The 69,816-nt window shown below is 33.2% G+C and overlaps 8 protein-coding genes across 21 annotated transcripts; 3 read left to right on the forward strand and 5 right to left on the reverse strand.

Annotated features, from left to right (window-relative positions):
• Nucleotides 1-319: 319 nt before the first annotated feature.
• LOC7459020 (transcription factor HY5) lies at nucleotides 320-3,263 on the reverse strand. Of its 3 annotated transcripts, XM_024589933.2 has the most exons (5): nucleotides 2,815-3,260; nucleotides 2,504-2,567; nucleotides 2,196-2,382; nucleotides 1,919-2,075; nucleotides 320-1,062 (listed from the first exon to the last, which is right to left on the reverse strand). In XM_024589933.2, exons 3-5 carry the CDS (start codon nucleotides 2,378-2,380, stop codon nucleotides 997-999), a joined length of 408 nt encoding a protein of 135 aa, XP_024445701.1. In that variant the 5' UTR covers nucleotides 2,381-2,382; nucleotides 2,504-2,567; nucleotides 2,815-3,260; the 3' UTR covers nucleotides 320-996. The 3 variants fall into 3 exon arrangements, with proteins under 3 accessions (XP_024445701.1, XP_002324289.1, XP_052305090.1); XM_002324253.4 differs by lacking the exon at nucleotides 2,504-2,567 and having other exon boundaries at nucleotides 2,815-3,263; XM_052449130.1 differs by lacking the exons at nucleotides 2,504-2,567; nucleotides 2,815-3,260 and adding an exon at nucleotides 2,622-2,725.
• A 6,465-nt stretch (nucleotides 3,264-9,728) lies between these two features.
• LOC7462979 (protein OVEREXPRESSOR OF CATIONIC PEROXIDASE 3-like) lies at nucleotides 9,729-11,472 on the reverse strand. Its single transcript, XM_052449070.1, has 3 exons — nucleotides 11,468-11,472; nucleotides 10,221-10,284; nucleotides 9,729-10,120 (listed from the first exon to the last, which is right to left on the reverse strand). The coding sequence occupies exons 1-3, from the start codon at nucleotides 11,470-11,472 to the stop codon at nucleotides 9,923-9,925; spliced, it is 267 nt and encodes an 88-aa protein (XP_052305030.1). The 3' UTR covers nucleotides 9,729-9,922.
• An 873-nt stretch (nucleotides 11,473-12,345) lies between these two features.
• LOC7459018 (UPF0481 protein At3g47200) lies at nucleotides 12,346-14,387 on the forward strand. Of its 4 annotated transcripts, none has more exons than XM_024589624.2 (2): nucleotides 12,346-12,532; nucleotides 12,839-14,387. In XM_024589624.2, the coding sequence occupies exon 2, from the start codon at nucleotides 12,936-12,938 to the stop codon at nucleotides 14,220-14,222; it is 1,287 nt and encodes a 428-aa protein (XP_024445392.1). In that variant the 5' UTR covers nucleotides 12,346-12,532; nucleotides 12,839-12,935; the 3' UTR covers nucleotides 14,223-14,387. The 4 variants fall into 4 exon arrangements, with proteins under 4 accessions (XP_024445392.1, XP_024445394.1, XP_024445393.1 ...); XM_024589626.2 differs by having other exon boundaries at nucleotides 12,875-14,387; XM_024589625.2 differs by having other exon boundaries at nucleotides 12,346-12,500.
• Nucleotides 14,388-26,180: 11,793 nt separating this feature from the next.
• Nucleotides 26,181-27,694, reverse strand: LOC7462978 (uncharacterized). 3 transcript variants are annotated; one of them, XM_002324250.4, is made up of 4 exons: nucleotides 27,550-27,694; nucleotides 26,870-27,261; nucleotides 26,637-26,755; nucleotides 26,181-26,533 (listed from the first exon to the last, which is right to left on the reverse strand). In XM_002324250.4, exons 2-3 carry the CDS (start codon nucleotides 27,241-27,243, stop codon nucleotides 26,662-26,664), a joined length of 468 nt encoding a protein of 155 aa, XP_002324286.1. In that variant the 5' UTR covers nucleotides 27,244-27,261; nucleotides 27,550-27,694; the 3' UTR covers nucleotides 26,181-26,533; nucleotides 26,637-26,661. The 3 variants fall into 3 exon arrangements, with proteins under 3 accessions (XP_002324286.1, XP_024445869.1, XP_024445870.1); XM_024590101.2 differs by having other exon boundaries at nucleotides 26,181-26,542; XM_024590102.2 differs by having other exon boundaries at nucleotides 26,181-26,542; nucleotides 26,870-27,257; nucleotides 27,550-27,662.
• An 8,388-nt stretch (nucleotides 27,695-36,082) lies between these two features.
• LOC18107503 (CRC domain-containing protein TSO1) lies at nucleotides 36,083-40,595 on the forward strand. Its single transcript, XM_052449131.1, has 12 exons — nucleotides 36,083-36,175; nucleotides 37,027-37,181; nucleotides 37,273-37,519; nucleotides 37,628-37,831; nucleotides 37,974-38,060; nucleotides 38,718-38,940; nucleotides 39,025-39,280; nucleotides 39,391-39,462; nucleotides 39,565-39,748; nucleotides 39,831-39,929; nucleotides 40,025-40,363; nucleotides 40,453-40,595. The coding sequence occupies exons 1-11, from the start codon at nucleotides 36,083-36,085 to the stop codon at nucleotides 40,112-40,114; spliced, it is 1,710 nt and encodes a 569-aa protein (XP_052305091.1). The 3' UTR covers nucleotides 40,115-40,363; nucleotides 40,453-40,595.
• Nucleotides 40,428-41,869, forward strand: LOC112325017 (uncharacterized). Its single transcript, XM_024590171.2, is given in 4 exon segments — nucleotides 40,428-40,538; nucleotides 40,695-40,789; nucleotides 40,791-41,431; nucleotides 41,524-41,869. Coding segments are annotated over 3 exon segments (828 nt in total). The 3' UTR covers nucleotides 41,413-41,431; nucleotides 41,524-41,869.
• A 6,953-nt stretch (nucleotides 41,870-48,822) lies between these two features.
• On the reverse strand, nucleotides 48,823-54,030 carry LOC7459016 (uncharacterized). Of its 4 annotated transcripts, XM_024589746.2 has the most exons (11): nucleotides 53,877-54,012; nucleotides 53,708-53,780; nucleotides 53,135-53,236; nucleotides 52,936-53,050; nucleotides 51,892-51,928; nucleotides 51,664-51,733; nucleotides 51,351-51,455; nucleotides 50,580-50,730; nucleotides 50,368-50,450; nucleotides 49,468-49,561; nucleotides 48,823-49,335 (listed from the first exon to the last, which is right to left on the reverse strand). In XM_024589746.2, exons 3-11 carry the CDS (start codon nucleotides 53,163-53,165, stop codon nucleotides 49,248-49,250), a joined length of 774 nt encoding a protein of 257 aa, XP_024445514.1. In that variant the 5' UTR covers nucleotides 53,166-53,236; nucleotides 53,708-53,780; nucleotides 53,877-54,012; the 3' UTR covers nucleotides 48,823-49,247. The 4 variants fall into 4 exon arrangements, with proteins under 4 accessions (XP_024445514.1, XP_024445513.1, XP_002324285.1 ...); XM_024589745.1 differs by lacking the exon at nucleotides 53,708-53,780 and having other exon boundaries at nucleotides 53,877-54,030; XM_002324249.3 differs by lacking the exon at nucleotides 53,877-54,012 and having other exon boundaries at nucleotides 53,708-53,790.
• A 6,942-nt stretch (nucleotides 54,031-60,972) lies between these two features.
• On the reverse strand, nucleotides 60,973-68,481 carry LOC7462976 (peptidyl-prolyl cis-trans isomerase CYP95). 4 transcript variants are annotated; one of them, XM_024590134.2, is made up of 14 exons: nucleotides 68,320-68,481; nucleotides 67,672-67,803; nucleotides 67,515-67,569; nucleotides 67,170-67,258; nucleotides 66,855-66,879; nucleotides 65,821-65,859; nucleotides 64,843-64,960; nucleotides 64,598-64,725; nucleotides 64,078-64,390; nucleotides 63,620-63,723; nucleotides 63,065-63,275; nucleotides 62,080-62,979; nucleotides 61,879-61,947; nucleotides 60,973-61,686 (listed from the first exon to the last, which is right to left on the reverse strand). In XM_024590134.2, the coding sequence occupies exons 2-14, from the start codon at nucleotides 67,759-67,761 to the stop codon at nucleotides 61,371-61,373; spliced, it is 2,457 nt and encodes an 818-aa protein (XP_024445902.2). In that variant the 5' UTR covers nucleotides 67,762-67,803; nucleotides 68,320-68,481; the 3' UTR covers nucleotides 60,973-61,370. The 4 variants fall into 4 exon arrangements, with proteins under 4 accessions (XP_024445902.2, XP_052305093.1, XP_024445903.2 ...); XM_052449133.1 differs by having other exon boundaries at nucleotides 60,973-61,689; XM_024590135.2 differs by lacking the exons at nucleotides 67,170-67,258; nucleotides 67,515-67,569; nucleotides 67,672-67,803; nucleotides 68,320-68,481 and adding an exon at nucleotides 66,999-67,037 and having other exon boundaries at nucleotides 60,973-61,689.
• Nucleotides 68,482-69,816: the final 1,335 nt, after the last annotated feature.

The raw sequence follows: 69,816 nt of genomic DNA on the forward strand, positions 1-69,816 counted from the left end.
AAGATTTTTTTATAACAAGATAACTATATAGAATATAAATTAAAATAAATTATCAACTCTAAATCACTATAAACACATCATATAAATATTAAATTAAAAAAAACGATAATCAAAGGTAGAAAAGAGATCAAAATGGAAAATAAAAAAGAAAACAAAAGCTACTTACTCCAAGGTGTTGAAATAATGTTTTCCCCATGCCTTTATACTTAGCCCCCCATTTGGAAGTGGACCCAAACAAAAGTTTGTTAAAATTTATTATTTATTATTTTAGATTATATTTTAAAAAATATATTATTTTAATATATTAAAAAAAAAACACTTTAAGAACAACCATAACCACATTCTTAATAATAATAATTAATTTTTTTTTAATAGAACAATAATAAACCAAATCGATATAACAAAGAACGAGCTTGAGTGTGACACCATTGGAGAGCACCCGAAGCTTCCCCAATATCAACCAGAACATTCATCTTCAGGACCTTTACAATAACTCATGATTGCTCCCGTATTATTACACACCAAAACACCCAGTTCAATACTACCACGTCTCAAGGTGGCCACATCTGAATACATCTTGACGCATCCCGCCAGTGGAGGATGCCGCATGCTGACACAGAGTGCTGAAGACGTAAGAGTAAAATCAAATGGTTTCATTTTGGCTATATGTAACCTCTGTTTTCCCAAATTCACCTGCTGCCCCAAAACATTTTCATATACTTTCAGCGTATGAAAAACATGGTCAGACTGCTGAAAGAATACATCCTTGTTATCTAGGGCATGCACCATCTGCATCACACTGCGCACATCCCATTGTAGATCTAAAATTAATGAATTTGCCATGGTGCAAGCTTTGAGGGGAAAAATAGCACTAAGGGGCAAAATTGCCATGGTCCTATAGCCACACTACTTCCATGCATGATAATCAACAAGGGGATAGTATTATCTGAAAGTATCTCTCTGCTAAGCACTCCTCTTGTACATTACCATCCCTCACTAAGACCCATCTGCATTAGTACCGCTGCTGCCTCCTTTCCTGCTCGCTGTTGTGTTCTTCAATATCTGCAACAGTGTCAAATCATTTTATGACCAATGAACAAAAAACATTAATAGATTTCAGTGCAGTTAATTAGAAAGAATTTAGCTTCAAATCCTGCACATAAGAGACCAGACCATGCAATATGGTTTCTGGATGTCCACGGGACAAGTCATGCACCTATTAAATGGGTTCCGAAAACAGGGCCATTATGAAAAATTCATATAGTGTCTGGTTGCCAAATCCAGCCCTATTGAAATTTTACAGCCTGAAATGATGGAGCCCTCCTCACGATTGGCCCACCACCATAAACTATCACCAACTAGGTCTTCTTAAAGGGGTAGTTGAAAAGGGAAAAAAATCCAGATGGGTAATAATTGACAGAGATGACATTCAGATGCACATGCTATACATTGATGGCAATTGGACAAGACCAAGTGGGATGATATATTCTCTTTGTTAGAGAATCTATATATTTATTTTTGGTCATATGCCTCATGTGGGCTAACCTATACATGATACACCCCAATAATTATAAGTTCATGAACTTTCTTTTCTTTCTTAATCCTTGATGTAACGCCTTTCATTTTCAATTTCTTCTCTTAAATACACAACAAGATGTCAAGATCATGTGTCTTATTATCATATATGCCTCAATCAATTGGCTATACACATAAAAACTTATACTTTATAACTACAATTAGGCAATCATCAACCATGCATGTTCATTATGAGCATAATCTGCTTTCTAATACTAGGTAATAATGCCCTAATGATTTTTTTTTTCAATCTCTAACTCATAATATCCTAGTATTTCCCTAGTGATGAACAGTTATTGGAACAAGACAAGAACGATATAATGATGGGATTATGTAAACATACTTGTCTAAGCATTTGATTCTCATTCTGCAAAGTAGAAAGCCTCTCTTCAAGCTCAGAATTCTTCTTTTCCAAATCTTTAACTCTTGTTTCCAACTCAGTCAAGTAAGCCTTCTTCCTCTCCCTTGCTTGCTGTGCTGACACTCTATTCCTCAGCAACCTGAGAATTCCCAATAACACCCCACCAAAAACACTAATTATCGACAATCGCCATCATAAATGCCTCGGGGCTCCACTTCAAACGGCAAGAAAGGGTAAAAGAGTAAAACCAGAACATTACCTCTTCAGCCTTTTGTTTTCTTTGTCAGCTGGGCTCCTTCCTCTCTTTCTCTGACTTTGGCCCTCTCCTGTTGGCTGCACCCGGTCTGGACCGGCGTTTGAACCGGTCTCTCTACCGGAGGCTGATGTACCGGCCGGCTCGCCGCTCATCTCTGGAACTCTTCTAATTTCCTCATCACTCTCCATACCTAAAATCAACAAAGAAATACACAATAAATTCAAAAATCTAAACACAAACAATGTAATATGAAAACATGAAGTTTGAATTTTAAGAGATTCTAATAAGAAAATTGAAGTAAGATTGGAGACCCAGTTGAGAAAATCAATGACTCTACAGAACCCAGATTGGCAACTTTTGAGATACTTGAAGATCCTGAAGAAATAAATAAATGAATAAAGATTATAACTTTGTACAAGTATGCTCTACCTGTAATAGAAAAGCTTTTATTTCAAAAAACCCAGATGGGAAGTCTGAAACTTCAATTGAAATAAAGAAGAAAAACAATCAAATATTGAAAAATTAAATAAATTGAATAAAGAAACTACTTTATTTCCATTTTAAAGTCAAAATAATATTAACAAGAGAGAGAGAGAGAGAGAGAGAGAGAGAGAGATAAGACCTTCTTTGACTTCAAGTTGAGGAGCAGAACTTGAAGATCGCTCACTGCTAGACGGCAGAGAATTAGCAGGAATTGAACTAGTTGTTTGTTCTTGCATTTTTTTTTCCTTTGAAAATCAGATAGAAAAAAAATAAAAATTATGGCTTTTAGAGAGAGAAAAAAGAGCGGGATATTAATGCAATATGTAGTAAATTGTGCAGAGAAAGTGCACGGAGTGATTTAGAGCCGTTAGATTTAATTTTAATCGGTCGATGGAAACATAGAAATCGTGGAAGCATATGAGCCATGACGAGTTAGGTGAATCAAAGGATTGTACGGTACAATCGTGGAGGAATGTGGAGTGTTGGATTGGGTTTGATCGGATGGTTGGGATGGAAGTTGGAAGAGGAAATTGGGACCTAGTGGTGTTTCTTGGTTTCTGTAAAAAAAACAACAGTTTTATTTGAGTGTTGATAATTTGACCAATGCCGATGCCGTGATGTAGAAGAGGAGACTATCTGTGTTCGATATTTGGATATGACCACTTGTGACAATCACGTGATATCCATCTCAAAATTAGGGTTCAATCAAAATTCCAAATCTCCAATCCATTGCAAACTGACCACTCATTTTGATTTATTTCATAGCCGTGAAAGCTGATTCGAGGTTGTTCTTGGATACGATGGATGAATAAAAAATAATTAATACAATGTTGCTTTTACAGAAAAAAAATAAATAGTTAAGTATTGATTTCTCTTTTGTTTTTTGTGTTTCAGAAATATTTTTAAAATAAATTAATTTTTTTGTGTTTTTAGATTATTTTGATGAGCTGATGTCAAAAATAATTTTTAAAAAAATAAAAAAATTATTTTGATACATTTCTGAGCGAAAAACACTTTAAAAAACAACCGTTACCACACTCCCAATCGTTCTATTTTTAATAAATTAATAAGTTAAATTGTGTTTTTAATAAGATAAACTAAGTTTTTTTTTATTCCTTAAATCTTAACATAGTCAAGTTTGAGCCTTGAATCAATTCAAACCGGTACTCGAGTCTCATATTTATTTTTTGTTGAATAAAATTATGTATTTAAAAAGAAAAAACAAAATTCATTGAATAATGGATGTAACCCTACAAAAACAATAAAAAGACTTGATTAGTTTAAAATATTGTTAATAGAGATTACTGAATAAAATAATGTTTTTTATATAATCAAAATTATTTGAATAATGGATTTAACCCTACAAAAACTATAAAAACACTTGATTAGTTTAAAAATATAGTTAACAGAGGTCGATTTAGAATTTGAGCATTTGATTCTCTAATAAGATAAAATTAATAAAAGATGGCGTCCATTACAATCACACAAAAAAAAAAAAAAAAAAAAAACCTAAAACTCTCAGTAAAATTACCGTGTATTGAAACATAAATTATTATTCATTAAGTTGCTTTTCAATGATAAAAACTTTTAACTAGATATAAGTAGAGGTGAGCAAAAAAACCGGAAAATCGATTAAACTGAAAAAACCGGAAAAAAAATAACCGAAAAAACCGAACCGGAAAAAAAAAACCGATTAAATTTTTGAAAAAACCGGCTGGTTCGGTTCGGTTTTATAACCAAAAAACCAAAAAAACCGAACCGAAACCGACAAAAAACCGGAAAAAAACCGAGCCAAACCGGAAAAACCGAGCCAAACCGGTTTGAACCGGTTTTTGCCCTAAAAAAACCGAACCGAAACCGGTCGGTTTGACCCGGTTTCGGTTCGGTTTCGGTTTTTTTTTTCAAAAAAATAATAATTTTGGTTTGGTTATTTTTTTTGATAAAAACCGAACCAAACTGAAAATGATCACCCCTAGATATAAAAGGTAATATAGGTTTTTTTTTACCAAGGTTCAACAATCATTGTCAAATCATGTGGGGGTAAATTATCAGGTATACAAGCTACTTTTATATATTATTTTTACATGAAAAACTTAATGTGTATGTTGAAAAGCCCATGCAAATATCTAATTAAATAAATTAATAACTATTTATATAATTTTTAGTTTTATATGTTACTGTTAAAAATTTAATTTTTTAAAAGTAAATTCAAATTCAAATTTTGAAAAAAACCGCCAACATTTAAAAGTAATATAAATGTAAAGGAAGCTGACATTCAATGTCTAGCAATTTTGTAGTTTCCATACATGTGAATTAATAATAAGAATTGTCTTCTACCTGTTCTAACATTAATTTAATTATACAATTAATCTAATCACTTGGTTTAGTTGTATTTTTAACAAGAAAAAATATAATTAACCTCAAATTAAAACAGGCAATCAAAAATAAATTTAAGATATGTCCCTCCATGTTTTTATCAATATCAGCTACCATCGTTACTTTCTTTTAATTTTGTCAAAGATAACAATATAAATAAAAATTATCTTCCTTAACCCATATAAAAAACATAAAATAACAAAGAAATAAAAATCATTACAAATAGCAAATTAACAACAAAAGGTCTCAAGAATCAAGAGATGCAAAAGAAAAAATAGAAAATGTCTTTAAGCAAATATACCTTTTGATTTCAGCTAATTAACATAATCGATGTTATTAATTAACCGAAGGACAATTGATTCTTGTTTTTCTAAATTAGAGAGAAGGGTGATGCACAATGCAAGGTTTTTAAATTTGCACGTAAAGTTTTCTTCCTTCTATTTTGCTTAAATGTTGTTTTCTTCCTTCTGCTTTTAAATGAAAAAAATTAACGTTGGCCAACGGATACAAAATAAATACGTTGGCCAACAGATATAAACCAACTGAGAAAAAAACGATAGCCAGCACTGTTATTTACATTTGCCTTTTGCTACAGAGAAATGTAGGAATAACAATTACTGTGTTCAACAGCTATTTTAGCTGTCAATTTAGCTTCCCGGTTGGAGCGCATAGAAACAAACAAAAAAGCTACACGTACAATATTTTTCTTTTGCCCGTCCTTTTAGCTTCTCGGTTGGAGATTTTTTTTATTTTGGATTCAAGGAAACCCCACCACCCGGAAAGCGTACTTTGTGGGCCCAGGTGAGCGAGTAAAACCCCGGCTGTCCCAAGCTTTTACAAGAGGTGCACGCCCTAATTCGAACTCGAGACCTGTTGTACAGATCTCAAGCCTTTTGCCATCACGCTACGCTCTTTGGGACCTTCTCGGTTAGAGATGCTATTAGCATTTCTAATTATTAATAGTTTTGGGATTAAATCATGTTATAATTTCTCATACGTCATAAAAAAGAACAATTCATCCAATTTAAACTCCTCTCAGGTGGAATCTAAACCATATTTCTTTAAACAATTAATGACTTTGAAAGTTTGCCATGACAAGTCTTGCTGCTACGATGAACATCTAGTTTTAGCTATTTCCCAGTCTTGAATGGTCTATTTCTACAGTACTACGAGTATATGCTCTTGATTTTTGCATCCCTAGCCAAGTAATATAGGCTCGCTTTTACACTTGTTTGTTTTCACATCCCAGTGATTCTCCACTCTCTTACCCCTTCATATCCTGATAAAACTTTGTATGCTTACTGCCTTCTTTCGACTGCTTTTGGGAAACAAATTATATGAACTTGTGATTTGCTTGTAATGATCATTAAGGTGAAGGTACATTGTAACTTCCACAGCTTGGATATTTGGGCAAGAAAACTGTATGGAAGTTAAGAAGACTTCGTGGTAGAAATCTTGCGAGTATGATACGATTAATGCCATTATTCATGGCCATCACCTTTACAGCAGAATCCAAATTATTGCAGTAACTTGAAAGCGAATGATTTATATGTTTGGTCTAAATGCATTAACGATATTCTGAAGGGAAGCGCTGTGCACACACTTTCTTCAGGCTTCTAGGTTGATCAGCCCATGCATATGAATCATGATGGTTCTGGGTTTTGCTGGGGGTAGTTTATTTTGGTTTAAGGGTTTAGACAGTCTCCTCTTTCAACAGAGATGCCAACTTCCAACAACGATATTTAACCATATTATATTATATTAGATTAAACATAAAGTAACTGCAATCGTTGCCAGCAGGTATTAATCCTCTCTTTCTCTTCTAAGCGAGAGAAAGAGGCATGGCTCAATTTTGAGAATGCCACTACTATGGCTGCTAAACTAAAAGAAATGTAACGAGCAACAAATCAATAAATGAAAGATGCAAATACCTACATGCATAACTTCCATAGCCATCGATCTTCCTAAGGAATTAATCACTTGCTGCTAAAAAGTAGATTTGAAAACAGTTTCCTTTTATCTGATTTGGATTTAGGGATGGCCAGAGGCTTTCCAAAAGAATGATTGACGGGGGCAGTTGAGTAGCTGCGAGGGAAAGCACTGGGTTCTGCCTTCGATTGGCCGGGATCTGTCATGCTGAGTACAACTCTCGCACTCTGGCATGGCCTTAGTTCCTTGTAGTCTACCTTGTCCTCTTTCAAGAAGTATTTATCTTCCCATACCACTCCCGATGAGCCCTGCCTCCTAAAAGCTGTCGACCTTTGCAGAGTTGCCATGTCCTTAATTAGTTCTTGATTGCTCTTATTATTGTACGTGGATTGGGAGATTGTGATACGATAATAGTTGCTGTCTCTTAAGCATATATAGCAGATGGCGGCAGAGAGAATTAATTTGAAGTTAAGAATTACAAGTAAATAAGCCATAGGATGGGATCCAAGGAGGGGAAAGCATTTTGCCATGCCGACGACTAACAAAAAGAGTACAAATCTTGTTTGAAAACACCCTTGTCCAAAGCTATTGTTTTACCAAGATGGAGACCGAACAATTTTCACTAGAAACAGCATAAGCTCTACGATATTGTCGAGGGAAATTTTGTAGCTATTCTTGAATTCTGTCGAATCAAATACTGGAGGACATTTTCTAAGCTTACAAGACAAGCCGCAGTGGAAAATCCACTTACCTACACAATTTATCAAAGCTTGACACAACTGCCAAAATTTGGTATTCTTTGTGTATTTTCATTTTGTTGAAGCCAAAGGATTAGATGTTCTTATATTTGGCATAAGAAATCTAGTAGATAGTTTTCTCCCATTTTAGGAAGGTTAGGTGAGAAAGTAGGTATTCATTGGTGCATGACGAAGAGTTGAGATTTGAGATGTATGACGTATTTGGTATTGCGGTTAAAATAATTTGTTTAAAATTTAATATTATTTTTAATTATTTTAATATGTTGATGTTTAAAATAAAATTTTAAAAATAAAAATATTTTAATATATTTATGAGAAAAAAACATTTTAAAATACATCATATATTACACTCTCAAACAAACACATAATAAATTAAGTTCAGTTTAATTTTTTATGCACCCGTGCTCATTTCATTAACCCATAACCTTCACTCGTATCTAAACCACTACTATGTGGTTGGATCGGTGTACCTGAAATAACTTTTTTTAAAAAAAATTATCTTTCTAAATTTCTTTATAACCCCTCACAAAATTATATCCTAATAAACTACCAATAATCTTATTTTTCTAAATTATATTTAAAAATTAATATTACATATGATTATAAAATTAAAATTTTATCATAATCTCTAATGTTTTGAGTGCAGTAACTCTTTCCTTCTTAGAGAAATTGCATTGATTTGAAGTCAATGTCAATTTTAAATATAAAAATATCCATGACTTGATTTTCTTCCCCCCTCCCTGCCTCTTTCTCCTCTCTCTTCCTTCTTCTTCTTCCTCTCCTTTCTTCCCCTCCGTCATTAGAGGCCATCACCCTCACGCTATTAAAATTAAAATCTACTACTTTAATTTTCTCTAGGCATTGTGGTGCTTGAATGGAAGGATGAGAAACAGACGACGATAGCTACAAGATTGAAGAGAACTCTCTCTTTCACTGCTGATTGTGTGGAAGTAGCAGGAATTGATTTGTGTGCTATCGCTACAATACTTTGAAGGTGCCACTATTAGCAATAAAGACAGATCGCTACCAGCCCAATTACACAGCAAACCCATGAAAAACACAGAATTTCTCATCAACACATGATTTAAAGGATTCTCATCTTCTTACAAGAAATGTTCTACGTACAGCCTTCCTAAGCTTATGTTATGTAGAGATTTTCTTTCCATGTTTTATTGCCCCCATTCCTGCTAATACATGTTAAGACTTGTCAATTTGGGATCTGGAAAACTTACCAGCAACTTTGTAACTGCCTGTCAAACTTGCACGTCAAATTTCCATAAACCACGTAGCAGCTTGTGTTGTCTATGATAATAACCACATGAATCTTAGTTTTCAGAAAGGATTACATATGGAAAAGAGCAAGAGCTTGAAAAAAACATGGAAAAGATCAAAAGCTTGATGCATTAAGTATCTTCCCTCACATGCCATTCCCAGATACATTACAAATTTACAGAGTTTTTCAACTTGAAGATACAGTTTCAGTAACAGACCTTTGAAATGCGCGTCGATGTTCAGGAACACTGTCTTCAGCACGTTTATCTTCAAACCATTCCACCACTCTTTTCCGAGGCAGGTTTGTGACGTACAATGTTGCTAATCATTGAATTCTGCGTTGTTTATATACACGAACGGCACAAGGAACCAGAATTTCCCTAAATCGATACAGCTTCTCAATAAAAACCTCATCCTCTTGTTTTTCTCCAGGTAGTTCATTAAATCATGAAATGATCATAAATATGAGTAGGAAACTAATCTAGAAAGAGTTTAGAGCAAGGTTTCATAATAATTGATATCCTCAATTAAGATAAGGGTTTGAGTATTGACAACACGCACATCATGTAACCTTATTGGAGGCTAAAACCGTCTCCAAACTCTCTGGAAAACCATAATTCTGTTTGGTTGTGTAATGAGATTTTTCACATGTACATCACATAGATTATAAAAGCCATTTACTAAAATTGATTAGCAATTTATATAACTTAAACTATTAATTCCACATTTTTCATAGCACAAAAAATGCAATATCCGCTCGGACAACTTTTTTCACAAGAGAGAAGGTAGAGAAAACTAGACTTACAGTGGGTCTCCTAGTTCTTCTATAGACTCTTTCGGGAGTGTCAGCATGGACTTTCTTCAGTCTCTTTCGAGCAAACCAGCTGCCCTGCATAACATGAATTGGCACTTTCACCTCAGCCCAGTGACATTCACGTTTCCAGTTTCTTCAGGAACAATTTCAATTGGTAAAGTTTCCAGCATCACCAGTGTAGGTGCAGGTTCATCAGGCAAGGCGGCACTCATCATAACAAGATTTAGAGGAGTGTCACGAAGCAAGTCAAGAACAGCAGCCCTATCAAGACAAAGCTCCGCAGCTAGACTTTTAACCTGCAAAACAAAAGAAGAAGAGATATAGAAACCAGAAATATTCACAGATGTCCCTTTATTTTGTAGTTTGTTGAAACAACATTGCTGTCATGACACGCACACTGTTTTTGCAGTGCCCAGTTTTCAAAGCTCGTGCGAGTCTCCGAGGTTGCCGATTATTAAGACTATCATTGATTTCTTAAATTCACTTTTTAAAAAATTATTTTTAAAATTATTTTTATCTTTGTTTGCTATTAGAAATGATTAACGAAAAACACTTTTCAATCAAAGAAAAATTTAGCTTAGTTTTCAGGAAAATATTTTCCTAGAAAATTTGGACGGAAAACACTTTTTCAAAATTATGAAAAATTTAGAAATATCATATTATTTGCTGATTATATTAAATTTGATTCTCAAACTTTTGATTGCTATATATATTTTGTTTTGAATATTTATTTTTCAATTTCATCTCTTAAAATTTATTTTTTATATTAACTTTGGTCCTCATTTTTATAATTGTTATTTGATTTTTCCTTATTATTTTTTTATTGAAATTTTTTATGTATCAAATTTGGTTCTCATTCTTTTGATTGTGACTTATTTTATTTGAAATAATTTATGAGATTTTAATTATTATTATTTTAATTTCTTTATCTTTCATTTTTTTTATTTTTTAGATTTGATCTCTGTTATTTTGATTATTATTTATTTTATTTGAGATAATTTATGAAATTATATTTTTTTTCAATTTCATTCTCATTCAACTTTTTAATTTGTAAGATTTGTTCCTTATTGTTTTAATAAACTTGAGAAAAATAAAACATTAATAAGTTATTTTCCAGCTCATTTTCTATGACATAACCAAACACTGAAAAATATTTTCCAATTTATTTTCTATTATACTGCCAAATATCAGAAAATAATTTATTTTTCCAGAATTCACTTTTCAAAAAAAAAAAAATTTCCAACAAATAAACAGTGCCTCAAACTAGTTTTCTCCACGTTCCTTCTCCTTCATTTTTTTCAATAACGCTTTCACCATGACCCTTTTCAATCTTATTATCTATCATACAGTGAAAAATCTCAAATGGGCTAACAAAAAATTCAATTTTAAACAAATGGGTCATCAAAATTTTCATTTTTCCCGGCCATTTCACTTAATTATTACTAATATTTTAAGCTGGCCTTCTTTTTCTTTGAAGAGGAAGTGAATGCAGAGTTGTTGTTTCGACGGGGGGAGAGAGTGAGAGCGGAGGAGGCGAGAGAGTGACGTGGCTGAAGGAAGTTGGATGGCATGAGATGGACCCGGTCACTTGTGTGTCTATGTTAAGCTTTCAAGTGCCTTTTAGGCATTTGAATAAAGCGAACGCCATTTCTGCTATCTCAAGTTCTCAACTCTCCTGCAGCAGCAGAGGTAAATTTGCTGTTTTTGTTTTTTTATTTTAAAAATATTTTAAAAAAAAATAATTTTTTTTAATATTTTTATTTTAAATTAATATTTTTTTTGTTATTTTTGATATGCTCGTATTAAAAATAATTTTTAAAAATAAAAATTTTTATTTTAATGTATTTTTAAATAAAAAACATTTTAAAAAATAACTGCTACCACACTTTCAAACACCTTCTAAATCTAATAAATATCTTTTGAATTTATATTAATTATATAATGCTGGAAAAATCATTATAATTTATTTTTTTTATTTTATAAAAATAAAAATTATTTGTTCTTGCCAACAAGAAATAACTTTTAAAATAAAATAAATAAAAATATATAAAATAAAAAGAATAGTTATGGTTAAATATTTAGATATATATATATATATATATATATATATTTTTTATTATAATGATTAGTTTTTTATTTTAAAATTTAATTAACTTTAACAAAAAAATTTCAATTTATCCATTATTTTTTAAAAAATTTTATTTTATTAAACATAAATAATATATTTTTTATTTAATAAAAAAATTATAGTACTAAAAATCATATTTATAAAGTTAGCATCTTTATTTTAAAAAAAAAAAATTAATTTAAAACACTAACCATAACATATGCTGATCACCTAAGTAATTTCTACACTAAAATATAAAAAAATAATGAATTTATGATTTAAAATGGTGTTTGAAAATATACAATTTACTTGAAAATATATGAATATAATATATTTTTTAATTTTTTTAAAATTATTTTTAATATTATTATATTAAAATAATTAAAAAAAAAATCACCAAAAACGATTCGAGTAGCAAAATCAATAGGGCATAAAGAAAGACTTGCGAGGTCAAGTAGAGCTCTCTCTCATAATGCATTGAGAGTTGGAAAATTGAGCCATTGACTAGCAGAAATCTAGTAGAAAATTGAGCTAGCTACCTCCTCAAGGGCTTGAGTCAAGAGTTCCAGGTACGCAAGTAGGATCTCACCCCACTTTGTAGGTAAGGAAGATTGGTGTGCATAATTGTGCTTTGGCTTTTCCTTTATATTTGAAGATTAGATCTGTATCTTGTTATGTATGCCTTCAAGATGTTTTCTTTTCCTTGTGCTGATACTCGACTTGACCATTCATGGTTCTGGAAAAAGTAAAGTTATGCACAGCAGAAAGTTTCCCTCAGCATAACTGTTATTTACTATTACTCCCACCTTGTCAATTTACTGGATTTTCCTTACAGGCCCTGAAAGAGTAAACATTAATGTCGAGAGATAACGGAATATTTAGCTGTTCTTTCTTAATTTACCTGCAGATTTACAAGTGAAGGTTTTGTTCATTGTGTTGCCAGTGGTCATAGTCCTCTGCTTCGATTACAAGTGTGGAAATTGTTGAAGCAGTGAGGTGAATTGATGGCAGAAATAACCAATGATACTTTGGTCAATATCGACGAACTAGCAGCTTCAATGAGAGGGGAGTTAGACAGCTTGCCTGTTCTGTCCTCAAAGTGTTGCATCTACACAGTTCCTAAGCGACTGCATCATTTGAACGAAAAGGCTTACACTCCTCAACTGGTCTCAATTGGGCCACTGCACCATGGCAAACCAGAACTAAGACCGATGGAAGAGCATAAAAAGAGGTACCTTCAAGATTTTCTTCAAAGGACAAAGTTGAGTCTGGTGGATTATCTTAAAGTCATAGAGAAAAATGAGAAAAAACTACGAGATTGTTATGCGGAAACCATAGAATTTAGCAGTGATGAGTTCATAAAAATGATTCTAGTGGATGCTGCCTTCATCATTGAAGTCTTGTTGAGGTATCATTTCAAACCAATGCGAAAGGAAAAGGAAAATGATCGAGTATATAATAAACCATGGGCGATACAAGATATAAGGAAAGATATGTGGTTACTTGAAAATCAGCTTCCTTTCTTTATTCTGGAGGATCTTTTTGATCCTGCAAGAATAACCTTGCCGTCTGGCAAAAATCAAATGCTTTCAATCACCAAGCTTGCCTATGAGTTCTCAAAAGATTTGTGGGACTTGGAGGAAATGGAGGAAAAATCTCAGAAAAACAAATCCCCTAAAGTACAACATCTAGTTGACTTTTTGTGGATTTGCCATCAACCTCCTCAGTCGAAATCCAAGAAGAAACTTAAAACTCTGGGCATACCTAGTGCAACAGAGCTCCATCAGGCTGGGGTCAAGTTCAAGCTGGGGTCAAGCAAAAACTTATTTGACATAAAATTCAAGAATGGGATTTTGGAGATACCCAGATTGGAAATAGTCGGTGCGACAGAGCTGTTATTCAGAAATCTGCTGGCATTTGAGCAATGCCATTGTTCTAAGAACTACATAAATGACTATGTCATCATTATCAATCACCTTGTCAACACGGCTAAGGATGTGGAATTACTTGTTAAAGATGGAATTGTTGAGAACTGGCTCTGGGATGATGAAGGGATGTCAGCTCTTTTTCATGGCCTTGTCAAAGAGACTTTTGTCATCGTCGACCATTTCTATTTTTCTGGTCTGGTTGAAGAGCTGAATGCATACTGCAGAAAACCTTGGCACAAGTGGCAGGCAACCTTAAAACAACACTATTTCAATAATCCATGGTCCATCATTTCATTTATCGCTGCTGTCATTCTACTTGTACTCACTACTATACAAGCAGTGTGTTCTATTTTGTCAGTGTAGGTACTACCAAACTGATTTTCATAGTGTTTTAAGTTGCTTTGAGTTGAGCAGACTGCGAGGCTTTACCTTGTGATTGCAGTCTCTATTCTGTTGTCAATGTTCATTTTGTCTAATGACTCTGTTTCTGTAACACTGCAATCAACTAGCTCAATGTGTTGTCAGTAATGATCCAAGTAGTTTTTGCATGATCTAGAAGGAATTCTGAATATGAACAGAATAAAAAACACGAAAAAAAAACAATATTTTCGTAGATTAAAAAGCTGAAGATCACCCTCTTATTCTATTGTGTTAGCGCGTGTCAAATATAGTTTTATCCGTTCCTTCTACAGTCACAAGAGCAATTGCTTGAGATTTACACCTGCAGGTGAAAGAAAAAACACCCTCTAATACTATTGTGTTAGTGCTTGTCAAAAAACACTTCAACTTAAAATCTTAAGTTATTATGCGAGATTTCAACAATAATTTTATATTACTCTCTAATAGTCTTTTCAACTAACAGAGGCATATGGCAGAAAAAAGAAACTTGATAAGAACCTGACTTTGAACAGAGCACTGATGCTTAATATGTTGTCAGAAAAAAAGAAACATTTTTTCATACCATTCCAAAGGTAAAACCTCTTATAGGGTTTCACCTGATGAGTGATATAACATCAAATTCAGATGCATAGCCCCATTTCTCTTGGACTCAACGCACTTTGCACCATCGACAAACTTCTGTCACTCTTATACATTCACCGCTAAATATTGACTTCTTTCAACTAGTTCTTCATATTTATCTCCAAAATTAAGTCTTTTATACCCGAGACTTTCATTGAGACATTTCATCGAACATCTAGTGGGCCTTAAAATCCAACAAGAGAAATGGACGATTAACTAATCGTGAACTATCATGTGCTAAAGAAACACTAAAATATGATGAAATTAGCGGTGAAGAAACAGCTTAGAAACTTGAACTAAATTTGATGTTGCTTGTTTTGAATCAAATGGCGGTTGTGAAAGATTTTGCCTGATTTCTTCGGAATTGAAAAATATGGGCCGTTTTATATTACGGATGTTTTCTATTCCAGCCCATCTGGGTTCGTAATTCCATGATGGGCCAAATATTGCCCTGAATGGCGCAGGTATTGGCCCATGATCTTGATATGCCAATTCGTGAATATTTACGGATTCCACTTTTATATATATTAGTGAGATTGTGATACTTAAATAATTTGATTTGAAAATATAGTGGAAAGAGCATTTAAATAAAACTAAGAATTTATTTTATTTTATTTTATTTATTTATTTAAAAGCAAACTCTAAATTCTATCATTTCGTCTAGGAATTCTACTATTTTCCCCATCTTTTAGCACGTGGGTAATTTGGGCATGAACTCCTAGAGAAGTAGTTATATTTAATGATTTATAAAATAATAATTTCGATGACAATTTATCATCATGTGGCATCCTGAGATAACTTGCATGCACAAATGGATTGATGTGAAAATGTGTGTAATTAAGTTTTTTTTTTTTAAAAAAATACTAAAGCTAGTAGGGTATCTTTGTATTAGTTTTCACATCAATCAATTGATATTTAATTCATCTCTATGATATTATTTGATTATTTTCTTAGAATATAAAAATATTTTATTTGATTATTGTCTTAGAATAGAAAATTAAGACAAGACAACAACAAGGCTATAAATGAAAAAAATATTTTATTTTGTATAAAGACAAGATATGTAATCAAAATATAAAAAAAATTATTGCTAAGAAAATAATATAATAAAATTATAATTTACTCAATCATTAAATTATTTATTTAAATATATTTAATTTTAAAATAAATAATTAAACCAATTATTTATCAAATAAAATATTTGCATCAACATAAAGTTAACATCTAGTATCAATAGAAATATAAGATAATAATTTCATCACAAATACATATTTTTAGTAATCATTCAATATCCTCTTCATCATCAAATCCAATTTCTTTGAAAACATGACCAAATTTTATTTCTCTACATTATGCATGGTTTAATTATTATATTAATTTTTAAATAATGATATTCATTTTCTTTCATAATCTAAATAATAATTTGGTTTTATCTCTACGCCACCTCTTTATCCTTCCTTTCTAGATAAACAAAAAATTAGCTAAAAATTATTTATGAAATAAAGTTAAATTTTTTTTTATCCAATTAAATACATTTTTATCCCAACCATCTTTATCTTTTTATTATGAGAAAATAATCAAACGATATCTATCATATATGCCGCACGTGTGCAGCGTCGCGGCGAAAACATCCACCCTCAAAATTGTTATTTGATGTGTAAAAATATGGCAAATATGAGGAGACAAGGAATTCTTGTTTTTTATTAGTGGAAAAATAGAATGAGAGTCGCCACCTAGTATTTTGGTCACTAGAAACCCTAACTGGTCTTAGAGATCGGGTATGGGGACTAGTTACGTAAAAGAAAGGTATTAACAACCCAAATACGCCTTACCTAAGGTAGACTGCATTGTTTTATTGTCTGATAAAATCTAAAGTCTTGTCGTGTTTTCTAGTTGTTGGTCCGTCTATGGTTTAAGAAAAATCCTCCTTGGTAAGGAGATCCTTATCTTATCGTGTAAAACCTAACTGTTCTGACGTCAACAAAAAAAATTTAATATCCAGAATACATCTTACGTATAAGGTCATAACCCCAGATATTAAAAGAAAACAAAATAATTTTTTTGGAATTTTTGAAATATTGGCCTAGTTCTCGTGACTTTAATAAACGGGTTATTAAAGTCAAAATGCATGCTAATATATATATTTGAAATTTTCTTTGTTATATGAAAATACAATATGATTTTTTTTTTTTGAGAGACTTGGCCGTATGCATGAAAACAAAACATTTTATTTTTTTTATTTTTACAAAATCCAGGTATTTTAATACTGGATTTGTATTTTTACAATATAAAAATATAAATTAATATTTCAAAATGCAATAAAATATTTGCGGAAAATCACATATTTTTAAAAAGAATTTTTTTAAGAATTTTTTCCGGGCTGGGACCCAGCTGGTTTTTATCCGCAAGCGTGCGTGAACAATTCACGCACGCCTGCTCGCAGGCTGCTACAGTCACGGTGTAATTAATTTCTAAGTGCACAGTGTTTTGTGCATTATCTTGCAAAGCTGGAGTTACCTGGAAGCAAGACCCAAGCAGCAGCATGTTTTGGACCTATATTTTCCCCTTTTCGTTTGCTTTTCCTCCGGTTCCTCTGGTTCGTTATCTTCTTTTGTTTTTCCTTGCTACTGGTATTCGTGTTTTTCCAGTTTCTCTGAGCTTGATCACGGATCCTGCAGTTTTGAAAAAGGATCAACAGTCCCTCTCCTTTGCAGTTGCAGACGAAGAAACAGTGTGAAGGGTTGTTCCAACACTGCTTCCTCTCCTTGGTTTTGTATTCTCTCCTTCCTTTCTTCACTCTGCCTCCCTGCTTTTTTATTTCTGCCTCTCTGTTTCTCCCCCCTTCTCCTCTGTTTTCTTCCTCACGCTTTCCCTCTCTGTCTCGTCTTTTTCCTCCTTTTGTTCTCTCTCTTTTTCCTCTGTCCTCTCTCCCCTCACTGTCTCGTTGTTTTTTTTCTGTCCTCTCCTCCTTTCCGTTGTGCAGTGCTGGTGCGGTTGTGATGGAGAATGGCAGTGGCTGCTGGACGAAGAAGATGATGAGCTGACGATGGCGTTGGCAATGCGGTGCGGCTCTCTCCCCTCCTTTTTTTCTCCTCTGTCGTTCCCCTCTGGTTTTCCCTCCCCCTTTGCCCCTCTGTTTCTCCTGCTTTTATAGGTCAGAGACCTTGTGCTGGTAACGGCCAGATTGATAACGTTTGCAGAGGGATGACAGCCGTGACATATGCCCCATAATTAAAACGAATTGGCGCTGTTGCTGCTGTAATGTCTCACAGCCAGCTGCATGGAACCGTTACTGATGAAGAAGGCAGTGAACAGCCAGCTGCATGAAACCGTTGCTGATGAAGAAAGCAGTGAACAGTGTTCAGTGAAACGGCACCGTTTTGAAATTTTAAATGATATTTCTGATTTGGTCCTTGGATGTTTTTACAATCTTGTAATCAAACCCCTGGATAAATTACAATTGGATCCCTTGATTCTAGCGCCTTTCCGGTTTGATCCTTGGTTTCGGATTGTTTCAATTAAGTCCCTAATTGGCCATCAAACTTCAATAATTATGCAATTAAACCCCTGATTTGATCAAATTAACTCTTCAAACTTATAATTGGACCCCAGAACTTTAATTTCATCCAATAAAAGCTGAAATTGACTTAAAAATTAATTTGCCTTGCAATCAAACACTCCATAAGTTCAATTAAACCTTAGATAAGATTTAATTGAGTCCATAAATATCTGATTTTGGACTTTTCTTCTTCAAATTAAATTTTCTTTGTCAACAGGGCTCTCACCAGTAAAAAATATACTGTTAAATTTCAACCTTTCGCATTTTTGAACCTCTTCAACCAATTTGATCTTTTTTCGGCATTCCAGCATCCTTTCCTCGCTCCTATTATTTTTTGGATTTCTTCCAAATATATATATATATATATATATTGTATTTTCTCATTTTTTTTGGGAACCAAAAAATGGATAACAACAATATATATCTAGATTATTGAAGAATCATACCAGAGCCAAACTCATGAGCTCTTTATATGTGAAAGTCGGACCTATCACATGATGAGTTAAAAGACATATCTTTTTACCACTCTATTTATAATCCTTAATGTTTTATATGTACGGCCAAGTTATAATCATGTACGGATCCACCATGTGGGTAATTTATGCCATTGCCCACACTGCCAAAAATAAATAAATAAATCAATCAAATATATTATGATGAAATTGGTAACGGATTTCGACGAATAGAAGAATTAGAAAAAAATTAAAATAGATCTATTTCGAGAATGAAAAAATAATTTCGAGAAATTATAACATAAATGAGAAATAAAAGTTAAGAAAGAACTGTGCGAAAAAATATTGATGTAAACTCTGATTAAAAATCAATAACGTTACCATGAAATTATAGTAAGTTTGTAAATAAAACAAATGATAAAAATGAAAAATAAATATATTTCAGAATAAAAAAAATGGTCTCGGGGACTTAGTAAAATAATTGATATGGTTTTAGCAATGATTTAATAAGAAAATTTGGATTTTGACGTTAAATCACTTATTGATCAGTTTTACGATATCTAGCATAACTCTCAATCTGATTGTCATATTGGAGTGAAATTTTATGAGGAACCTCTTGACACATTGCTCTATCTTAGGTTAAAAATTCAGGGTATTATAGGTTTGGAAAGACCATGCGAGAATATCAACAGTTGAATAAAAAATAACATGGAGGCTCATTAATGATATTTTCATAAATAAGCTAGGAAAACTGAAAATTTAGCTTCTTCTTCCCCTTTAAATTGTCATTCAGTGCTGAAAAAAATTAGAAGAGAAAATAATTTTAAGAGCTTCCTCACAAAAACCTCGAAGAGAAACCAAGATTTAAGACAAGATAGATGAGGAAGTGAGTATTGAACATATCTAACTCAAGAATTAAAAAGAAAATCAAGTGAGGAAAATGGAGTAGAAAGAGAAAACTCACGACATTAAAAGAAGAAAAGAGGACTATAAAACTTTGACTGGTTAATATTCAAAGTTCATATAATTATCAGATATGATATTATAAACTCAATTATACAAGTTTAAGTAAAGATTAACAAAGTTTATACGAAATTCTTAAATTTTAAATGTGGGTTCTTAAATGTTAAATTGAGAAAAAAAAATGAAATTGTGAAAATATGATGTTTTTGGTATGGAATAGGATGTAAATGGCTTTAAATAAAACATGATTAAAGAAGAAAAATTGAGTTTTTATGGTGAAAGTAGAGCTGGCTATTTAATAGGGGAATGAGAATTTTTGAAACCAAAGTAAATTTTTGTTAGTTTGTGTTGATGAGGATTGAAGTGGATTTAATAATATTGTTTAGTTATAGTTGAATTTTTAATATAACTTGAAAAAGACAATGAGAAATTGATGAAATAAATAATTTATTGTTATATGTTGATTGATTGAAATAAATAATTTATAGTTAGTTATAAAAATGATTAGATGAATGATAGTTTAATTATTTATATTGAAAAATAGATATTTGAAAATATTGATAATTAAAAGATGCTATAATCAAACATCTTTTTATGAAGTTTCAAAGAGCAATTGTGAATTATATATATATATATATAAAAGATTTTATGAAATATGTAAATTTTTTAACTTTACATTATAAGGTTATGATTTTTGAATCTTAATTATTTTAGTTATTTATTTATATTATTTCCACCCTATTAAAATTATATCTTGAATCCGTTCTTGTTTATAGTTCATCTTTTCATATATATATATATATATATATATATATATATATATATATATATATATACTACGACAATATCTAAATCGTGTGGGGGAATCACTGTTCCCCCCCACACAATTCACTGTGGATTACAACAGTAATCCACAATGTTTTTCCTCTTCTTTTGTTTTTGCTAACTTTTCCCTTTTTTTCCTTTTTCCTTTTTTATTTATTTATTTATTTTTTCAAAATTTTTTTTGTTGATTTTACTTTTTAAATATTGATCTGGTTAAATTTTTTGCTTTGTAATTTTTTTTCTTTAAAATACTGTGGATTGCTGCGATGTTTTTCCACATAGTTTTTCTATTTTATTTCTTTATTTTTCAAAATTATATTTGTCGATTTTTTTTTAATATGGAACTGATTGAGAATTTAGTTTTGCAATTTTTTTTCTTTAAAACATTGTCGATTGCTACAGTGTTTCTCTGCATGGTTTTTTTTTTATTTTCTCCAAAATTATCTTTTTTAATTTTATTTTTTAATATTGAGCTGGTTAAAAATTACAGTTACAATATGTGAGGAAAACACTGTAACTTTTCTCGAAAATTACTGTTGCTTGCTATAATGTTTTTTCCCACATGGTTTTTTCCTGTTTTTGTTATGTTTTTCCCTAAAATTATCTTTGTCAATTTTATTTTTTAAATATTAAGCTGGTTAAGAATTGCAATTACAAGTAACTACAAGTTTTTCCTCACAGAACACTATGGATTGATACAGTTCTTACTCACATAGTTTTTTTTCCAGTTTCTTTTGTGTTTTTTTGTAATATTTTTTTCCAAAATTATCTTCGTCGATTTTATTTTTTTTAATATTAAGTTGGTTAGAATTTAACTTTGTAATAAAGCTTAATTATGTGGGGAAAGCATTGTAGCTTTGCTCATAAAACATTGTGGATTGCTACAGTGTCTCTCCGCATGGTTTTTTTTGTGATAATTTGTTTCAAATTATTTTTTTCAATTTTATTTTTTTAATATTGAGTTGTTTGTGAATTACAATTACAAGTCATTACAAATAAGGCTAAATCATGTGGGGAAGCACTGTAGCTTTCATCACAAAACACTGTGAATTGCTACAGTGTTTTCAACATGATTTTTTTTCCTTTTTTTGGTGTTTGTTTTGTTATTTTTTTTTCTAAAATTGTCTCTGTCAATAATTATTTTTTTAATATTGAGCTGATTAATAATTTAGCTTTATAATTTTTTTTTCTTTAAAACACTGTGAATTGTTGCAGTGTTTTCCCATGTGATTTTTTTATGATTTTTTCCAAAATTATCTTTGTCGATTTTTTTTTAATATTGAGTTGGTTAATAATTATAATTACAATAAAGCTAAATCATATGAGGAAAACGTTGTAGTTTTTCTCACAAAACACTATGGATTGCTACAATATTTCTCTAAATGGTTTTTTATTTTATTTTATTGGGAAAAGCGCTATAGTTTTCCTCACAAAACATTGTCAATTGTTGCAACGTTTTTTCTCATGGATTTTTTTCCTTCCAAAATTATCTTTGTTTGTTTTTTTTTTTAATATTAAGTTGGTAGAGAATTTAGTTTTGTAATTTTTTTTCCTTTTTATTAACTGAAAAGCTAAATTATATGGCGAAAACACTGTATCTTTCCTCAGAAAACACTATAGATTGCTACAAATCATTTTGTTCAGTCGCTAAGTTTTTTATCACCAACACAACTTTTTTTTCCGTCATGAAATATTTGCTCTATCATACATTTAATTTCTATTATTTATCTAGCGCTGATTCACAATTATAACACTATCAAGTATATTTATTTTATAAGCCCGCAGCAGCGCGCGGGCATGTCATATCGTGTGTATATATATAAAATAAAAGAAGTGTACATAATTAGAATTCGATTACCAAGGAACGGGAAGTTTCCTCGAATTAAGCATGCATTGGCCGAGTTGTCAAGGTGTGTAAAAAGACTTGCTAGAGCATGTTTGGTTTATAAAGGGGGTAAAGGGAAAAACTTTAATACGATTCGAGCATGCTTGGTTATATAAAAGCAAGAAAAAGGAAAAACTTTTACGAAAGTTTAAGCCATTTAATTCCCGTGCCTTGAATTGGATCAAAAGTTCTCGTTTTTGCTACCATTGACCATCACAGTGTTTACCAAGAGCATTGTATGTGGCGGCATATGTTTTTTTTATATATTTTTAAAAAATAAATTAAAATAATATATATTTTTTTATTTTTTAAAATTTATTTTAATATTAAAAAAATCTCAAAACACAAAAAAATATTAAAATAAAGAATGTTAGAGAATAATATAAATTATATCCTGAGACCTTACCTAACAACTTAAGCTATTGGGTTGAGATGGTTCTTTGACATGGTATCAGAACCTTGATGATCAAGCGGTCATGAGTTCGAATCTCACCATTCCCATTTATTTGATAAAAATTAAACACAAGATAAAGTGAACACTTGAGGGGGGTGTGTTAGAGAATAATATAAATTATATCCAGAGACTTTACCTAACAGTTTAATTAAGCTATTGGGTTGAGATAATTCTTTTCTAAAAAAAATAATAAAATAATTTTTTTTTAAAATACCATTAAAAAACAAAAACAAACGTGATGTCAATTTCAACAAATGGAGCTCAATAATCCAGTGAATTGTATAGTTTTTCATAGCTTTTAGGGCCCAGCTGACATTTAGCAATCATGATTAAAGATGTTGATGTTCTTCTTTTATGAGCAAATAGCACCCATCAATTGTCTTTTCTTTCTGAGATTGAATTGCAATGTTGGAAATAATAATACATTGATGATTATATATAAATTAATCTTGATTCTTCAATTTCCAAAGATTGAAGACTTTCCCCACTTGGGGCCTAAGTTGCATGATTCCGACAAGCCATCCATGCTCTGTCGTTTTGTTATAATTCATCGGATAAACTAGTTTTTAGCCCCTATTTTCACTTTAATTTTCATAGATTAAAATGTTATAATATCAACAAGTTGATGCCTTGATGGAATGCTATTTCTTCCGTCTCTAAATTTCCTTCGTCTTCTCCAATTCTCTCCATGCATGGCAATATATGCATAGAGATATGATTGAATTTCATAAAAGTCCTTGAAAGTTTGAAAACACTACATGAAAGCTCAAACTTGCTATCCTATTGTTAGTTTGTCATTGGCTATCTAGTGGTATCTAAGGGTCACATTAAATTCTTTTCGAGAGTTTGAGGTCGGATATTGACAAATTTTAAACCATGTGGAGTAATTAATTTAAACTTTTTTTATGTTTTTTGGTTTAATCAAGGCTATTTTTAGCTCGAGGTTAATTTTTTTATGATAGTCTTTTCGACAACTATGTTTTTATATATTTTTTAATGTTAATAAACTGTTTTCATCAATAATATCATGATTATTATAAAAAAAAATTAATTTTGCCACCTTGACCCATTACATTTGGTTTTATGATGATTGTTTTGTTTTTTTTGTTTTTATAAAGTGGTGGTATATATAATAAAATGAAAATACATAATTCACTAATTCATCATGAAATTATTACTTAATTCCATTTATTAGCAATCTTTTAATGAGGGATAGATTATTTACCACCAAACCTCCATCTCCATGAATTATTTTTTCCTTGTAATCATCCAAGGTTATAATTTCTTTACATTTATCATAAAATTTAGCTTTGTGTCTCATCTTTTACAAAGCAAAGGAAAGAAAGTGGATCTAGTACTTCATGTCCTGCCCTTGTCAGCTTAAAAGGCAAAAACAATTTTAAAAATTTGCATTTCCCTAAGCAGTTGAGTTTCTAATAACAATGTTAATTACTAATCTCTGATAAAAACGACATTATTTTTTCATATAATTATGTAATAGATCAAAAGAGCCATCGAACGTCTTCTCTAGAACGAAACAATCCATTCTCTTATATATGATCACCTGACAAGCTTCAAACTCAAACCAAATAATGTTTACTGAAGAACTCCATACACAGCTGATGAAACCTTCAGCAAACTGTGGTCAATCATGGCAATTAAGGCAGTGGAAGCCCTGGCACAAAAAAACCCTTTACAAAGAATTGCTACGTCAGTTTGGACACCAAGGCTGTATGATTAAATGGGTAAGTACACTTCGCTAATATCAACAAAGCATACGAAGTAACATAAAGCCATGCTTAAAGGGTAACAAAGAATCTTGCTAAAAGCTATATAATGGAGTGTAGTAGGAACAGACACTAATAAATGCGTGGTTACTTTTTGACCAATCAAATGTTTTCCGTGTTAAACATATACCTAAGATCAGGTCAATGAGGGAACCCATGAAAGGTTAGCTTAAAAGCTTCGGAATCCTATGTGAATTATTTTATTTTTTTAATATCTTCACCCAATCCCTGCTGAAATTCGAAGTTCTTTAGATTATACAAAGCTAACCCTATCCGTTAAATATTAAAGCCCATAAAGTTGATATATATATATATATATATATATATATAGGCAGGGGGGCCTCTTAAAGAAAATCTAAGCATATCATAAATTAACATCTTACTTTTCCATTGCTACGAGGTAGAAGAGTGAGCAGTAACTTTCCCTTTTTATCAATTATAATGAGACCATTCATCATATTGATTAAAACCAAAAACATATCATTTATAATGTCTTGGACAATTGATGATATCAAATGTGCGAAGGCAAGCTTAGGGTTTACAAATGAGTATAAGAGTATTGCAATAACATGAACAAAAACTTCAAAGAAACGGCTGGAGAAAACATCATGTTGTCTAACAAGGAAGAAAAGAACATAAATATCATGTTGTGATGAGAGTAACCCTAAGCTTGATTAATACATATTGTGTTGATCATCATTGATTAATGTTCTAGGCCTAGAACTCATAGAATATACGGTCCATTTTGATTTTTCTAAAATTATAGAAGTGTTCTCCTCAAGGAGAGGACATCCTTGAGGAACAGCATTTTTCTACATTGGTATAAAAGACCTAGATGTATAGGCTATGCTAGTATTGATTGGTTTACTTTCTTGCTAAATTCCGAGAAGTACCTCCACAGGTGACTCAAAGTTATTCAAACCTAGCTAGGATTTGACTATGGCTTTGGTTTAGCTTCCTGTATATTCTTGAAGCTGCAGTTTGCATGCATCGAATTCTCTTATAATATCGAAGTGGAATATCTTTCATTCTTTAGAAGATATATATGATGATTATATTGTCCCTACGGATGTGTTAAATCAAGGCTAATTAATTAAATTCTCGAACATGTTCTTTGAATCCAAGATCCATTAACTCTCTTGCATTGGTTTAACCAAAAAGATCCCGTTGTGGTCCATGAAACAATTCCTTTTAATTGCTTTTGTACGTAGAGAGATGGAGATTGCTGATAATTAATTTACAGTTTTAAGTCAAATATTCCTTGGACCAGTACTGCAAGAAAAAGCAGTCTTGTAATAAACCTTATACTAGAAACATCGCAATGCAAAAAAGAAAAAAAAGAAAAAAAAAAGGGTTTTAAACATATTATATATATATAACTCTATCAACAAGGAGAGGAATTTCATTAATTTAGATAAATTAAACACACCTTAGACTGAATAATGAAGGGCTTGAAACTGTCTCAAAGCACAAAGATCGATCGATAATAACGATACCAGCACAGGACTACATGTCTATATTTAAGAAACCTGACAAATAAATAACTAGTGATCATATAGCTCTCCTTGAATTTAATCTCACTTCCCAGCAATGCATGATCGTCCTTCTAAAGCTCCTCAGCACAAGTCCACAGATATCCAAATGAACAAAAATAGAGGTCACTAAGAGCGAAAGCTGGTCAATCCAAGATTTCTCAGGAACCTTGTTGATTAATTCTCTCCTTGAAGGACTGCAGTACCTAAAATTTGAGCCATGGACAGCAAATATTAGCCTAATGAAACTGAAAACTGTACGCACATAAGGGCTTGTATTAAGAAAATGCAATTTCTTACACAAAAATGCGATCGATATTGATGATTAATACGAAGACTTGTTGCTGCCTGATTCTCTTGGTGCATTGCATCTGTAACACTCAGTTCTGCTAGCAAAGTTGTGCTCGTTGCAACCTGACCTGCGAAATTTATTTAAAAAACATGAAATAATATCAAATTAAATATTTTTCAGATTTAAAAAAGTTCAAATAAATATGCATGTAGGGGCAACGAAAAAAATAATAATAATCAACCTGGTGCAAATCCAGTCTCCGGATTTCCAATTAGAGCGGCTAGAGGCGCTGCCTCCGCCGAAGCCATAACCTCTCATCCACGAAATGTCAGCATCAAGCCCACCACCAGAGGATTCATCCTTGGACATACCACACTTGAAGCAGCTTGAACGACTAGCAAAGTTGTGAGCTCCACAGTTGCCAACCGAGCAATACCAGTCACCAGGCCTAACATCAGGCCCCGTAAATCCGAACGAGCCCCCTGATCTTCCACCAAAACTTCCATAATGATCTCTCTCTCCGGGCCTTGGGTCCCCACAACGCTGGCACGAGTCCCTCCTCTGGAAGTTCAAGTGTTGGCATGACCTGCAATTCCAATCTCCTGGTCTGCTCATCTTCCCTTCTCTAGCTAGCTAGATGTTCAAATTTGCCAGTCATCAGTGCATTAAGATGCTACAATTTTTATAACCAACATTGTTCTAGTAGAAATTCTATACTACAAATGATCACGAAGATTGGATTAGAATAGCATACTATATATGGTTTAATGCTTCATTAATTTATTATTACTCTAAGAACATCAAAGTATGGAAATGGTTTAAACAGTGGAGCTTGAATATCTGAACACTAGCTAGAAGAGAAAGTGTGACCAACATGATAAGTTGTTAGGTCTAAAAGAAAAGAGAGAACAAGGGCCTTACCTTGAGAAGGCAGAAAGTTGAAAGAGAGGAGAATCAGTAGGCACAGAAATGAAGTGGGAAACCTAGTAGTTGAAAGAGCAATAGATTGTTTAAGGAACTTGTGATTTACGTATTGGGGCTAAGGCTGTTTTTATACTTGTTTTAGACCTCGATAATGGGGTAAGCTTGAGGCAGGCAGGAGGGTTAGGCTTTCTTTTTCATATTCTTCACTTTGCTTCCTTGAACAATGGAATCCCTAGAAAATATGATAAATGGAACACTCAAGTTGAGACCAAATAATTATTACATGGACATACATATTTATCATGATTAATTCAATCACATGATGATCACCTCTTCTAGAACCAAATTAACTAACATCCACGAACGCTAATCCCTTCTCAATAGCCTATTGCTAGCCAGGGCATGATCATAACCAATCATCAAGTCTCACTGTGTGTATAGGCGTATAAAGTATAAACATGTGTGTATATATATATATATCCACTTAAATATGCAGTTGTAAAATTGCATCAGAACTCCATTGATGTAATTTCTTGTCCCATTTATTTGTTACTCTCTCAGAAGTCATGTGCCGATCATTGCTGTAGTATATAGCATGATGGTTGATAGATATATAATATTTGCTTCAATTAAGTTAGCCTGCATGTATATATATACCTATCACCATGCATATCAGAATATAGATCAATTGGAATTGAAGATTTTGTGGAGTTTATGAGGCTCTCTAGAACTGCATCTGCCCCGTGTCCCCACATAAAGTATGCATTGTAACCTGTCACCACAACAAAGCCAAATCAACATCTTTTTATCCCTGTAAACAATGAACCAAAGGAGATTGAAACCTTTTGACTATGGCAATTTAGGGCCCTCGATGATATTTTGTCTTACAATTAGAACGAAGGGATTCATGCGAGTAGGGGGGTCAGGGAATGGCCTAAGTTCGTGAGTCAGGATTGGATAAGGAGGAGCAAAAATTCACCATTTGTTACTAACAAATTGGATATTCTACGTATTAAAAAAAAAAAAAAAACAGGGAGAAAAAAGAAAAAGGAAAACCAGGAGAAGCTAGACCCCACTTCTTGTGATCTTATCGTAGAATAACAATCTAAGAGGTCATGTCTCCTTTCAATAATATACTTTGAGAACCCACCTGCTTGCCAGCAGTCACTATATAGGAAAAATGGTGCTTACTTTTCAATTTTGAATATTCCTTTTATTTTGTACTTCCTGGGACTTGATTGTGAAAATAAGTCAAAAGGATTTTTCAAATGCAAAACCCCAATTCTTTTCTTTACTTATAATCTTTGAATTGTGGCTACATATATATGAAAGCTTTGATTAACTTTTACAAGAGTACTTGTAATACGAAACTACAATAATTTAATCACTGAACAAGATTGAAATTTGATTTCTATATATATATATATATATCCTCTATATAACTGGTATATATGATCAAATTCTACATCTAAATATAAGAATGACTATTTTTTTTTATTTTTTTTATATCATAAACACAATATGATTCATGAGTTTGTGGCTACTCTCAAGAACCAAGTCACAAAGAAGAGTATGTCAACTCGAGATTCCAGTGATCAAACACTTACATACTTACATGTGAGTTAAGAAATACAAGTTGTAGAGTTTGAAACTAGAAATATCATCTCCTTTTAATTAACTCTTTACCACTTAACTATTGTCATCTAAATGGCTAGCTCACTTACAAATATATTAATTAATTACAAATATATTAATTAATTATCTTGACCATTGAAAAAATAATTAGTAGAATTTGAATTTTATTGTATTTCAAAAAAGTTATATATATATATATATAAAATGGCTAAAACGATAATTAAGAAATAATAATTTATCAAGTATACATTTAACATATACAAAAAAGTCTTGGCATTTCACTGTAGCAATAAATAGTAAAATATCAAGGTCTTTTTTACTTTAATATTCAAAATTTTTAAGGATTTTTTTATTTCAAACTTAGATTTTCTTTTTAATTTTATTTTTCAACATTGAGTTTATTGAGTATTGGACTTATAATTTGTCTTGATTTTTTTTTTCTATGGAGTTATCCTGGTCTCATAACCCAAATTGTGAGTTTTACGGGTTAGTTGAGTTATTTTTTGTTATTTTTTAATTTATTGAGTTTCATAATTATTTTTGATTTGTTTTCTATGGAGTTATCACGGTCTTATTATCCGGGTCGCAAGTTTTGCGTGTTAGTCAGGTTAACTCAAGTTTCCTTTTGTCTTTTTTTAATTGACTCAAGTTAGCTAGGTTGACTTAGGTTTTTTTTTGTTTTTTTTCTATAGAGTTATCACGGTCTCATTACCCGGGTTGCGAGTTTTGTAGGTTAGCCAAGTTTACTCATGTTTTTGTCCTTTTTTTAACTATTTTTTTTTAATTTCATCAATCATCATTGAGTTGATTGAGAATTGAATTATATGCTATTCTTTTATTTGCATTATATGAAGTTATCATGGTCTCTTGACCTAGGTTTAACAAGTTAATCCAAGTTGACTTGAGTAATTTTTATCTTTTATTTTATTTTAATCATTCAGTATTAGGTTGATTAGGAATTAAACTTTATAATTTTATTTATTTATTTTCTATAGGGTTATCACGGTTTTATGACTCAGGTACTGAGTTAGACTTGTTGACTTGAGTTTTTTTATTTTTTTTTAATTGATTTTTTTTTTAATTTCATCCTTAAATATTTGGTTGATTGAGAATTAGGCTTCATAATTTATCTCGATTTAAGTTTTATAAGGTTATTCTGATTTCATGACCCGGATCATGATTTTGGTCAATTGACTCAGGGAATTTTTTTATGTTCTTTTTTTAATTGATATTTTTAATCTCGTCCTTCAATATTGAGTTGATTGAGAATTGAGCTTCATAATTTATTTTGATTTGTTTTATATAGTGTTATTCTAGTTTTATGATCCAAGTATGACAAGTTAACTAGAGTTGATGACCCGATTCATTTTTTAAGTTGAATTTTGTTTTCAACTTCATCCTTTAACATTGAGTTTATTAATAAATGGGTTTTATAAATTATTTTATTTACTTTCTATAGGGTTATCTTGGTCTCATGATCTAGATAACGAATTTGACTAGTTAACCTGAGTTAACCTGAGTTGATGTAATATGTTTTTGTTTTTATTTTTTTTTTTAAAAAATTATCTTGATTTCTTTTTATCAAACTATATTTTTATCGATCATTTAAGTTGTCTGTGGACCTACCAAGTCCACTAGGTCACATGAGGCTAATCCCCGTGTAGTTTAAATCCTTTTGTTTTGCTAAAATATACATTAAAAACACCTATAAATTTTTTTTACAACAAAAAAAATTGACCCGACCTGCAACGAATTGCGTGCAATGATATTGTTAACTAAACTTGATTATGTAAATTGAACCTTTGTTGATAACTAGGAAATGAACATAAATATTACTTACCAACAAGACGAACTTTCAAGCTTGATATTTTGAACATAGTTGAAGTTAAAGTAAAAGTTACAGGGTTAGTTGTAACTTCAAGGAAAGTCTTTTTGCAATTCAATTAAATACTCTACTCACATTTCTTGAGAAAAGAAAAGAAGAGCAATAGGGCTACAGCTCTCGATCTCTTCTTCTGTACAGAGTATTTGATTGGAAGGTTCGGAGGGAGGATGTAATTAATTGATTGATTAAGAGAATAAGGTCCAGATTAAAGAAAAAGAAAATAAATGGTAGAGTTTCGATAAAGATAGTCGAAGCTGATGATGGAAGAGAAGTCTTCGAGGTTTCAGATTTTGACCATCTTTTCTTTTCCTTTTTCTTCTTCTTCTTCACTACTGTAATGGCTTTTTCACTGTCATTTTCCTTTGCTGTAGCTTCTCATAATTAATATTCTCAATCCCCTCTTAAGTTTTATTCTCGATTGCCCATTCTCTCCTCCCTTTAAAGAAAGAGAAGAGAAACAATTACGAGCTAGTGATAGAAATTTAAACACCATGAAAGGCAACACACCCATCATTTTCTTGGGGAATGTTAAAGAAGACTGTAGCAAAACTGTGATAAAGCAGCAAAAAGAAAGGGGGATTCGATTCTCTTCGGGAAATGCTTCCATGCATGACCATGACCGAACCCTCCCTCAATACCTCCATAACGTATTCATTCTTACTTTCTTTCTTCTACTTTCTCTTTTTTACTCTCCCCATTAATTACAAGATGCCAACTTCCATGCTGAAACAAGAATTTAAATTCATTTTTCTTGTTTCATCCATACATATCAAAACAGTTTCATTTTCTCTCTTATTGTAACATGTCTACGTACGTATTTGTGCGTGTCCAAAAATTTATTTAATGTGAATATATACAGTTTCATTTTTCTTGTTTCATCCATGCATTTCAGAACAGTTTCATTTTCTCTCTTAATGTAACATGTCTACGTACGTATTTGTGCGTGTCCAAAATTTTTTTAGTCATGCATGGTAAATCTACACTTCTTGTTTTCAAGCACACCCAAATCTCAATCTGTTAGAGAATAATATAAATCATATTCTAAAACCTCATCTAAAAACTTAAGCTATTAGGTTGAGATGGTTCTTTGACATGATATCAGAGTCTTGATGACCAAGTGGTCACGAGTTCGAATCTCACCATCCCCATTTATTTGATAAAAATCAAGCACAAGGTAATATGGACATGTGCAAGTTTCAAGCTCAAAGAGCTTTCACTTGAGGGGGTGTGTTAGAGAATAATAAAAATCATATCCTAGAACCTCACCTAAAAAGCTTAAGCTATTAGGTTGAGATGGTTCTTTGACACAATCAATAAACATTTGAGATTATTATTATGAATTTCTTTTCAAATTCACATCCTTGCAAATACATCCTTAATTATTATTTAACGTGATAATATACATGTTTGGTATTATGGTGTACATATAATATTTTTTAAAGTATTTTTTATTTGAAAATACATCAAAATAATTATTATTTTTTAATTTTTTCCTTAAAATCATCATAAAACACTAAAAATTTATCAATTTAATGTTTTTTCAAGCTAAATACAATTCCAAACATAAAAACAAATAGTTTCCAAACAAAAAGTAAAAGTAAAAAGTAAAAAGTAAAAAACTAGACATCGTTTCTTTTTTCTTTCTTTTGGTCCCTCCTGCTATACGAATGGATGAAAGTCTGATTATAAATTAGCACTCATTCGATTGAGTTTGCTCAAGATTGTGTGAATTAATTAATTTCACATCTTAAATTTTGTTTTTAGCATTGTTGGGTGCATACAATTTCTTTCTAAAAATATATTTTTGTTTTCGGATCCAGATTTTATCCCTAAAGATTAAGTCCTGCAAATAGAACAAGATAAATACTTTATATATATGAACTGCATGGCTAGCCGCTTAGATATAGATGGTGTGATTAAGCTAGTTTCAATAGAAAAGAGGTCGATGATGATATAAATATGAAGGTAATTAAAGGCCATGAGAATACATTGATATATATATGACGAATATTATTAGAAAAAAGTAAAATTATTTTCTTTCTAGTGAACTATGAAGGGATAAAAACCTTGGAAGTTTTTATAAAGGAAAATGTTGTACGTGAGGTGAGTGTTAGGATTTCCATGCACGTGAGGTGGTGGAGATGATAAAAGTCTCCTCTTTTCTTTTGCTTTTTCGTCCTCCAATATCTTTTCCCTTGTGCTTCAGAGTGCCCAGAAATGACCATTCATAGTTTTTTCAGCTAAACCTTCTGGCTTCCTTAGGGCACAACCCTTCACTCACTTGTGGGCAAAGCATTATTGTGGTTAGTAACTTAATTAGTAATTAATTTCTGTTTTTTTTTTAGATTAATATGGGTGTCCGGGTCAGTTTATGCACACCTCGATTAATTCCGCGGGCCATGAAGTTAACAACCATGTAAGTCTCCGGTGATCCTGAGATTTGTGGGATTCGAACTGGTGATCTCTAGAAATAAATTTAAAGTCTAATTAGTTGAGTTTCACCTCTTATGATTTAATTAATTTTTATTTTCAACAATACGAGCAAAGCATATTAGAAATATATAGGAATCAATTTCAGCTTCTCAAATACATGTATATGTAGTTAAGGGTAAGAAGAAAATGTAGTTCATATAATGCTATTACTTAGATTAAGAAGAAAATATTTCCAAGGTGAATTTAATGATATCTTCAGTGCAAGTAATTTGCTTATGTGTTTTTTAAGCATGTTCTTAATTAAAAAACAATTATACTGTGAATTATTTAGCAAAACAAGGAGTTTGAGCAAGTTGAATATTAAGGATAAGACCCAATATATCTGTGAGAGAACCATCACATAATTACGAGTAATTGTGCATTAATGTAATTGTAAAAAGTTTTTCATCAGGAATAATTAAAAAATAATTTTAATAATATACAAGGACCACATAATTTTCAAAAAATAACTAATTGGAAAGTAAAATTAAAATATAAAAACAAATATTTTTCTCAAAAAATTATAAAAACTAAAATGAAACTTTATACAAAACTCCATTGTATTACCAAAACTAATTGGTATCGATTCAAAATGTAGTGGAGATTGTGTTTTAAAGTGTGTTTTGCTTGAAAATATATTAAATTATTATATATATATTAATTTTTTTTAACATATACATTAAAACAATTTAAAAGTATTAAAAAAATAAAACAAAAAAATTCCAATCCTAAACAAATAGTATTTTGACTGTACTACTACCCATAAAAGGCCCGCGGTCTAACTTTGTAGGCAAGGGACTTTTTCTTTTTTTGATAAACAAACAATAAAGAACACCACGTTAGTTTTGTTCTACACAACTGGGCCCACTGTATCAATAAAGGCTAAGCCCAACTTGATGATATTCATTTTGGATTGAATAGAATTATTAAAGTCAGTTTGGTTCTAGAACGAGTTTACGAGTTAGATGAATAACTTGAGTTAATTAATTTTAAAAAATTAAAAATAATATTATTTTGAACAATAATTTTTAAACTCAAATCAACTCGAATTTTTTTTTTTATTTCAGGATATTGTGATTCATAAATGAAGATTTGATATTTATTATGTTTTAGTTTATTAATACCTAATTTAACATAATTCTTGAAGATGATTTAAAATAGAGGTGATCATTTTTGGTTCAATTCAGTTTTTATAAAAAGAAATAACCAAACCGAATTTTTTATTTTTAAATAACCAAACCGGTTCAAACCAACCGGTTTCGGTTCGGTTCAGTTCGGTTTGGTTACGACAAAAACCGGTTCAAACTGGTTTGGCTCGGTTTTGGATCGGTTTTTTTCGGTTTGACTCGGTTTTTTTCTTGTTATTTTTGTTGGGTTGGGTTTGGTTTGGTTTTTTCCGTTTCAGGCTTATAAAACCGAAACCGAACCGGTTAATTTTTTTTAAATTTAATCGGTTTAATCGATTTTTTTCACGGTTTGATTTTTTCAATTATTTTTTCCTGATTTTCTTGATTTTTTTAATTTTTTTTACTCCTCTCTAATCTAAAATAAAAAAACAGTTTATCCAAAACTCACGAAAGAACAAAGTCCCTTCACTTGATGAGATTTGATGGGTTTCTAGTTTCTACATTCATATTATGTCCAGGCACACGAATATTCATTCCGGCCAAACTCATTGCCTTCTTGAATTGTATTTGTGATAGATCCTGTATTCATTCTTCATTAATTTTATTATTAGTTGCGTGTATTGTAAGAAAATACATGGGATTCTTGACATTGTACTTGGAAAGATATAATTCGGTATTATGGTAAATTGTTTTTCAAGCCATAGAGAAAAAATCATATCGTTAAATAGTTTTTCCTTATACCGACTCAACATATAATTGCATTTAAAATTTTAATTTTATAAAAGTTAAAATAACATGTTTTTCATCAATAAATACCTATTTTTCATTTATTTTACGTACAAAAATTTATTTTATAACAGTTTTAATCAAACATATTTTTTTTTAGAATGTTCACTACAAGCAATGGTTCTAATATTAAAATTAAAAAAATTATAAAAAAAGTATTTTAATATATTTTTAATTAAAAAATATTTTTTTAAAACAACATTTCCATCATATTACCATGCACTTAAAGCTCGGGGGCAGTAAGTCGAGGTATGGTTTCTCCCTAATAACTCGAGGTGGGTGTTTGCCAGGATGGGCCCGAATTATTTCTCAATAAAAAGTATTTTCTCATTAATACAAATAGAGCCCACTATGAAAAAGCCCAAACATTCTGAGGCCCACAAAAGCAGTTAAAAAACTTCCCGCTCTGTTTTAAAAAAGCCGAGTAAATAGCCTTACTTCTCTTTTATTTTTATCTTCTTCGCCTTCACTCTCTCAACCAATTTTTTTTTTTTAAAAAAAAGAGAGTAAAAACTATCAACAATTTTTTCTTCTTTCAGTTTCATCCTGACAGAAAAAGATTTCAAGCATTTAAAAAAAAAAGAAAAAAAAGACAAGAAGCTAAACTAAAATAGGGTTTTATTTCATGGATTCACCTAAAACCACCACCACCACCACCGCAACAACCACCATCTCCGCCACCACCACTGTCAGTTTATTAGATTCTCCTCCAGTTCAAGTAACTTCAATTCTTTATTTTTTTTAATTTAATTCACTTCAATTTTTTTTAATGTTTTTTTTAAAGGAATTTTGTTTGGTTATTTTACATTTGTGTGCCTTTAAGGATCTGATTGTGATTTTTCTTGGTTCAATTTCAGTGGAAGGGCTTAAAATTAGGGATGCATTTTTTTTATGCTGGTGGAGATCTGTGAAATTGCTTCTATTTAGTTATTGATGATCAAAGTTGAAGATATTTGGTTCATAGGGATTGTAGACTTTGCGATAAGATTTTGGTGTTGTTGTAGGAATAGGTTTTGAAGTGACAATGGTGGTGTTATTGGCTTTCTGATGGAGGGATGTATTGAACATGATGGTTTTTGCAAACATGTCTTTGTTTCTCAACTAGGGCATTTAGTTTTGTTCAAGTACAAAGAGTTGTATCGGACCTACCTGTACGTGGATTATAGTTTTTTGATCTAATATGTGCTAAATGAAGATCAATCAAAGAGAAAAATGTTGTGGAGGCTGTTATGATTACTTACTTTTATTATTTTTGCTGTGTGGTGTATGGATGAATTGAAATTCGCTTTTGGAACTACAGTTGGTGGAGAGTGTAAGATTTTGATTTTCTCTTGTTCTGTTTCTAGCTTTATACACTTCAACTTGTGGGTGAGTAATTGGGATCTGTTTGTTTGTTTTATTTTTTTATTTTTTGCTGTTGGATGCTTTGTTGATGTGATGAAAATGGAGGGTTCTCCAGAAAGTGTCCTATACGTGTTATCAAGAACTGTGGATATTCTCAATTGGAAAAAAAAACTATGAAAGAAAAGATTGCGGATATCCTGTTTACTTTGTTTCCTATGTTTCTAGGAATCCCCGTTTTCTAATTACGTAAGCAGGTTATCCCCTATTAAGCCTGTCAAGGCTTCGCATGTAGCACAAGGACTCCTAGGAATAAATTCTCCTCCACTTGTCTTCACGTCACCACGGACATTGTCAGACCGCCAAACAAATTTCTTGCGAAGGTTTGAGATGCTTGATTTTGCTGTTCTTATAGTTTTGAATTTGAGTTAGGGCTTAAAGACTGTTTACGTGGCAAGCTTATATCTTTCCCAGGTTTCCATGTCCTCAGATATCTGGGGCAGAGATATCTAAGAATGATGGTGGAAGCAAGAAATCTGCTGATGGTCCAAAGGACCTGAGGAAATCTAGCACCTATTTGAATAGCAGACTGATTATTAATGTCCAGAAGAGCAATAATATCAACAACTTTGAACAAGACCAACTTGGTAGCTTCTCAGGGTGCGTTGATGAGTACTTATTTGATCCCGTGGATGTAGATTGTGCAGACTCTGTTAATTTGGTAAGCCAAAATGTGAAAAGATCTGACGATGCACATTAGTCATCAGAAAGTAATTTAACCAACTCGAAAATAGTTATGCTAGAATCAGATGGCATAATTGATATGGAGACAAAAGGGGATGCGTCTCAGGCCATGCCTGAGCAAGATGGAGAGGATCCTAAGGAGCATTCAACATCTGAAACTATAAAGGAAAAAATTGAAGAGGAAGGAAACATTGTTGAACAACCATCTCATGTCTGCCCAAATTTTATGTCTGACTTGCTTGTGGACCATACTTCCAGGCAACAACAATGTGACACTTCAGGGGCTCAGGTGATACCAGCTTTTGTTTTCCTTTGTGAAACTAGGAGTAAAAGTGTAGAACCCGCGAGCCCTGATGTGAAGAGATGTGAATGTCAGCCTAGTAATTTTTAAGTTAACTATTTACGCTCAACTATTGCCTAAACCTTTTCAGGCTGCTCCTCCACTTGAAGATTATGGTGAGGATGGGGGAACAGTCTTGCATGGACCTGTTCAACTCATAACACACCATGGTTCAGAGGTATAAATCAGTCTATCTTAAAAGTCATCTTCCAAGTTGGCGTCCTAATAGCAAAGTGGCTGATGAATCATGTGTATTTCAAATGAGATTTTTCAATTCATCGCTCAGTTAAAATTATAGCTACTGGGAATTTATTATGAAAAAAAGCACCCTATCAAGTAGCATGCTTTATTTGGGTGGTACTTCCTGATCACATATTTAGGAACCACTTTATCAAGTAGCATTCCTATGAATCACGTTTTAGTTCATTGGCCCTCACCTTAATAATAAGGATAAGTTAAATTTATGAAGCTTGCAAATCTCTAACAGTTGAGGAGTTATACGTGTGGATGGTCATCTAAAAAAAACTGATAAGGGGAAATTGTGGTGATTCTTGTGTTTTTTAAGTGAAGTGGGAGAAAAATTTTTCCACAGATAGTTTATGCCATTTAAGGTTGTGGACTTGCTGTGCTATTCTTCTGCTTATTTGAGTCCATATGATGACTTATCTACTCATTTCTTAATCTATTCTTGCATGATAAAAACACGCACCAATACGCACTCATGGTTTATGTAATTTATTCCACCGTGAAACTAGTGGCCCTCGTTATTTCTTTTGCAATCACATTTTAGCAGGATTTTAATTTTTGAGTAGAGTGATTTCAATATTAAATATAGGTCAGTCAGCTCCATCGTGGCATGAGTAGACGCTGCCTTCAGTTTGAAAAAGCTCAACAGAAAACTCCTATGGATGGCACATACTCTCTTGATTTAGCAATCACTATAATTGGTTCAATATCATCTTCTTCCAATACAGAATTGGAGATTTTGGATTCATCTCAGGTGGAGTTACCTAGCTCTTCTAGAAAGAAGCAAACTGTGTTTGTGTCCATGCCATCCGGTTTTGGCTTGCATCTCAATAGCATTGTCAACACTTTGCTAATAGGATGCAGTGCATCATAACCTATTATGAGCCACCATTCAGCTGGGCACAAAATTAGTTGCTCCAAACTACCCAGTTTAGTTGAAAGAGTCTCTTCAACTGCGGGAGATGATGTGCTCCAAACTAAGGCTTCACTTGCCACAGGCTCTGCCATTTCCGAGTCTCTTCACACCAAGGAAACTTTAAATAAGTTGCAGCCACCTGAGCATCAGATAACCCTACACAATAATAAGAGATTTAGCTCAGAGCATGCTGACAATTTTGAGGAGTTCAACCAATCAAGCCCCAAGAAGAAAAGGCAAGATCATGTGATAGTTTTCATATTCAACTTTTGTTTTCTTCTCTCTCTATATGTGTGTGTGTGTGTGTGTGTGTTAGCTGCACCACTGAACTTTTTATGATCTTCAGGAAGAAAGTATCAAGCACTGATGGTGATGGTTGCAAACGTTGTAACTGTAAGAAGACTAGATGTTTGAAACGGTGAGTGATTTCAAGTTTTCTTGGTAAAAGTCATCTTCACATATTTGTAATTTTTTTAATTTGTTAATCTTTTGTTTTTTTAACTCTCTACTATTTGGCCAGATATTGTGATTGTTTTGCGGCCGGAATCTATTGTGCTGAAACTTGTGCTTGCCAAGGGTGCTTTAACAGACCTGAATACGAGGATACTGTTCTTGAAGCACGTCAACAAAAAGAATCGCATAATCCACTTGCTTTTGCTCCGAAGATTGTACAGCATGTGACTGAGTTTCATGCAATCAATGTGGTACCAAGCCCTCATTTGGTTTTTTAGCAATTCATTTTATTTTTTGACTGGGAAATTTGGTAATCATGTCTGCTTATCACAGGAAGATGCAAGCCTGTTTACGCCGTCCTCAGGTAGGCATAAGACAGGATGCAATTGCAAAAGGTCAATGTGTGTGAAAAAATATTGTGAATGCTATCAGGTGTAGTATTTTGTTCATATCAGATTTTGCCATCATCTTTGTCACAATAACCAGTTCTCAATATTTCTAACTTTTCTATCTATCATGTTTAAAAGGCTAATGTTGGATGCTCCAATGCTTGTCGATGTGAAGGGTGCAAAAATATCCATGGTAGGAAAGAAGGTGAGAAATTACACAGAAATTAAATTTTGAATCAACTCTTTAGCTGCCATCATTTGCCACAAATTATGATAACAGTTTTAGCAATTACAAGAAATTTGAAAATTCATTTCTCAGCCTCTGTGGATTCTCCTTCCAGCTTTACAAGACATTAATTCTAATGACTATATATCATGTGGAAAATTTTACAAGTTCTTTTGGTGGTTTAGTGAAAGATAATTTAGAGAAAACCTGGAAGTGTCATAGAATGTTTGGAAGCACCGAAAATAGAAGTGGTGAAGAATTCATTACTCTTTCATCATAAAGAGGAAAAGCAATATTCTACCAGTGGAATGACGAATGATATTTGTTAATGTATTTACAGAATATGGTATGACTGGAGAAATAGTAAGCAATAGAGCTAATGAAGAAAGGTTAGAAAGTATGGCTGATAACAAATTCAAAATGATTGTAAATAATAAATTTTTACATGCCGAGCTATGTGATCCGCGTAGCCTCACACCATCAACATTGTCATTCGAATACACAAGGTATTTTTTTTATTAAGATGTATTTTTTTTAGAGAGATTAGAATATTTAAGTCCTTTTTGTTTGAATTGCTTATAGTTCCTTTTTCTTAGCCATGGAAAGAAGGCAGCAAAATCCCGACTCCTTCCTGGTAGGTATGTTCTATCATCCGAGCCTGATTTTTCCATGCTGCCACGCAAAATCCACAAGTTCTCCTAGCAATTCACATGGCAATGACAAGCTTCGCAAAACTAGTAAAACCCTGGACGTGGTTTCCCACAGCCAGGAACTGGATTATAACATCACTGAAGCAATGGGACAATTCTCACCACGATTTAATGAACTAGCTGATTTTTCTGATCATACTCCATTGCCAAATCCTTCCCCCATCATGATGGCTTCGTCTTCATCTAAAACGCGGGACACGGCAATTATTTCACAGGTTTGTTTGTATCCTGGAAGTGGTCGTCTCTCATCTAGCGGTTCTCTTCAGTGGCGGAGTTCACCAATTACGCCAATGACTCGGTTAGGTGAGACCAAAACTCAAGCACTGGACTCCGGTTGTGGGCTTTATGACATTCTGGAAGACGGCACACCCGAAATATTTAAGGAATCTCCTACCCCCGTCACATCTGTTAAAGCAAGTTCTCCTCATAAAAAGGGAGTTTCTCCTCCTCGTGGTCACATCCAAGAGTTTCAATCGAGCTCTTCAGCAGGCTTGAAAAGTGGGCGCAAGTTCGTATTGAAGTCTGTGCCTTCTTTCCCTCCACTCACTCCCTGTATCGATCCCAAAGATCGCACCCAACAGAAATACTAGAAAAATAGATATTTGTTAGGTGAGTCTTGCTCATGTTTCTTGCCATTTGTGAAATAATTATTGATTTATTTACTTATCCTTGATTGATCAATTTGCTCGTTTGTATTGCAGTGGTGTTGGATATACTTCATTCAAGGAAAGTACATATGCAGCTATGATCCGAAGGATCAATTTTGTGCCAGGTTCGGATATGGACCACATATGATTCTTAATTGATAAGTTAGATACTTGATTGTCACAATCTTTCTTAAGTAGGTGTGTCGCGTGACCACAGGTTCAGGGTATACGTGAACTCATGCAAGAGATGCAGCCAGGCATGATCATCATACGCAATCTTTCATGTTTGCTCCCTTTTCCATTTTCAATTCGTATCTTTCTGTTTTGCAATTGGATGTTTTTACTGTTGATTTGATTTCATTCATAGTTGGTGGAAGGGCTGACCTTGTTTGTTAAAGAATATGGAGGAGGATAGAAAGTTGTTGGAAAAGAAAGGATAATTATTTTTCCCTTTTTCCGCTGCGATCAATTATGCCCTTCTGTCCTTATTCTTCCCTCTTTACCTTTCTTTTAGGCTTCTAGCATGTCATGCAGCTAGGGTGGGAATCATCTCCTTTGTTATTAACCCTGATGCACGTATATAAAAGCCTCCTTTCTCTTTGTAATGTAAGCAGAATATAAGAATAATGAACGAAGCTTGAGAAAGATTTTTAAACCAAAACCTTCTTGTTCTCTGGCCTTTCTTTTTTTCTTATTTTTTTCACCTTTGAAACCTCTAGCATTTCTTTCATGGTATCAAAGTTGTTGGTTGTTTAGCTAACTATGGAGAAAGAAGCCGAAAATCTACAAACACCACATTTTACTATAAAATTAACCTCACGTTTCCACAACCTATTGGATCAAAATAATCCATATCATCTTGATAATGGTGACATATCAGTTCTAAGTTTGGTGACTGATCTCCTAACCATAGAAAACTTTGTCATTTGGGCAAGAGCCATGAAAAGGGCTTTTAGAGTCAAGAACAAGCTCGGTTTTGTTGATGGTAGTATTACAAAATCTTTAGATCCCAACGACCCTTTCTAGAAGCTTGGGAAAGATGCAACGATATGATTGTTTTTTGGATTCATAACTCTGTAAGTCCTTCAGTAAAGTCCTCTTTCATCCTTGTAGATAATGCATATGAGATTTGAAATGAACTCTGTAAGAGATTCACTCAATAAAATAGCCATGGATTTTCAACTAAAAGGGGCTCTAACTAACTTAACTCAAGGGAATGATTTAGTTAGTGTCTATTATGGAAAGCTGAAAATAATTTGGGATGAGTTAACATTACATTATCCTATGTAAGAATGTTCTTATGGACAGATGAAGGTCTTAACTGATTATTATCAACAAGACTGTGTAATCCAGTTTCTCATGGGTTTAAATGAAACATACTCCAACGTAAAAGATCAGATCATGTTAATGGATCCCATACCACAAGTCAGTAAGGTTTTTTCTCTCATTCAGCAGCAAGAAAAACAACATCAAATGTTACCTTGCACATTTACTTGTGAATCAATGGCCCTCCTTACCAGAAACGCATTCACAACCTTTAGGCCATTTAACAGACCTTATTGCCTGCATTGCAAGATTCAAGGGCATCTCTTGGAGGATGTTTCAAAGCAGGGAATGCAACACCTCCTATTTGTAGTAATTGTTATATGAGTGGTCATTTAGCAGAGAAATGTTACAAGCTAGTGGGATACCATTTCGGTCACAAGTTACATAATAAGGGAAGAAGACCAAATATGTATATCAGTCAGTCCAACATGATTGTAGTTGAGGATTTTCCAAAAAATCAAATTGATAAGATGAATTTGATTTCAAATTAGTATAAGAAAATCTTATAGTTACTTCATGAGAAACACAAACCAGCAGATATCCATCCTTTTATGGCTCATAATTCAACCATCTCTATGGCTAACTTCATAAGTCTTCCATCTATGTCTGGTATCACAACCTATCTCTCCATTTACTCACACATATGTTTTGACATTAACAATGTTCCTTGGATCATAGATATAGGAGCTACAGATCATATAATTTGTAGCACCACATTCTTTATAAAAATCACCGCCATTGTGTCTTATATAATTTCAAACTTCCCAATGGCCTAGAGGTTCCAGTCACGCACATAGGCACTGTTAAACTCTCAAAATTAATCACCATTGAGAGTGTTTTGTGTGTTCCTTTATTTTCTTTCAATCTTTTTTTTTTGCTCCAACATTAACCAAAAATATCTCTTGTTGATCATCTCCAGTATATTAAAGTACCTCTTACTGCTTTGATGTGTAAAGCATCCAAGTATTTTAACACTTATCGTTTGCATTCTAGTTCGTTTGCATTCTAGTTGTGCTATAAATACCAGTCATAATTCTAATTTGTGGCATTATCGTTTAGGCTATATTTCCAACTCTAGATTACAACTAATTAGAGATCCTATTGTAATAATAATAAAAAAACTCATGTTCTGTTATCAATGAAACTCCATGCTCTATTTGTCCTTTGGCAAGACAACATAGACTCTCTTTTGATGAAAGCCTACATAAATCTTCTTTCAACTTTGAACTCATACACTATAACTTATAGGGCCATGTTTTGTGGCAGCTTATGATGGGCATAGATATTTCTTGACCATTGTTGATGACCTATCTCATAGTACCTAGGTTCATGTATTTAAAAATAAGTCAGGCATATGAAAATCTATAAAGTCATTATATAATCTTGTTAATACTCAATTTGGAGCTAAAGTTAAGTACCTAAGAAGTGATAATGGAGCAGAGTTACAAATGCAAGACTTCTTCCATAAAAATGGTATCATTCACCAAAGAACTTGTGTAGAAATCCCACAACAAAATGGGATAAATGAAAGAAAACATCAACACATCTTAAATGTTACTAAAGCTCTTAGACTCATGTTAACTTACCTCTTGAGTTCTAGAATGATTGTATACTCACTGTCATTTACGTTGTAAATCGTATCCCTACACCTTTACTGCAAAACAAGACACCTTATGAAGCCATCTTCAAAACTAATCCCACATATCATCACTTGAGAGTCTTTGGGTGCCTTTATTTTGCCACCACTTTAAATCAGGGAAGGAAGAAGTTTGACTCCAGAGCAAGAAGATGTGTTTTTCTTGGTTATCCTTTTGGGGTGAAAGGTTATAAGCTGGTAGATTTAGAAACAAATGAAATCTTTTTATCTAGAGATGTAACGTTCCATAAACAAATTTTTCCTTTCAAGGCACCTGTATCTGAAACTCCTTCTAATACAATAACTCTTGTGGTACAACCACAACAAAATAATTCTCATTATTTTTTGTTTCAGATCTCCTGAATGACATTTACATTCTTTTTTAACAAATACCTGACACTCTTTGCTCACCTTCTAATTCAACTGACTTATCTTCAAATAAAGACATTTTTCCTGACACACATGACATAAGTATTCAAACCAACTCACCACAATTAGATCTTGCTTCCTCTTCAAATCATTCTTTTATTTCCACAACTTCACCATCTACACCAGACCCCTTTACTTATTATCTTCATGTTCGCAAGTCTGTTAGGATGAAACAAGCTCTCAAATACTTGCAAGACTTTCATTGTCACCCGACTTCCTTCAATTCTCCCAATCTAATCTAGGCCACCATAACAGAGGCTCCTTCAGGTAACCAATTTCATTTGAGTAATTTCCTTTCATACAATAAATTCTCTTTACCTTTTCAAGTTTTCTCTGCTTCCATATCCTCTCATACTGAGCTACAAACATATGCCCAAGTTGTTAACGAACCTTATTGGTGCATAGCCATGAAGAATGAGTTGAAAGCTTTAGAGTCTAACTAGACATGAATAATGATTGATCTACCTCCTAGAAAAAGGCTTATTGACTGCAAATATGTATACAAGATAAAATACAATTCAGATGGCAGCATTGAAAGATTCAAAGCAAGGTTAATTGCAAAGGGATACACACAACAAGAAGGTATTGATTACTATGAAACTTTCTTCCTTGTTGCCAAGCTTGTCACAGTACGATGTCTTTTAGCCATAGATACAGTTAAAGGATGGGGTCCGTATCAGTTTGATGTCAATAACGCCTTTCTCTATGTAGACTTATAGGAAGAAATATACATGAAGCGACCCCCTAGATACACCCAAGGCCAATCTCATTAAGTTTGTAGACTACTTAAGAGTCTTTACGAGTTAAAACAAGCGTCATGATAATGGTACTCAAAATTCTACATCTCTTTGCTTAAATTTGGCTTTTGTCAGTCCAATCAGATTATAGCTTTTTCATCAAACAAGACAATCACTCTTTCATAATAGTGCTAGTATATGTCGATGATATCATAGTGGCAAGTGACTTTCCTACTATTGTCGAAGATATTAAAGTTTTTCTCAACAATAAGTTCAAAATCAAAGATTTGAGAAATTAAGGTATTTTCTTGGAATCGAGATCGCTAGAACAACACAAGGGATACAAATATGTCAGAGGAAATTTGCTCTAGATATTCTAGCAAGCTCTAGCATTCTTGGATCTCGACCTTCTAAACTTCCTATGGATTAAAATTTGAAACTTAGTAAAGAAGAGGGAACACTTCTGTCTAATCCCATTTATACAGGAAGTTAGTTGGGAAACTTCTATATTTGACAATAACAAGACCGAACATCTCTTATAGCGTGCAAATTCTGAGTCAATTTATGGATCATCCTACTGACCTCCACTTAACAGCAGCATTCAAAATCATGAAATATATCAAATGGATTCTAGGACAAGACCTTTTCTTTCCTTCTGCAAATAACCTAAAACATTATAGCCTATTGTGATTCTGACTAGGCATCCTATCCTGATACCAGACGTTCCATTTCTGGTTTTTGCATATTCCTCGGTTCATCTTTGATCTCTTGAAAATCTAAGAAGCAATCAATAGTGTCTCGGTCTTCGGTAGAGATTGAGTATCATGTCATGGCTACCACTAGTTCAGAAATTACTTGGTTGTGTTTTCTTCTAATAGATCTTCAAGTCTCTCATTCTCATGTTGTCGTGTTGCATTGTGATAACAAAGCAGCACTGCATATTGCTTTGAATCCTGTTTTTCATGAAAGGACCAAGCATATTGAGTTAGATTGTCACTTTATTTGTGACAAAATCCAAGAAGGCATTTTGATAACTGCACATGTCTCTATAAAGTGTCAACTGATAGATGTTTTTACAGAAGCCAACACCAAGCGTAATCATGCCAACGACCTATCAGAGATGCCAATTGGGTCAATTACAAGAGCTAAGGCAAAGAAGCATTGAATGGACTTGTACAGAATATATGGAGCAAGATGAACCTAGAGAAGCTTGAGAGATTTAAGGAGCATGAATGATAGCCTTTAATTCATCTAATTCAGGTCCAAGAAGAGCCCAACTCGTATGGAACAAAGGGCTGATGGTCCGGTCCCATACCAGCCTTGTTAGGCTTGTTTTTCCTAATGATACAAGGATAAAAAATCACCAATTTATTTTCCTAAATAATCAAGGAAGTTTTGGTAGATTTGATTCCTAAAAAGGGAAGGATTATTTCATGTTTTTCCTAGCCTAGGAAGGAAAGTAATTAAATCAACAACAAAGGGGAAAATTCGTTTTCTTATTTGTCCAAGTTAATTAAGGAAATCCAAGCTAATCAAGGATCTAAAAGGGGCGACAACACAAATTTTTCAAATCAGATTTCTCCTAACTTATATGAGACTTTTATAGGATAGCAAATCTGATCCTATCATATTTAGAATATTAAATTCGGATTTATTATTGTTATTATTATTTTCTTTCTTAGTTTATGGTTTTATTTATATTATTTGGGTTTAATTGTAAGTAGGCCTCATATAAGTCCACATAAGGGGTTCATTAGGGTTTGTTTCAGTCTAGAGTCAGTATAAATAAAGGCATAACTAGACATGTAAGGGTTACACAATTTTCAAATCAATAAACTTCTTATTGCCGCACTTGTTGTGTGTTGGTAGGATAATCTTCATTCCTTGGTTCTCTAAAGAACTGAAAACGACTTATCGAAGAACACCTGATTTCGTGGTGTCATCCTTATACTTCTCGTTCGTGAATCAATATTCGTTAGGTAGAGGTTTCCGTTTCTAATAGTGTTGTTGCTTAGGTACAAGTTATCTTTATGTCACACTCCTATCAAACCTGATTTACTTGGCTTTCCGAGAATTGATATCTTTACGTATGGATTGTGTGACCACGTAATCATAAGGTCTACATCACTTAACCTGCATACTTATTGTCTTCCCACATGTCCTAGATGGGCATCGTAAACTACCATGCTCCATCTTGTGGGGCCCGCTAAAGAATACGGAGGAGGATAGAAAGTTGTTGGAAGAGAAGGATAATTATTTCCCATTTTTCCGCTGTGATCAGTCATGCCCTTCTGTCCTTTTCTTCTTCCCTCTTTCCCTTCCTTTAAGGCTTCCAGCATGTCATGCAGCTGGGGTGGGAATCATCCCCTTTGCATAGGACAGGCTGACTCATTAGCCTTGACGCATGTATATATAGGCCTCCTCTTCTCTTTGTAATATAAGCAGAATATAAGAATAATGAACGAAGCTTGAGAAAGCTTTTTAAACCAAAACCTTCTTGTTCTCTAGCCTTTCTTTTTTTTTCCTGTTTTTTGCCTCTGCAACCCCTAGCATTTCTTTCATTGTTGATCAGTGAAAAATAAAAATTCCATTCTCTTGACCGTAACTAAGTTGGATGGGTTCACAATTTTTTTTCATTGCTCCCCAATCTTCTCAAGTCATTTTGACTGCTTCCTGCTCTCTACCAATTCCAGTTTCTTGTCTCCATTCACAGATTATGATGCACTAGTAACTTCTCGTAAAATTTTTCACAGCATCATTTGACGGCAGAATAGTTAAAAGTTATTGTTGGTTTTGCAACAAACGCTGAGTTTTTTTTATGATCGATTAATCTTTTATGTTTGCTCGGTTGTATAGCCTTGTACTCTTGTTAGAGTTCAACTGTTCGTTCGTGCAAGGTGGATCCATGAGCCTTTGTGCTCCATCAAGCTTGATGCAGGGTCGGTTATTGTTAGGAGGTCAATTCTAGAAATCCCTTGTAAACCCAAACTCGGTGGTGAGCCTGATTCTCGAGGCACCTTGTGGTTGCATGCCTGCCCTAACGCATATATCTTTGGGCTCTGGGAGCTTGGCTGGCTGCTAGCCCTTCATTGCTCATAGACGGCTTTACGATGGAAAACCGGGAAACAGTTGCCATGAATGGTTTGTTTTCCAAGTTTGATTAGTATATCATAATAATTGATTAATAATCTCTATATATAGTTTATTGATACGATCTAAACAACATGAAAACAATGAGAAGCCATCCCATATCGAGCTCTTATTATGTACCATGAAATACAACTAATGCTGGTAACCTCACAGATACATTATTCCAAGTCAAAAGACTCATAAAATTTCCTGGATTCAGAGCAAGAGAACATCCATGTCTGTATCCCTTTCCAACTCTCTAGAGGGAAAAAAGAAAAAAACCAAAATACTAACACCAAACCCTAGCTAGCATCACAATATGATAATAAACCCAGACAAAAAAAAAATCAACAGACAGAAAAGAGATTAATTAAGAAAAATGACATCGAGGAATAATGAATTGAACCATGAGCTATACCATATACCCCCACACCATGCATATATTCTGGAATGCCTTTGCTATCCATTATACATTCTTCTGTAACCCCACGTACCCTTGTTCCTTGACAGTTCTTTCGCCATCAAGACCATGACCCGTCGAGCCCTAACCTAGTGGTTAGCCAGTGACATACTTCATCCATCTCTTCAGGGATTGTGTAATGACCAAGCCTGCATTGAAGACAAACATTTTTTTATCATTGCTAATGCCAAAAACAAAATGTTTAAGACGTAGGATATGCTAATGCCAAAAACAAAATGTTTAAGTAGGATATGCTAATGCCTAGAGGGAGTCGGATATACCCATTATAGCTTCTAAACGTAAGATTTCGGAATCCAGCTGAACTTAATGCCTGCGCTGATTTCTCTCCATGTTTATGTGCAACCACATCATCACCTGCAACCAGAAAGAAAGATATGAACTCTGTACAGCTTGCTGAATGGAGATTGCACTATTCTAAGTGTATTGACCTATAAGCAGTTAAAAAGCCTAGAGAACTGCAAGTTCACTTCTTTGGAACCACATAATGACAGATCAGGTTTTCAGCGAAGCATGGCCCCCAATATCTACACATTTATCATCTTGTTTGATCATGTGAATGGTATACTTTACTTCGTTGAGGTAAAAAGCTTCTATTGTTCCCTGTACAACTCATTTTATACTAGTTTGCCCTTTCTACTTTTATTTGTACTAATGCCAACCCTCTACTATCGTCTTTGTTTGGTCCTTATTTAACCAGAAGATCCTGTTGCTCTCAAATCATTAGATTATATGGAACCATATCATGACAAATGTCTCGAGTCCATTTTATTTCGATACATGACATGATATGATGGGATGTAACCTGATGATTTAAGAGCAACATGAACTTCTGGTCAAAAAAGATGAAATAAAAACGATTTTGAAAGTAAAGGGTAGACATTACGATAAATAAAAGTACAAGGGGAAAACCAGTACAAAATTAAGACTACAGGGATGCAAAGAAGCTTTTAACTGCTTCGTTGATACAAAATGTTTGTGCAAAACACATGCATTCTTCAAACAATCACATTTTCCTATTGTACATGCAAATATGATATTATACCAAAGTTATTAGAAATGCAGATAGCATAACGTGAATATGTTTTCATCTGTCCATCAGCTTCTCAATGAAGGTATCATTGAGAATGAAAGCATTCAAAGCTGTGAGATGAAAGTCATACCCGAGCCATGACACAGCAGGATAGGCAAAGATGCTGCACGTCTTGCAGCTTCGTCTGATCTTTCTATCCGGCTCCTCAAGGTCCTGCAAGACAAGACAAGAAATGGTTTTCTAATAAATTGCTTGACCAACATGTGAATTGTTGTAATTTAACGTGTCTAACTGTGGTTAAGGTGTCATGTCTGTTCACACAACAGAACTCAGAAACCAAACCTTGAACACGGAAGCCAGCCACTTAGACCAACAACTGCAGTTAAGTTGATGGGGTACTGGTTTCCATTCCCATATTGCCCTAAAACATGGCATGTGGCAGAGTAGAGGGCAGTTGCAGCACCCATACTGAAGCCACCTACACCAAGTTTGACTGAAAAACAAAGATAAAATCATACTGGTTATTTACTATGTAACATGCTAAAAGAAGTGCAATTAATATGAATACAGACACCAATACTCCCAAGCATTTTAAGAAAACATGCTTTCTTTGACATGCACACGAAGCTCGCATACCTCTGTCAAAGTACTGTGCCACACTTTCTCAAATCAGACTAAAAAGACAGCTAATTCAGTGAAGCACATTTCAACAAGCATCTGACAGCCTTTTCCTGGTGATGTGTGGCAAATCCACATGCAAATAGTACCGATATACCAAAAACTTCATGGATACATGAAGTTTATTGCTTGATAAAAAAAAATTTTGATTAAGACATCACAATGATCATATGAGGAAAGTAATGAGGTTTGTTGCTGAAATCCTGAAGCACCCTCGGATTACAAATTGAACCCCCCAACCCCACCCAGCCAAAGAAGAGAGCAGCAGTGGAAGAGTTTGCAGCATATTCTCGATTATAACCTTTAGTTGACGCACTGACTGTGTTGGAGAAATAAATTAACACCATTCTGATCCAGTAAAGATTCTCCAAGTATACAACCATAAGTAACCCTTAAGCAGGACAAGAGGCTAAATAGTACCGGAAAGCTACTTACTATCAGCAGGCTCGGTCGATAAAAGATTCGCAACATGTGTTGCTGAAGCTTCTAGCCCCTCCAAATCATCAGGGGCGTCTTCTGAAATATCCCCCACATCAAACCCTGGAATAAAATACACAAGCTATTCAGACCATATTCTCTACTGGCACAATAGCTAAAGATATTTGAATGGAGACTTTCTTTTTGACAGGATACATAAAAACAAGTGCAGGCTAGTTTCATGTGAGGTTAGCTCAAGATAAGTAACAGAGCTTGCAGCCATTTAAATTATGTGAACTGGAAGAAAAGAAATCCACAAGGTAGTTCTTACAAGCAGTGCATGGAAATCCACCAAATATTGCTACTGGCCTGGTTGGAGCAGTTGGGCATATCCATTTAATCTGCCACATCAAATTCGAACAGAACCACATGGAAAAGTTATTTTTGTCTGCTGTAATTACATTTTTCTGAACATGGAAGAATTGAGGCACAGAATGATGCATGTTGCATGTGCGCAAGTAAAAGCTGTGTGGTAACTTAAAATAATAATTATCCTTACATTAGGAAGAGGAAGAGTTTCCAAGAGCTGGGACCAGCTGCAAAACAAAGCACAGAAGGGGGGAATTCATTCAGTCACTGTGAAGTACTCTCAAAACTGCCACAACAACACATCAAAACCCAATTGCAAATGGGCCATTACACTCTTCAGGAAGTTTGAAGGCATTTTATTATAACTTGGGAAATACTTTCCAACATTTGGGGACCACACTCAAAGTAGAGCACCAGGCCTCAGCAATAATGGTGATAGTATAGATCTTATTATATGACATTAGCAATCTCGTATCTTGATTTTCCGTAACAATATTCTAAAAACTGGAACATTAAATGGTTAAGGTTATTATATCATTAGTAATTTCTTTGCAAATTAAAAGGACAAGCTAGTGTAAGAGTGGTCCCCTATTCTAAGCTTTGGCATATCCACATATAGGCTTTCAGCTGCCCCAGCACAGCTTTTAGATCAAGGAAGTAGATGGGAAAAGAAAAAAAACTACTCATGTTTAAACAATTCTTGCACAATTGCCCTCTCTCACCAATCAATCTTGACAAGGATCTTGTAGAAAAGGACACAGTTCAATAAGTTAAACAAATGCCAAAAAGTTTCAGCAGAACTGGACAAGATATTGACATTCCATATCTCTCTCTTTGGTTTTGTAGGAGGAAAACAAGTCCATTCTCATATAAGGCATGTGCTCGAGATAAAGATAAAGGAATAGAATTCCACCAACTGTTATTCATAAAGCAGGAATTCACTTATTGATACTGATAGATAGCTAGATACAATGAAAAAAGTCTGGTGGTCATAATCTTGATAACTGCCACTCCAGGCACATTCAAATAATCCGTGATTCAAACAATAGACATTTATTTAAGTTGCATTTTGTTAAGAAAAAATCTAAGTTGATCAATAGCTTTCAATTGCATCAATAAACCAGCTTTAAGAAGTGAGCTCTTTACCAAAAAAAAAGTTTCAAATGGAAACTGAGAAGAGAAAGAATAACTGCTATACAAGCACCACTTCAGCAGAATAAAGCTAGCATTTTACCTTGAGCCCTTATCACCAAGACCGTGCAGCCAAACTATAGTGGCCTGGTGCTTTCCTTTAGGCCTCACCACATGGGTTCTTCCAAATTCAAATGTTCTTGTAGTATTCCTGCTGCCTGAAAGAGTTCAAAAAAAAATACTAAAGGCCACACAATCCTCACAAACACAAACCATAAACAAGAAAGGCAACAAAGACTAACCAGAACCTACAGCAGAGGTATTGTAGCTCATTATATCCCACAAAAAAAAAACTTAAACTAAGCAGGATTCTTGATGAATGTTCAAGCTGAGTTCTTGAGTTCCTGCAATGAATAAAATCAAAATTGACCACACATCTATTTATAACCATATACGAGGGTGGCAATGGAATATAACCCACAAATCAACATCAACATCAACACCTCTTAGTCACATCAACACCTCACACAGAGAAACTACCAGAAAGTGAAAGGCACTCTAGAAAAGAAGATAAAAAGAAAGATAAAAGAAAGTGATAGAGAAACAAATAAAGCAGCAACCTTTCATGAGCAAAGAATCCACATAGATCAAATTAGCACATACATGCAGAAAATGAGCTAACAAAGACTTCAAGTTAGGAATGCAAAGACATCAAGAATCTATTCTTTGTGGACAGTGGACAACTAAAGTGCTTCAACCACAACAACCCAACAATATCTACAAAACATAACAGCAAATAGCAAATATCTCTCTATGATTTCAAGAAAACAAAAAAGAACCCATCTTTTTAAATTTTCAAAGTGCTTAATACATACCCATTAACATACAAATCTTGAAGTTGAAACCTTCAACTTAGTTTAAGCATGAACTCACTTGTTACAAGCATGTCTACAAAGATCTGACTTCATTAAATAGATTAAAAAAAAAAACATATGGAAATGCAGGGTTTAAGCTTTTATAAAGGGTACCAACCAAGCAACCAACCTGGGTTAGGAATAAAACCCTGAAAAGCATAAGGCCTTTTTTCAAATTTTACTTTCTTCTTCTTGAACCTCTCTTTCAACCTTTGTTTTGTTTGCTTTGTTCATATTGACAATGGAACCCCCCGAAACCACTTGTGTCTGTCTCCAAAATAAGGGGGGTGCTCTTTCGGTTTTCCTGCGACCACTGTTACTATGACCAAATTGCCCCTCTATCGTATCTACATTTTCAATCTACCAGTAAATGTTTTTTTATTTCTAGTACTAAAATTATATTTTGTAGGAAAATAATTTTTATATTTTCAGTGTTGGTTTAGGTAAATTATTTTTTAAAAAAATATTTTTGTATTTATTTTCTATAAATATTTTATGTAAAAAATAGTCAATAAAAAAAATATTTTACAGTTAATTTTTAAATTTAATATATTTGATAAAAAAATATTTTCAATTTATAAAATTTTATAAAATATTTTATAAATAGTAATTTATTTATAACATTATCTGATTATTTCAATCATCATTACAATCATTTCATCATCATTTTTTTTTATTATCATTACTGTTATCTCACTATTAACTTCTTTGTTATCTCATTATCATCACCGTCAACCATATAAAATAATTTACATGGATTAGGAAGATATCAATGCTAGCAAAAGTTTTATATTACTCTATGAAATAAACATAAAAAATCATATTAGATAAAAAAAATTCTATTTAAACTCAATTTATTTTTTAATTTGTATCTATATTTTTTACAAAGTAATTATTAGTGTATTTTGTTTGATGAATATAAATTTTTTTCCACTATTCAAATTATAGAAAAATGGATTTTTTTTATGCAAACTTGATTTGAAGATATCTAAGATTAAATTTATGTAATCAGTCTTTAAAAGATTTAGCTAGAAATTACAAAAATAATTTTTATCTAAAAGAATTTTTATTATTGATTCATGCATATTAAAAATACTTCATGAGAAATATCTCATCATATATTTCCATAGTCACATTCTAATGTTGATGCCAAGCTGCTTAAAGGCTCTGACCAGCAAGGAGTTCTTTTCATTGTAATCTTCTCTTTTATTGTGAAGTGTAATTAATCCATATAATCTATTTATAAAGGTGTAAGTGGCACTTGAATTATTTGGAAAAATTTTGATTGTGAATTATTGAAAGTTTAAGATTTTAACCCTCGAAAAATATTGAGAGTGAAAGATTGTTTAATATTGAACCCGTAAAAAGATTAGTATATCTTGATAAGATCTAACTCGTGAACAAAACTGTGTATTAATAGTGAATGCTTCAATTGTAGTTTGAGGAGTGAAGCACACCTGAATCACTATAAGTCTGGCATGTCTCTCTCTCTTAGTATCTATCTCATTTACTCTATGCACTTTCATATCGAATCTTTGTTTTGACTTTTTTAAGTGTTAAAGTATAAAAAAAATTTAAGATATCAAATTTTCAACGAAGCATCTAATTCACCTTCCTTTTAAATGCTTTTAAGACTTTCATAAACCAACTTGTTAACATTATAAGATTTATAAAAATATATTTGAGACTTAAACTATCTTGATATTCTCTAAGTTTCAGCTCGTTGCTTTTTACATATAAAATAAAGTGATGTATATAGGTTTGCAGAGATTAGAGGTTATAAGCAGTTATATAAGGATCTATCTTAAATAAATTATGTGGATGGTCTGACAGATGCTTTCATAGGCTAGTAAGATATGTCTAGATCAAATAAAAAATTTGGTCATATCAGACTAGAATAATGACTTAAAATGATGATAATAGAAGATCCGATCATTGGATCAAGTTTAAATTTTTATAGAAGATCTCACATGCTATTTTTTTTGAGGGGGCCATTTTGTCTGTCATCAGACCATTGGATCTCCTGAAATTAGGCTTAAAAGTTATTTCTTTGGCCAAATTCATTATTTTTCCTAGGTGTTTTTGGATTTACTATTTTATTTCGGATTTTGTGTTAATTTCTTTTATGTGATAGGATTTTGTTTTTGTTTTCTAACCTAGATTGGAGTTTTTTAGCCCACATCTTTAATTGAAAAATTTATATTTCAAAAATAAAATAAGATTTTAGGATTTTTTATATTTAACCCTAATTCTGTTAATTTTATTTTTTTGAAGCTTATTGTTATCTTATTGTGCTTCCACCTAAAGTCATGTCTAGTTGTTTTCAAACAAAGTATTCGAGTCTAGACGACGCACAAGAAAATTCTTTTAGAGTCAATTCAATATAAATCCAAAACGAAAGCAAAAATGGATGCATCTTTCGAGCTGGGATCCAATCAAATTATGACGTCATCCTGAATATTAAAAAGGATAAAATTGTTCCACTTTGATATTTTATTCAAACACGTTTGATGCCTCATTACGTTAGAGAAGTGCTGTCTTGAGAGGTATGAGTGACAATGTCACATTCTATTTGTCAAAGGATGTCCTGTCTGCCATGGAGTGTGTGTTTATCATTTCACTAGGAATTGTGGGGCATCACCATTTTCCTATAAATTTCTAAGTGTCAGCGTCTTCTGCAATCAGCAGCTCTTATGTCATTAATTTCAAAATTAATAAAAAATAATTATGTCATTATTACATTTGATGGGTAAATTAAAACGAAACAAATTCAAAGAAAGAATGTAGTTTTTAATTCGATCAATATGTCAAGTGGGTGGGTTAAAGCATACGATGTTCATTAAAAATTTATATAATTGTTAATTTTAGAATTTGTTAAATTAATTAAAATACATAAATTATTGAAATACATATATAATTGTTAATTGATATATATATATATATAAAGTGGGTGTCACCACTTGCACTAGTGTTGATATTATGTCATCATGCACATTGCACAGGTAATAAATTAGCTTTTTAACTTGAGTTTTATTATGGGTTAGTTTTTTTTTTCTTCAACAAATAAAATTGAATATGCGAGCTTTTTTAATGTGTTTTTTTACATAAAAAAATCTCAAGTTTAAATTAAAAATATTTATAAATACATCTAATTAAATAAATCAAGAAATATTTGTGACAATAAAAAAAAGGCTATAACAATAACTAAAAATAAAAATGAGAAAATTAAGAGACATTATGTAGATTAAGATATTTTTCTCACTACACAGGCAATATATTTTGTTGTGTTCAATGACTTTTTTTATTAAAATTAATTTTTTGTTTAATCAAATTATAATAAAAATAGACACATACTGATTGAATAAAATAAAAAGAAAAAGATATAATGCAATGATGCACATATTAAAATAAATATTTTTTAATAAAAAGTTCATCTATATAAAACATAAAAAAAATTATAAATGAATCATAGTAATATCTTAAAAAATTAAATACATACAAAATATTAAAAAATACTCTATTAAAAAAGGCTAAATAAGCAAAAAAAAAACAAAACCATAGAAGAGAAATATTAATTTAAGAATTATTAAAAAAATTAAAAGATATATTAAAATGAAAACCAAAATTAGAATAAAAGAAAAGACAGTGATAGTCTAGGTAACACAAACACATTTAAAAGAAATAAGAAAAATAAATGACTTAGTTCGAGGCCCGACCGGGTTTAAGAAATTGATCAAGATAATCCGATAAAAAAAAATGAGGAAAAACACAAAGTTAATTTAAAAACAAAATATCATTGAATGATGAAACTAGAAAGGAAAATGAGCAAAAAAAAATGTTGACCCTCGTTAACATTTAAAAATCGAGACCGGGTTCATTAGATTGGAAGCACTATAAAAGAAAAAACCATGAAGTTCAATCTCTAGCAAATCTAAAGGATGACGGGGAATAAAAATCAATTACACAAAAGAATCTAAATAAAAAAACATATAATTAAAAGAATGAGGGTGAAAATCAAAATAAAAAAAATAAATGAGAGGGCAGCAAAGAATTTTCAATTAGAGGGTTAAATTAAAAGGAATAACAACTTTAACAAAAGAAAAAAATTCAAAAGAATGAGGACCAAGTTGAAAAAAATAATACACCAATAAAACTTTAGCAAAAAGAACAAGGAAAAAAATTATAAATCAAAAGAATAAGGATTGAATTGGAAAAAAAAATAATAAATGAAAAATTGTAATTGAAGATCTAAACTAAAAAAAAACTTTTATAAAAGGTCCAAGAAAAACAAAGAAATCAAAGGAATAAAGATTGAATTAGAAAACAAAAAATATGAAAAACCTAAATTGAAAACCTAAATTGAAAACAAATAAAACTTTTATAAAAAAAAACCAAGAAAAAAATTAGAAATCAAAAGAATAAAAATTGTAACTAAAACATCAAAGATAAAGAGGACCAATGAGTACTTTTTTTGGGTTGAAGAAGAAAAATAAAGTAACAGTCATTGATGACAAATCATCCATTTTCTATTGACACGTGCCGCACTAGAAGGTATAGGAAGCAATGATACTTTCAATAATACAAAGGAAGGCAACATTTGATGATTGGATGTAGCTGCACGAGCCACCCAAAAGACATGGGAGGCATCCACTCGTTGACGTGTCCATGTCATGTGCCATAAATTTTTTTTTCTGTTTTTTTTTAATATTTTAAATTACTAAAAGATAGAAATGCCTATGAGCCCAAAAAAAACAAAAAAAACTATCTCACATTATTTTGATAAAATCTAAATAATTTTTCAATAAACAAAAGAAAGAACTAACAGTTTATCATTTTTTCTGTCAAGAATAAATTGCAATTGTGTTGTTTAATTTAAAGTATTTGAAATGCGGTAAAAAGTATGAAAATCATGCTTTTTATACGGTGCAACATATGTGGTCACGTTACAATACCAAACTAAATCTAAATTTAATTTTTTTTAAATTAAAATTAAGCTATTTACATTAAAATGAAAAAAAAATAATTCTGATCCTGTTTGGGGACATATTGCTATGGAAATCACACTGTGGCAACATTTAATGATCTGTGGTTCAAAAGAGACCACTCTTTTTTTCTTTTGAAAGAAAGGGAAAGACAATTTCATACACCTAATTTTTTCTAACTTCAGAAAGGGGGAATCAAACTCTTTTAACATGTCAACTCTTCTCATACCCCACGCCTGAAATGGAGGAGAATCACTGGCAAACTGGGCAAATCCAATGGCTTTGGCTGTGATATTAAATTACTGTGTTGCCTTTGGAATAATCAAGAGATGGGGCCAAAGTAGATTTTCTTTCTCTTTCTCTTAAAGTCTTCAACTTCTATTCATTGATATGAAGACAAAAACATATATGCTGATGCCATTTCTTTTGGCACAATTAGGAGTATCTTGTCACAGCAATGTAAATTACATTGTTTCCCCACAGTTTGATTTAAGCTGACAGCACTTGCATCCAAAATATGCGTTCTTGTTTATCTCTATTATATGTTATTAAATCTAACCCAGTATGAATTTTTACTCCGGTAAATTAACAAAAACAAATATTATTTTGATTTTTTAATAAAAAATTAATAAGTTCTTTTTCATATCAAAATGAGCTGATTTTTTTAGACTCGATTGATGATTCATACTTGAAGATGAATCAATTAGATCTTAAATTGACTCATCAAATCAGGGTTAGAAAGTTGAATATGTGCGCTAATATAATGAGATATTGGTGGGTTTTTGGAGTGATGAAAGTGGAATTTGACTAAGGGCAGATTGCATGGATTTTCTCATGATTGCAGGGTTTTGGGAGAGGTACCTGGTAAATAATGATGATGATAGTTGAATGAAAGTCCACCTCATCTTGGCCTTTAGAGGAGCTGCTTGCTTCCTCTAGAAAATCTCTTAAATATAATTGTTTCCAATTAAATCAAATTTACCAATAAACTGCCGACTCATCAACTTTTACAAGGGTAGGATACTCTCCCGTAGAGTTCAAACCTATCTTCTATAGCTAAAAATAAATAAATAAATAAATAAATGGAATTTATCTGTGCTTTGTATAGACTTCAGAGATGCCCCATTGGGGAAATATATTTATTCTTTTCTTGAAAAAAAAAAAAAAAAACCTAGTCCACCATGACCCTTGCTCCCTGGTAAGGCTAGAGGCATCATGTTCAAGAACATAAAATTGAGGGTGGGGGAGGAAAATCTGCATTGATTCTGAGCTTTTCTTGGTTATGATGACGGGCACTTAAAACAGAGGTTCTTCTGATCGAGAAAGAAAGCAACCATTTTAATAGAAAAATGAAACAGACGACAAGAAGAATATTAGGTTGTCTGTGGTGGTGGACACCTTGATATCTGATCCCATTTAAACAAAATTTAACGGCTCGGGAACCCACCAGTGCTAGCCGTGCGCTTGATTTTGAATATATTTAGTGTAGTTTTAAATTAATTTTTAAAATAATTTTTATTTAGAAATGTATTAAAATAATATTTTTTATTTTTAAAAATTATTTTTGATATATATCAAAAAAATTTAAAAATATTAAAAAAATATAAATTTAAAAAAATAAAAAAAATTATATTTTTTTAAAAGTATTTTTGAACGAAAAGCAACAACTTATAAGTGAGCAATCAAGCCATTCATTCAGACCCCAGTGCTACAACCCTAGTTTATTGCCGTCGTCACAGCTATGGTTACCGGACTATCATGCAATCCATGGTTTTACAGTCACATTGAAGACTTGAAAATTACGCAGCACCCTCATGCTCCCAAGAGAGAAACAGGGGAGTCCCATCAAGATTGCTTCCTTCATCTTCTTTATTCCCATCAATCTCTTGCACACGCACTCTCACGTTTAAGGATTAGTGGATTATTATAACTAAATAAAATAAATGTTTTATCCTATACTCAATACTTTGTCTACCTCTTCAGAGAATTAGGAAGTAACCCTTTCTTGACCAGGAGGCTCTGCTCAAATCTTGGACTAACCACACCATAAAGAATAATAATAAAAAAAGAAAGACACAGGAGTCCACATTTTGCTGTAAAGCCTGGCATCTCGATTGGGAACAAAGGAAGACCCACGATCGAAGTGCCTTCGCCACATGAACGAAGTGCCTTCGCCACCGCACTTCGCCACCGAAATGATCACGCATAAGAGAGAATAAATCAGGCAACAAGAACCCACACAGCTTAAATACACAAAACTTCCAATTTCAAAAACAAAGTCTTCAATCCAAGGCACATAAATTATCCCACCTCCTCAACCTCATCCTAAATATCGGCAAGTTAACACGAGAAAAGAGTAATGACGACCTGCAGCGGCATGACTCGATGTTCCTGATATAATATAAATCATTGCTAGTATATCCTTGCAACATGCCAGAGATAAATCTAAACCACACTACGAGAATGATATGCGACTACACGGCCTGCTCCTCTTAAAAAAACAAACGACCCAGGTCCAGTTGGAAAGGGGGGCAAAAAGATGCCAGCCCCTAGTTCATCATAAGACACAGCTTGTCAAAATGCAGGATAGATGGCTCAAGCTTGTCCGGACAAAGGATTTCATCATCACATCTTCAACCATTTCACCTTTGGCTGGAATCGGGAGAACCATCATCATACGACACCAGGCCCTTCTTCCCACCAGGGCTTCTAGATGATGACCTTGATCTGTCTTTACTGAGTCGCTTGGGAGACTGGGAGTCCAAAGAGGATTGTGATTTTGATAGGCTACGGCTACGAGACGGCGACCTTCTCCTATCAACTCGTGGAGACACACGTGACTTGGACACGTCAACTGGGGAACGACTGCGAACAGGGCTGCGGCTATAACGACGGTTGCGATAGCGGGGGCTGCGTGATACAGATGGGCTACGTGTCCTGCTTCTCCTCCCTCTGTATCTGCTAACAGGATATAGAGAGATTAGGTTGGCGGGATGGAAAATTGTACAACCAAGGACAGATAAAATACTTCAAAAGAGCCATCCCACTAAACAAGACATGCAATAATTCCAAGCAAACAAGCATTTCCAGCATCACTACCATCCGATGAGAAATAAAATCAGCCAAAAATAAATGAAGTACATCACCAACCTTGGTGGAGTTCTTCCTCTTTGAGGACTTCTATAACGCCTAGGAGAATACCTTCGGTAACTGGTAAATCTAGAAACATATCATAGTGTGAGTTAGCATTCTAAAAACCACATCATGTAGTTGAGCATGATAGTTCAAATGACCTGGATAAATTAGAACAGAAAGTGGGCAAATAACAAAGGAGGTTGGCTTGCCAGGTACCTATCACGGCCGCTATAACGGTAGGATCTCACGGGAGAACGCTCTGGAGAGGGGGTTCTGTATCTCCGAGCATAAGCATATCGTTGACTGAAACCCCTTCCCCTCCTGATACGCTTCGGGGACCCATTAGGGGAAACACTTCTTGACAAACTTCTTCGATCAGGAGACCTTGCCTTCCGTATGCTTGGGCTCCTTGAGTAGCTGCGACGATTATTCCTGCTTGGTGCCCTAACTGGGCTTCTGCTGATGCTTCTCCTTGAAGGAGCCCTACCAGAGCTTCTACTGATGCTTCTCCGAGAAGATCTAACAGGGCTTCTGCTGATGCTTCTCCGGGAAGATCTAACTGGGCTTTTACTAACACTTCTCCTCAAAGATCTAACTGGACTTCTGCTAACGCTTCTTCGAGAAGATCGAACAGGGCTTCTGCTTACACTTCTCCGAGAAGATCTAACTGGGCTTCTGCTTATGCTTCTCCGAGAAGATCTAACAGGGCTTCTGCTTATGCTCCTAGAATCTCTTACAGGGCTTCTGCTGATAGATTTTTGCAATGATTGAGACCGAGATCTCACAGGGCTCCTGCTTATGCTTCTTCGAGGTGGTAATCTCACAGGGCTCCTGCTAATGCTTCTTCGAGACCGAGATCTCACTGGGCTAGTGCTTATGCTTCTAGCCTTCTTTGCCCTCACAGGACTTCTGCTGAAACTTCTAGCTGTGCTCCTGCTGCTTCCACTTCTAACAGGACTTCTGCTGATACTCCTCTGGGAGACATGAGGATGGCTTCTACTAGCACTGTGACTCCTGCTACTGCTTCTCTTTGGACTAACACTCGGGCTCTTGCTCAGGCTCCTCCTGGGACTAATACTCTTACCTGAGGTCCTCTTGGGACTCATACTTTGGCTCCTGCTCATCAACTTTCAATAAAATACAGATCTGGAAGAATCTGTAAGCATAAAGAATAACTGTGTGACAAGATTTGAAAGTAGACCTAGATTTTCCTGGGTGACCATCTCTGATATCAGGTTGCCTATCTTCACTTCCAAAAGATTTAGCATCTGCCTCAATACCATCACTTCGTCGTGATCCATTTTCCTTGGGGAATTCACCATCTTCCTTTTCAAGTATATCAGGTTCCTGTCTCCTTTTACGAGGAAAGGAGGCAGCTTCTTCCTCCAAAACCATAGGAGATTGATCCTCAGCTGCATAACATTACATGAAGCGAATAGTACAATATTTGTTAAATGCAGAGTGGATGACTATCACAAGAGAGTGGCCACAACCCACAAGGCTAACTTGAACAAAATGCAAATAAAAAACAATTCAGGAAATATCACTATCTTTCCAATATTGTTAGCATTAGATATAAAATTGCAAGCATCCAAATGTATTGCAAATTTAACAAGAACCAGCAAAGCTATTATAAAGATGACACATATGCAACGTGCTTCGAAATAAAGTAGGAGCAACCAGATGATATTTTCCAAACACTCTGCAGCAATTTTGGATGTGTGAAAAAACAGACAATGACTTCAAGAAGCAGTACCAGTTTTCTGAGAAGGGCCCCTGCACTTCCTCTCTTTTGCTTGAGCATCATCATCAGAGCTGGTTTCACTCTCACTCTCAGCATCTGTTAGACTATCTGATGATCTAAGAGAAGAAAGAATTAATTCAGTATGGAACACGGAGAAGATACAATATAAAACATGAGTGAATGACAAGTGTTAAAAAATGAAAGCCAATTAACTCAAAAACATAAATGATTAATTACATAACAAATGGGTTCCCACTGCCATATCTAAAATACTTCTAAAGTAAGCAGATTCAAGTTTGTACCACAGAATTTCTATCAAATCATTCGTAACACCTAAACGGAAATTCACCTATCTGCAAGAGCATGTGACGGTAATTATCAAAGACCAACTAAGCAGTTTGGAACCTTCCCTTGATTTTAAGAGCATACATAAAACATTAAGGGTATAAAAATCATGGCTAAGCAGCTACCTTCTTGATCTACGCTTGGATCGTTTATCATGTCTCTTTCTCCTTTTGTCACGTCGCTTATCTCGTTTTTTGCCACGTCTATGTTTATCTCGTTTAGAAGTTCTCTTTCTCTTCCTACGTCTGTCCTCACTCGAAGAACTAATATCAGATGATGAGGACATAGAGTCAGAATCACTGTCAGATTCCGATGATTCCATATCAGAATCAGATGAATTCTCTGAATCAGACAAATGGTTTCTCTTCCTCCTCTTCTTTCTGTCTCTAGAAGATTTCTGGTGCTTTTCTGTTTTCAGTTTATTTACTTTCTTTTTGTCTGCAGGAAAAAAAAAAGGTATCTAAAGTGAAACTTGTGAAAAAATAGTGGCAACTCATCAAATAAAAAAGGATGACACAGAATGAGAGGGAAACAAGAAAGAAAGCATTCCTCATACACTTGTTGGATCTCTAAACCAAGGAAATCAAACAGACCAACTAACAGTCACACTTATTGTCATACATATATTAACAGTAGAATACTTACCCTCAATGAATTCACCACAATTGACTATTTTCACTGTTACAGTGGGTCTCCCTTCTTCATCACCCACATCTTCAATATTCTTCAGTACTTTATCTCCTTGCACAAGCTTCCCAAAGACCACATACTTCCTGTCATACAAAATCCACAGCAAGCACTATAAAACATGGATGCAACAGCACATCAAACAGAGAGTGAAAAGAAGGGCATAAACTTTAAAGTATTGGCATGCTTCCTAAGTAACAAACCTGTCCAGATGATGATTAGCCCTAAAGGTAACAATAAATTGAGAACCTAAAGCGTCACGATCAGCAATTGACATGGATAGAAGACCAGGTCCATCATGTTTTAGCTTTGGAGACTCATCTGCAACAGTGCCACAAAAACCACTTGTCAGCACATTCAATCGAGGATCACTTTAACTTGCTCAATGAATGTAAGACCCCAGAAAATCAAGATAAAATTGTAATGCAGGGCCTGTGGACAAGGCAAGACTGTTAGTTCCCAAGCTGCTAAATGGCACTGGGGGTCCAAACATGAACATAGTGAAATTATCGCATCAAGTGCAAAGCAGATTCTGAGTTCTTACATTACAGCATATTAAAAAAACAATAAACTGCTTCTGAAAGTGTTACAGGGAGTTAATATCAATAAATAGGGATGTGTCAATGATATGCCCACAGACAAAAATCAATCTGCAAAATAACAGTGCCGGTCTTCATTCTTGCACTGTTCATTACATTTCTTTCCAAGAGGCTTGTACTATTCTTAAGAGACCAGACATGCACAGAAAAAGTTTCTTTATTTGAAACCTATCTTCAAATTCAGACCCTCATAGCCTCTAAAAGGAGGCACAGAAAAAATAAAAAACTCCAAAGCTATAGGTACAAAGATATATGATAAGCCAGCATTAAAAAAAATGGCATGACATGGGGCAGGTCATTCCAACAAAGAAAAACCTATACAATGTGATTTAGTATCATTTGGACAATGGGCCAAGTTATTCAGACATTTTAAGACGTGACATGGGTTTGTGTGTTGACATTGATTATGCCCTTATTGAGGAACCACTGAATCTATAGTTAAAATGTACACACAATTCATAATTTCACTTCAATTGGCATTATGCATAAAATGCAAAAATTCCCCAATTCTATGCTCACAAATCCATAACGTTTTCCTTGCAACAGGAATCAACATGAACAAAAGATTTCGAGTATTCTCACCAGGAAACTTGTCCCCATATATGCTCTCTCCAAAGGTCCCTGCAGAACAGGAAAACAAAATGGTTAAGAATTTGAAGAGCGAAAACATTTCAAGAAGTATTATCCCCTGAAAATCTAAACTCATGCTTCATTCTGATTGCTTGTTTATCTTGATAAAAACCTGAACACATTGATTATAAGGGAATTTCGATGGCAGACAATGTACAAGGGACAAATCATAGAGTTATGTCATAAACAATAGTCTCCTCCCTTAGCCAAAAACTTACTGTATTACAATTGTTAATCACTAAAAAAACAGGATTTTAGATCTTTAAATCTAAAGAGTGTTATGAATTTCAGGAAAAATTCTATAAATCTACCCTTATACTTTGAACCTAATCTCCAATCTACCCTCTAAACTGTCAATTGCATCCATGATACCTCTGGAGGAAGATGAAATCTCCAATATAGCCTTCAATTAGTGAAAATTATCAAATTCTGCCGTCCAAATCTCAGATCCTACAGAGATGTGAAATTACAGATTTGAGTTTTTGAGATAAAAGAGTAGTTCAGGTTTTTATCCAAGAAAAAAATAGGGACTGACAGAAACCCATTTAGATTTTACAATTAAACGGTTAAAGAAAAACTTGGTCAGCAACTGGGCAGTGACGGAACACCCCTTATTAATGGCAGCTAATCCTGTCATTTATCATGGAATACGCATGTAGATGACACAAACTCTTAAGTTTAACAGATTTCACGAGGTCAATATTAGAGATTTTATCACAGTTCAAGTGTATGGCAGTTGCAATTAAAATTAACAGGATAATCAGAGATTAGCTTCCAAGTATAAGGGCAAATTAGTTGATTTTCCCTAAATTTGAGGGAAATGAGAATATAAGGGGTGGCAAAGTTTCTAGAATAAGTTGAATATCGTAAGATTGTTAAAACAATTAGTGTCATAATTTCAAATCCATACAACAAAATGAATGAGTCATAAACTGCATAAAATCAAAAAGATTAACGACCCAAATGAACAAACAAGAATTACATACCATCTCGTTTCAGAATATCACCACCCTGCAAGATTGACAAAAGAAGTTAGTCCACCAGTTAGCAAAATTGTTTATGTTTCAGAAACGGGTTGGGCATGGCGAAGCATAGTAAATTTTGAGGATGGACAACTCAGTAAGTACAACCTTAAAACTACATCACAAGAAATGCAGTCGTGACCATCAGCCCTGTAACCCTACAGCATAAACAAGGGTAACTGACTAAAAGATGGACCACCTCTTAGGCATGTTCAAACAAGAAAACTAAGCAAACCTATGCAAGAAAAATCTAGATGTACACTAGACAGGACAACAAACCTGAGCCATGGACCCTTTAACGATGCGATGGAAAAAGGATCCCTTGTAGTGCAATGGTCTTTCAGATTTGGGACCAATTCCTTTCTCCCCTGAGTTGAAAAGATTAAAGACATCAGAAAAGCAACTCAACAATACAAAATCAAATTTCTAAAATCTACCCAAACCAGACTTCAAACACAAATTAAAAATTCCAATAGCTGAAAAATATTGAATAAAAAGAAGGCATTTCCATCTAGAAACAAGGTAAAAACTCTCAATCAAGGCAAAAAAAAACAAATGACAAAAGAGAGCACTACCATCAAAAGACAAGTCATTACAAAGACTACCATAGCATGCAACCATTACCTGTACAAAGAGCACGGAAATTTTCTGCAGTCTTGGGAGCAATATCCGAGAAAAGCTGCAGAACAAAAAATCACAGATGAATTAATAAAAATGCAAGACAACACTCAATATACAGGTATTTCCCCATGCATCCTACAAAGTTGAAATATAATGATACCTCAAAAACCATTCTCTCCTTAGGATCGCCATCAATACACACGTCCATAAAAACCAACGGGTTCTTCTTCTTCGCTGTTTTCTTCTCCATAACTTACAAGTATCACAAACTCACGCCACCATAAACAATAACCTGATACCCAAATAACACATTACCAACTTTACAGCGAGCTACAAAAATTGAACTAGCCCCACACCGACCGTGCGAGTAGATCTAGAGCCAGCATTTAACAATAAACAAAAACCCGTAAAAAAACCATCAAATAACTCCTGGAACCAAAATAGTAGCTCCATTCTCTACAACCTTTAACTAATTTGCGACTAAAAAAAGCTCGAACAACCAAGTAATCATGCAGCCAAAAAAAACCCTTAAACCCTAGCTAGATGCCCACAAATTAGAGAAGGAGAAAACAAAGAAAACCTCAAACAATTAAATAATCAAATCTAAGTATTCACTAAATATAAAAGATATACAGGCTCATCTGCCAAAAAAATCCACAGAAATTTAAACAAAAAATCACAGAGCTGAGATTTTGATAGGGCATGCAAGATCAGGCACGCGAATTAGAAGATGGAGTAAAAAGGATATAAAAACGAAAATAAAAATAAATATAGGGAAATGAGAGAGAGCTAGGGTTTAATTTTTAACCTGAGAGACGCGGAGCCACAGAAGACTCTCTGTGTGGAGATGAGAAGACAAAAGAGTGAGGTGCTGCTTCTTCTAGCTTACTAACGAAGGAGAACCTAGCTCTCCTAAATTACAGTGTTACCCTCGTGGTTATTGAGTCTGCTCTGCTGAGTGCTGTCTTCACTTCTCGTCTTTTTGGAATGACGGGTGTGTCCCGTGTTTTTTTTTTAACTGATATCACTTACATTTATCTACTGTGATAATTTTTTATCCAATCAGATCTTAAATAAATCATTTATATTCAAATTAATATATATATATATATAATTGTTTTTGAGTTTTTTATTTAGAAGCAAAATTACGATATAAGAAAGGGAAAATCACTAAGGCAACATTTTCTTTTCATATTTTGAAAACTATATTTTTGGTATGTTTATCATGCAATCGAGTTCAAAGTATTTTTTATTAAAAATATATTAAAATAATAATTTTTTATTTTTAAAAAATAAAAATTAATTTTAAATAAAAATAATAAATTAAAAAAAACAAGATTTAAATCACGTTTCCAAACAGTTTTTTTATACTTCGATTCAACTCTAATTTTAAATTTGGATGCATTCTCCCGTTATTTAATGAATTTTACTACACTGTGTTAATATTACCAACAATTGTTGAAATCAAGCTTTAGAAACTAAAAGGGCTCCTGCTATGACTATTTTATCCTTGTAAAGACAGCATAAATGGCTTTGGAAGCGAGGTATAATAGTTTTTTTTATGGTGAAATGATTAATATGCCTTTAGAGCAAAAAATTCAAGCGTTGGTGGGGAGAGTTTTTTTTTTAACTTTTTCATTTTAAATACAAAGTCAAATAATCACAAACCTTTAAATTAAAATTATTTTTGCTAACCATATAGTAAGTGACCGGTAGTAAGAATTTGTAATCAAGAGATTTACTCCTCTTGTGGTCTCAGATTCAAGCCTTATGATTCATAATATGATGGTCACTGGAGGCTTGCATGGTCATTAACTTCAGGGCCTGTGGGATTAGTCGAGGTACGCGTAAACTGGCCCGGACACCCACATCAATCAAAAAAAATTGTCTTTGTTGTTAGACAAGAGGTTTTTTTGTCCTTTTATCTTAGTTTTTTCTTATATAATCATTAAATTTAATTATGTCAATTTAGTATTTAAACATACATAAAATATTAATTAATTTAAAAGGTAGGTTGTGAATAGGTGCTCCCTAGCTCTTTGGATGGCATATACAACGTTCTTCGACATCAAGTTCCAGCTTTCATAACAGCGTTTTAATCCTCACAGCATTACCTCTATGACACGCTAAAAAAATATCGGGTTTTGCGTTGATGATCCTTTTTTTTCTTCATTCTTTCCTCTTTTCTTTTTGGTTTCAGAGCCTTCCCTTACACATTTTTAAAGCAGTTATTTGATTTTTTTTCTTTCATATTCGGTTCCTTTTCTTTTGATTGTTAGTTTTTTTATTATTTTATTAATTAAAT

Source organism: Populus trichocarpa, chromosome 18 (assembly GCF_000002775.5).
Source record: "Populus trichocarpa isolate Nisqually-1 chromosome 18, P.trichocarpa_v4.1, whole genome shotgun sequence".
Classification (NCBI taxonomy): domain Eukaryota; kingdom Viridiplantae; phylum Streptophyta; class Magnoliopsida; order Malpighiales; family Salicaceae; genus Populus; species Populus trichocarpa.

Bases quoted from the DNA above. Each gene is read 5' to 3' on its own strand.
- LOC7459020 (XM_002324253.4), bottom strand. From the start codon at position 2,911: ATGCAAGAACAAACAACTAGTTCAATTCCTGCTAATTCTCTGCCGTCT. The intron at 2,383-2,814 runs GTCTTATCTCTC...TGTTGATTTTAG, and splicing joins TCAACTTGAAGTCAAAGAAG to GTATGGAGAGTGATGAGGAA. The intron at 1,063-1,918 runs GTATGTTTACAT...ACACTGTTGCAG, and splicing joins AGAATCAAATGCTTAGACAA to ATATTGAAGAACACAACAGC.
- LOC7462979 (XM_052449070.1), bottom strand. The intron at 10,121-10,220 runs GTGCGTGTCATG...TTTGTTTTGCAG, and splicing joins CTGGGCACTGCAAAAACAGT to GTTAAAAGTCTAGCTGCGGA.
- LOC7459018 (XM_024589624.2), top strand. From the start codon at position 12,936: ATGGCAGAAATAACCAATGATACTTTGGTCAATATCGACGAACTAGCA.
- LOC7462978 (XM_002324250.4), bottom strand. From the start codon at position 27,243: ATGAGCAGACCAGGAGATTGGAATTGCAGGTCATGCCAACACTTGAAC. The intron at 26,756-26,869 runs GTTGATTATTAT...TAAATTTCGCAG, and splicing joins GGAGACTGGATTTGCACCAG to GTCAGGTTGCAACGAGCACA.
- LOC18107503 (XM_052449131.1), top strand. From the start codon at position 36,083: ATGGATTCACCTAAAACCACCACCACCACCACCGCAACAACCACCATC. The intron at 38,061-38,717 runs GTATAAATCAGT...TATTAAATATAG, and splicing joins TAACACACCATGGTTCAGAG to GTCAGTCAGCTCCATCGTGG. The intron at 38,941-39,024 runs GTTTTGGCTTGC...GCCACCATTCAG, and splicing joins GTTTGTGTCCATGCCATCCG to CTGGGCACAAAATTAGTTGC.
- LOC7459016 (XM_024589745.1), bottom strand. From the start codon at position 53,165: ATGAGCTACAATACCTCTGCTGTAGGTTCTG. The intron at 50,731-51,350 runs GTAAGTAGCTTT...TTTGTTTTTCAG, and splicing joins ATCGACCGAGCCTGCTGATA to TCAAACTTGGTGTAGGTGGC. The intron at 50,451-50,579 runs GTTTGGTTTCTG...CTTGTCTTGCAG, and splicing joins GGCTGGCTTCCGTGTTCAAG to GACCTTGAGGAGCCGGATAG.
- LOC7462976 (XM_052449133.1), bottom strand. From the start codon at position 67,761: ATGGAGAAGAAAACAGCGAAGAAGAAGAACCCGTTGGTTTTTATGGAC. The intron at 64,961-65,820 runs GTGAGAATACTC...GCACTGTTGCAG, and splicing joins ATATGGGGACAAGTTTCCTG to ATGAGTCTCCAAAGCTAAAA. The intron at 61,690-61,878 runs GTTGGTGATGTA...ATATCCTGTTAG, and splicing joins AGAGGAAGAACTCCACCAAG to CAGATACAGAGGGAGGAGAA.